Here is a 72,089-nt window from a genome sequence, read left to right as displayed (position 1 = left end):
ACACGGTTCCAAAGAGCCACCAACAAGGACATTAGGGGATAAGCCTGCAAGACCCGTCACTGCGATCCGGCGGTACTCTTTGGCTTCCAGGACTAATGTCGGGGGGATAAATCCGGGGTAGCCTCATCTCACTTCATGACCATTTTCAAAAACAACGGGGCCGGCTCGGCCCCTCAACGATCGGCACTAGCGAGCCGGATCCGGTGGGCCCTCTCCTCCCAGCCGTTGGCCCATACGACAAGGATCATCCCCTTCGACGAGATGCAATGCAAGATCAGACACTCGATGGTATCATACGCACATGGCTACAATGGAGCCAGCCATACCACCAACCTCTGCAGAGTGCGACCAGGCAAGACGACCTAGGTCTACTCGGTGCTTGCTACCTCTTGAGCTTGCATTCATTTTCCCTTGAAGAGGAAAGGGTGATGCAAGGAAGTAGATAAGTATTTCCCTCGGTTTGTTGAGAACCAAGGTATCAATCCAGTATGAGGAACAAGCAAGGCCCCAATCATAGTACCTACACAAACAATCAAACACTTGCATCCAAGGCTAAAAAGGGGTTGTCAATCCTTTCAGAGTTATTTTCAAGGATGAGATCTGATAGAGATAGATAAAAGATTGCTAGAACTAAAAGAAAAATAAAATTAAATACATAGAAGCTATATATTTTTGGTATTTTTGGTTTATAGATCTGAAAATATAATATGGAAATCAAACCCGGGGGCGATAGGTTTCACTAGAGGCTTCTCTCGTGAAGGAAAACAATACGGTGGATGAACAAATTACTTTCGAGCAATTGACATAAATGCGAATAATTGTGAATATATCCAAGGCAATGATTGTTCATATAGGCATCACGTTCGTGTCATGTAGACCGAAACGATTTTGCATCTACTACTATTACTCCACACATCGACCGACTCGTGCGTGTATCTAGAGTATTAAGTTCATGAAGAAGAGAGTAACACATTTAGTAACATGACATGATGTAGAGGGATAACCTCAAAGAATATGATGAAAACCCAGTATTTTTATCGTCGATGGCAACAATGCAATACGTGCCCCGCTACCCCTACTTTTTCACTGGGTGAGGACACCGCAAGATTGAACCCAAAACTAAGCACTTCTCCCATTGCAAGAATTACCAATCTAGTTGTCCCAACCAAACCAATAACTCGAAGAGACTTGCTAAGAGATGAAATCATGCATATAAGAATTCAGAGAAGATTCAAATAGTATTTATAGATAATCTGAACATGAACCCACAATTCATCGGATCTCGACAAATACAGCGCAAAAGAGTATTGCATCGGATATATCTCCATGAAGATCATGACGAACATGGTATTGAAGAAAAAAAAGAGAGAAGAAGCCATCTAGCTACTAGCCATGGACCCATAGGTGTGTGGCGAACTACTTAGGCATCATCGTAGGGGCAATGGAGTTGATGTAGATGCCCTACGTGATCAATTCCCTCTCCGGCAGATTACCAGAAAATGCTCCTAGATTGGATCTCACGGGAACAGAGGCTCCCGACGGCGAAAAAGTATTTTTGTGGCTCCCTTCGGTAATGGGGGAATATTTCAGAATTTATAGGCCAAGCATTAGGGTTAGGGGAGCTGCAGGGGGGCCCACAAGCCAGGGGCGCACCCTGCAGGCTTGCCGCCTCCCGGCAGGTCTCCTGCCCCCTTCTCCAAGTCTGGCACATGTCTTGTGGTCCAAGAAAAATCATTCCAAAGATTTTACTCGCTTGGACTCCGTTTAATATCCATATCTGCAATACTCAAAAACATGGAAAAAACAGAAACTGACACTAGGCTCTGGATTAATTGGTTAGTCCCAAAAATAATATAAAATAACATATTAATGCATATAAAACATCCAAAACAGATAATATAATAGCATGGAGCAATCAAAAATTATAGATACGTTGGAGACATCAATTCTCATCATCGCCTACTCCTTGTAATCCCTCACACGTGGCGACCGGAGAGTCGGTCGTACCATCAGCCATAGGCGGGCGGGCAATGGATGCTTCACGGGGAGCCCCTCCGACATGACCCCACATCCCGCAGGACCCACCAGCGCCACGACCGCTCTAGGGGTGGGACCCTCCATCCACCCAGAGAGGCCGCCAGTCGAGCCGCACCCGCACCATTATACTTTAAGCCCGGGCGGCTGGCCTATAAAGCCCCACGGCCATCCCCATGCAACAAGGCGGCCGATCACACATAGAGAGGCAAGTAGAGCAAGCAACTCCTTCTTCCTCCTCCAGCCAGCTGCTCAAGGAATACCATTGTTGCCCTTGTCTACCATATAAGCATTCTGATAGGACTAGGGGTGTTACCTCCCACGGAGGCCCCGAACCTGGGTACATCGCATTTCACAACTGCTTGTTCCCAATCCCACTCCCAAAGTCTGGCGATGCACATTGGCCCGAACCAAACGAGATAAGCCACCCCATGGCATATGTTGTGACAAAACGATGACATTGGTACAATTCACAAGGAGAAAAGAAGAGGTGGGATCATCACCGACGATACAAATATTAGTGTGAGGGAGAGAAGAAGAGGGGGAAGTGATCAACACTGATGGTCGAAATATGGAAGGAAGAATCCCGACTGTTGTCATGGTGGCCTCTTCCTCCTTTGTTCCCGTGTGCTAGAGATTTTGGTAATGCATGCGGGAATAAAGGGTGGAGATGTCATCAACATACACTACAATATGAGTGTGAGAGAGTGTGCACCATATACACCATGAGATATGAGAGTTTTTCAAGGAAGCCTCGAAAGACCGAAACTCAACCCATGCTGATTTTTCATATACATCAATAGTTGTCGTCGATTTTGAATCTTTGAATCGTGAAGACAGGAAATGTCGTTTGGCGATGAGCGGATCCCTGAGTGTGATTATTGCGGTGAAAATCTGGGTTTGTGCGACCGCGAGCCTCACCTACGAAACGACAGGTGCTTCACCATCAAGCTTCACGAGAGTTGTGATTTTTTTACGGTATGCAACGATGACCACTATTTTTGCTTCTTTGATTTGTGTTTCTTTGCTTCAACGTGTAATTTATGTTTCTTACAATTCGACTAGTGCATCCCCAGCCATGCAAGACCGTATGTCTTGAAGAAGCTCGGTTTCCAAGAAATGGAGAATGTGGAGACGAAGAGAGACCGTCTAAGTACTAAACATGGTTTCACATTTTTGGTTACACTATACAATGCAATTAATCACTGGCATTTTGGTTCCTCAACTTGGGAAGTTCTAGGCAAGGCATATGGATTTCAGGAGGATATGGAAATAACCTTCGATGTTCGTCCTGAAGACGATATTGAAGGTAATATCAACATCTAGGTGGATGTGGATATGCTTCCAGTTTTACCTATATGTGAGTTTGAGAACCATATTTGTTAATCAATTTACATTATTTATTTAAAAATAGTTAGTGTTCATCCCTTCTTAACTTATTTCTCTTCTTCAAAACAAACTCAAAAGACATTAGACAGGACCTACTACAGTCATGTCTCCCATCTAACTTGGTTTGAGAAAACCCATGTGATCTCATTTATTGATGATGTTGATGATTATAACAACAATTATGAAGATATTGGCCAAAGTTATTGTGAATATGTGCCACTAGTGCATGAGTTGAACCCTAATAATTTCCATGTAGATAACATGGTAAGATTATTTTTTCCTATTGTGTTATTAATTAGTACATCTTTTGCATATATAATTTTTTAAGCAAAATTAGATTGCTAACTATGTTATTGTTATGTTCTTCAAAAGAAATTCCTGCGAGAGGTTGTGCCTGATCTGATGACTATAGAATGTGATCATTTGAATGTTATCATCTTATGACCATGGTGGCCTATATGTTTTCACAATGCATACTCGCTTTCTAGAAGGGATGGAAGCCTGTAACTTAAAGGATTTGACCATTTAATGAAAAGTCGTCGACTACTACTTGGCGAAGACGCGAAGGATTTGTTCATGCCACATGTGAGAGCTTGGTGGATCTTTATTCTTCACAATGGAGAGAGTGGAGCTTAGCTTTTTACGTTATTTTACCCAGTAGACAGTAGTAGGTTATACGTATGAGAGAATAATATGTGCTAGCCAAGAGAGATGACCTTTTTTATTTTATGAGTATTAGTGTGTTTTTCTGTTTTATGACAATTTACCTTGGTATGATTAAGATAATAATGATTTGTTAAATGATTAAGAGGATGATGAATTCCTATATTATTAAGAGGATGATGAGTTGTTAGATGGTTAAGAGGATGATAAGTTATTTGGCAGAAATTAGATTAAAGTGGAGGTATGCAAGTGACCAAGTTAAATTGGAGGAAAATATGATGTTGCAATTTGTAAAATCATATTTTCTCTCTAACCAAACTTGATCACTTGCACCCATCCACTTTATCTAAATGTTATTATTGTTGTTGTATAGTAATACGTATAACCATGTGAAAATAGAGAATAAAAAAAAATTGGGATTAGTAGTGGCCAGGGTTAAAAAACAGAGCTACTGATAAAGTCAAATATCAGTAGCGCCTGGTGGTTCGCATCGTTACTGATATGTGACTTCACGAGTAGGGCTCGTCATAAAGCGTGCTATAGCTAAATAGCGTTGTAGGAGTAGCGCGCGTACCGGTGCTACTAGTAGCTAAATACTCCACACTACTGGTAGGGTTTTCCCTAGTAGTGCATTTCTTAGCATCTCCTTTTAGCGAAAAACGAAAAAAGCCTAAGGATATAGTAATAACACATATTTTCCTCACGAGCAAACAATGTGGCAGTATCATTCAATTTAGTAAGGTGTGCCAAAACTATTTCAGTTGCATAACCATGGAAAGGATCAGATTCAACTATAGTGATTAACTTAGAATCAACAGAGAATTCATAATCCTTATCACTAACACATATAGTAGAAGTAGAAAATTTAGGATTATGTTTCATTTTCTCCGTCATATATTTTTTTTGATTTTACACAAAATTTTGTCAAAATGTCTATCTCATTACAAGAAAGAAAATCTCTAGCTATCTCCCCATACATAACGTAACCCTTAGGTACATCGCACAATTCAAATCTATTAGGAGAGCTAGGCATAATAGGTGATTCATAATCTTCATCAATTTTAGCATTTTCAAGTTCTCTAGATTTAGCAATATGAGCATCAAGTAAATCATTTAGTGGCACAGATTTACTTTTATAAATCATAGCAGTAGAATCATCATAAGTTTCATGAAATTCAGAAGTAACATCATCAAGTACTTGCGACATATTAGAACAAGTAGCAAGTGGTGGTGTCATAAGCTGATTCAAAAGAGTGGGTGAATCAAAAGCAGAGATAGACGACTGTTCCTTACGTCCCCTCATCTTAGAGGGTATGATATTTGGTCTATTATCTTTCAGATCCTTCATAGTGGCTGAGGAAATCCGGGACTAAGGGGTCCTTAGGTCGCTTATCTGTTCTCATGGGTTGGACTCCTAGACCATTCGATCATCATTGGTGATGTTGGAATCAAGAAGGACTCTCCCGAGGACTTGGCATACAATCCAAGGCGACATAGTGATCGGCATACTCCTTTTTTTATTGTAACTCACTTTGTGTAACCCTAGCATCCTTGGTATCTATATAAACCAGGGGACCATAGTTTGTAGGACACATTAAGCTCATTACGATTAGGGTTTTAGACCACATCAGTCGATCTCGAGGTAGATCAACATTGTACTTCATACTACTTCATCAATAAAGCAGGAGCATGACATAGGGTTTTACCTCTATTTAGAGGGCCCGAACCCGGGTAAACACCGTCTCCTTCATCCCTTGTTACCCATCGACCCAAGATCATCAGTTCGGACTTCATACTCGAGATCAGCCGGTTTTGACACCGACATTGGTGCTTTCGTCGAGAGCTCTGCTATAGGAACATCAGAAGGATTGATGGCTTGCTTGGTCACCAGCGAAAACATTAAGGTGGTGGATATTTTCATCTCCGACCAATCCCCTGCTTTCGGCAATGCCACCCCGCATGATAAGGCGGTTCATCACCCGATCAACGGGTTGACATCAGGACAGGGATTCCAGTTTGGCGATTTGGAGTACGTCGCTAACTCCCAAGCAGATTTGATACACTCTGAGGTCTGATCCTTGTCCGAAGAGCTCGTAAAATCTGAAGCCTTAACTTCGGGTCTTCTCCTTTACTTTGACTCTGGGATAGAGTCTACTCCTGATCCGGCCTCGAGCCAGGATCTGACCATGGTGTTCGAAGGGCCGAGGGTAACCTTGCCCAAACACACTCGCTATGCTGAAGCACCGGAGCTCAACTCTGTCAGATCTCTGATGACTAGTCCAATAAATCTCCCGTTGTCAAACAATGCAAATACATGAACCCAAGCCATGGATAGTTCAGATGGTTGGGTCCTGAACCAGGATTCTTCCTGCTTTGAGACTAGGTGCGGGGAACTTTATTCCCCACCCACCACCCACTTCATTGCCACTATTGAAGTTCTAACTCATATATTAGACTTCTCCTCAAAGGAAGGCAAAGATATCGATACAGCTATGAGATCACCTAGTCCTCCCCTAACAGGACGATCGGCTGCCACCTCCATTTACGACGTCTACATGGTGGACACCCCAAGGGACGAAGGCACCATGGGGAAAAGCGATAATGACACCCTGGTCAAAAACGGTGGCGATGAACCCGCCAAGTGTCATCGCCAGCGCAAAAAGCCTAAAGCTCGTAAGGGCAAGGAAAGAAATGCGGGAACCAGAGATAGCGTCAACCCTGGGGATACGGAAAGTCCCACCGAATCTTGAGAACCTGCAGACCCCGAATATGACCCTGACCTACGAGGTTACATGGATCTGGACAAGCTTAAGGATCTTGGTTATTCCAAAGACAGCAACTACATCCCTACGATCGAGGAGGAGGACAGCTTGGGAGACGAGGATTCCATCGTACCTGAAGACCCATCAGATCAAGTTGTATTCAAGTAGCAACTCATAGACACTTCTTAAGATAAAGCAGAGGTAGCTCAAAGCCGTACAAGACTCCATCATCGTGAGATGGACAAAATTTCTGGCCGCCAAAGAGGGGTACAGATAGGAACGACAAGAACAAACTACAAGCTATATGCGTTGCCATTTGTTGCCCGAATTCAAAGACAAGGCCTTGGAGCCCGCACCACCCAGATTCTCACAAGACGGTCAACTAGACTGCCCTCCTCGAGGACGGGATAGGATAAAGGAACCGGCTCAACTCGGAGACCCGTTTGAACTGTGACAGAACATTAAGTCTAGAACAGGACAAACAAGATCTATTTACGGATCTAGGATTCATACTCCCGTGACACAGGACACGTACCAAACTCGACCCAATCAGAACAATGGAGTTCGGGATCAGCAACACGGTAGGATCTTGTTCGATCTCCACCCCGACACAGCTCGGGTACGGGCCGCCGCCCACTCAATGTGCTTCACAATGAGGTGATGTGTCATCTGTTCCCTGAAGGGTTTAAACCCGTAAATATTGAGCACTACGACAGAACAACATACACGACCGTACGGATTGAATATTTCCTTTTCCACAGTCACATGGCTCACAAAGATGACATCCATCAAATACTTGCCACTAAAGCTCAAAGGCCTAGCTAGGCACTGGTTGGACAACCTCGTGGAAAACTCCGTCGGGAGTTGGGAGGATCTCAAAGATGCCTTTCGAGACAACTTTCAGGGCAGCTATGTCTGGCCACCTGTTTCTGATGACTTGAGACACATCATCCAGCAACCCGATGAGTCATCTCGGTAATTCTAGAATAGATTCCTCACTAAGAAAAATCAGATTGTTGATTGTTCGGACGCTGAGGCATTAGCTTCCTTCTGCAACAATATACGAGACGAATGGCTAGCCCAGACACTTGGATAGGAGAGGCCAAGGACAATGGCCGCCCTTACCTCTCTCAGGACCCACCATTGTGCGAGTGAGGATACATGGCTAGCCCGTCAGAACAACCCTCACTCAATCCCTGGCATTTTCATAGTCCGGGACAGAAACAAAAAGTCACAATGCAACAAGAACAAGCATCAACACGGCTGTGGTGAGGCTGATGACACCGCAGTCAATGTCGGGTTCAGTAACTCCAGGCCCGAAACCCAAAAAGAAGCCTTCTAAAGGAAATCGTGATGACTCGACCATGCTAGAGAAAATACTCGAGAGGCCTTGTCAGATACACGACACTCAAAACAAACCCGCTACTCACACCAACTGTAACTGTTGGTGATCAAGGCAGCGAGCAAGAGCATGTTCGAAGACCAGGCTAGGAGCCCCCAAATCAAGGACGACGAGGAAGCCCGTCGCTCGAACAACGGGGGCCAAAATAAGTTTCCTCCTGAAGCGAAAAACCACGAACATGATCTATGTCGCTCACTTGCCTAAAAAGGAGAGGAAGCTCGCACTTTGGGACGTATACACCATAGGGCTAGTAGCCCCGAAGTATAACCCATGGCCGGCTTACCCAATCACTTATGAGCGCATGAACCACCCGACCATTATTCGGCACGGGGGTTCAGCGACCTTGGTACTCGACCCCATCATTGATGAGTATCACCTCACGTGAGTCCTCATGGATGAAGGTAGCAGCCTCAATCTAATTTATGAGGACACAATGAGAAAAATGGGCATTGATCCATCAAAAATCAAACCCAACAAAACCACCTTCAAAGGAGTAATTCCTGGCATCGAGGCTTGGTGCTCTCGCATCATAACTATAGAAGTAGTATTCGATTCACACGACAACTTTCGCAGCGAAGATTTGATATTCGACATTGTCCCCTTCCGTAGCAAGTACCATGCACTCCCCGGCCATACAGCGTACGCCCGCTTTAATGTTGTTCCCCATTATGCATATCTCAAGTTTAAGATGCCAGGAACTAAGGGTGTCATTATAGTGAATGGAAACATCAAGCGATCCCTTCGAACTGAGGAACACACTGCGGCTTTAGCAGCTGAAGTACAAGCCAGAGATGCGACTCTAAAGTCACAGCTAACTGTCAAGGAGCACAAATGAGCTTGCGCCCTCTGAAGTTACCTATCACTCCAGCTAAATACGAATATGCTCCCCATGAGACCACCTTGCCGCGAGCAAAATATGTGCCTGGAAAGCACAATTTTGCGCTTAAGATACCATGGACAACTGTGGGGATCAATCATATACGGCATAGTGTTCGGGTAAACCGAACCATGGCCACTATAGTCCTCATACATATATAGGTACCGCTAAGGACCAATTCGGCATCACGCAAACCCGTACATCGGTGGCTTCTCAAGTCCACCCTCGTTTAATAATTGTTCATTGAAGTTGAGGAGACCCCAACTTGTAAGTCGGGATCATCAACTTCGCGTGTATAGTGATCCTAGAGATCAATGCTCACTGAACAAACACAAGCTAAATAATAAGAGTCTTACATCCATACATACCGTCTGATACAAATAAGGACCATTAAGGCCAAGTCTTACATAGATAGGGCCTCAAAGGCTGACACACCAAACATAAATAACGGTGGAAATCTTGAATGAAAGCGTGAACCCATGCCATTTGCCTCAACCTACACGCATTCTGACTAGGAAGCATCCTAGTTCGCATGTTCGTCACCGGCGAGCTCTTCTCCAAGTTCCTGCTCTTCCATGTCTGGCCAATTAAATAACCACTAGCAAGCCAATGAGTACTTTGAATGTACTCGCAAGCAACCCATGATGTGGAGCAAGGCAATAATGAAGCATGATATAACACTAGTAGGAATTTTTGCGGAAAGCAGATTGTTCCCTAATGCGGGCAGGCATCATAAGGTAAGTGCTAACCATGTGAATAGGTTCAATTATCAATATCAAGTGAGGGCTGAACAACCCATGTTCACACATCATATCAAGTCATCTCACTTAGCTCAGCATTCATACTACCACCATTCTCACTTAACCACCTTTCACACACACACACTATGCGAAAACTTCTAGACGTAGTTTAAGAAGCACCACCCAAGTGTCTTTTACCGTGGACATGGCTATTCGAATAGTTTTACACTCTTCAGAGGTTGTACACTTTACCCACAAGTCTCGGGAAACATCCGTGTTAGGACACGACTCACGACGTTTCTCATACCCGAGGTAAGTACCCGAACATCACCTTTCTCATGACGGTACCAGCAAAGAGATCACTCGTTGGTGGAAATCCCTCGTGGTGTACATCACACGTATCATCGAGGGGGCACACAATGATATGCCCGATGTCTGTGAAAACAACCCATGGTTTACCTTTCTTTGCATGACCCCGTATCGAGAGTAACCACGTCACTCCCACCACTAGTAATGCGGGCTCTCTACTAGCACTGACCATAGTAATCAGCAAAGCATCGTCCCATAATGGGTAACGTGGTTGTAAATGTATGGTTGGGATGGTCGTCAAATCATAAATCTAATCCTGTTTTAAAAACCACTCACACAACTGGACTCAGTACACCACTCCTTTATCAAGTGGTTACCCAGCTCAACACATCTCCCTCGGGCATTAGTGGCACCCGATGGGGTTTTCGTAAAACCTTTGCAATCATCTTTCATTACCGTCGCCTGATACGTCTCCAACGTATCTATAATTTTGATGGTTTCATGCTATTATCTTGTCAAACATTGGATGTTTTGCATGCCTTTTATATATTTATTGGGACTAACTTATTAACTCAGTGCCAAGTGCCAGTTCATGTTTTCTCAGGAGATCATCGAAAGTAGTTTTCCGCCGCTGCAAGCTTCTGTCTCCACAAGATCCCATCTGGGGCACGTTCTGGTGCCCGGCCGGAGGGGGGATTCAGATACGGAGGGCTTCTTCATTAACACAATGACCTTTTCGAGGATGTGTGAGTAGTTCACCATAGACCTACGGGTCCATAGCTAGTAACTAGATGGCTTCTTCTCTCTCTTGGATCTTCAATACAAAGTTCTCCATGATCTTCATGGAGATCTATCCGATGTAATCTTCTTTTGCGGTGTGTTTGTCGACATCCGATGAATTGTGGATTTATGATCAGATTATCTATGAATCTTATTTGAGTTTCTTCTGATCTCTCTTATGCACAATTTCATATCCTTGTAATTCTCTTTGAGTTGTCGGTTTTGTTTGGCCAACTAGATCTATGATTCTTACAATGGGAGAAGTGCTTGGTTTTGGGTTCATACCGTGCGGTGACCTCACCCAATGACAGAAGGGGTAGCGAGGCACGCATCGTGTTGTTTCCATCAAGGGTAAAAAGATGGGATTTCATCATTGGCTTGAGATTATCCCTCTACATCATGTCATCTTGCTAAAGGCGTTACTCTTTTCGTCATGAACTCAATACACTAGATTCATGCTGGATATCGGTCGATGTGTGGAGTAATAGTAGTAGATGCAGAAAGTATCGGTCTACTTGTCTCGAACGTGATGCCTATATGTATAATCATTGCCTTAGATATCGTCATGACTTTGCGCGGTTATGTCAATTGCTCGATAGTAATTTGTTCACCCACCGTGATATTTGCTATTTTGAGAGAAGCTTCTAGTGAACACTATGGCCCCGGGGTCTACTCCACACCATATTTTCAGCCTTACACTTTTTACTTCGTTGCACTTTCCGCCTTCAGATCTCACTTTGCAATCAATCTTGAAGGGATTTACAACCCCTTTATAGCGTTGGGTGCAAGCTCTTTTGTGTTTGCGCAGGTACTCTGGACTTGACGAGATTCTCCTACTGGATTGATACCTTGGTTCTCAAACTGAGGGAATTACCAACGCAAGCTCAAGAGACGACACAGGGATCTCTGGCACCACTGCTGGGGAAGGACTTTTGTTGCCGTAGCATTGCCATGCATGTACTCAATCCCATGTGTAGCACTACTAGCAACCCCACTACACCACACCCACACAACCCTCATAGGTAGTTAGGGTTATGCACAAGTGCAAGTATCAACGAGGAACTATCTGAAACATCCCACACAGGTAGTTGCTGATTGAACATGATCTTATGTATCGGAATAAAATGCTAAATATAACACGCATGAAGGTATTCTCTTACACATGGTCAAGCGGCTACTTGCCTTTCTCAACCAAGTCTCCGGGATCTTCAAAGTCTTCTGGTCCAAGTCCCTCGTCAGCAACGCAATCTATCATTGCAATATCAACACGCAAAAATAAGCACTCAACAACAAACAGAGAAAATAATCTACTTAGAAAAATGTCACACCATTTTTGTAAAATACTAGGGTGAGTATAGGTACTATAAAAATCATTGGATTTTATTTTTGGACTGTAAAAGTTGCATAAACTATTTTAACACAGTGTTAAAATTCCTAAAACAAGGCTTTAAAATAAAACAATGCATGCAACCTATTGTAAAAATTACACAAGTGGCACCCTAAAATACTACACAATACTACAAAAATGTTGTGGAGGAATATTTGAATTTGGTCAAATATTTAAAATTAGGAATTTTTGAAAGATTTTAGAAAAGAAATAAAAAAGAAGGCCACTATTTCTCATGGGCCAAACCGGCTCGGTAGAGCCGGCCCAGAGGGAAGCTAGCCCACGCCAAGAGGCCATGTCGAAGGCGTAGAGGCGCTTTATGCCTTCAGCCGACACGGCACACGCGCAGTTAGCGCGTTCAAACCTGACCGCTGGTCCGGAGTGGTCAACAAAAGAGGGAGGGGAGAGGAGGATGACAGGAGGGCCCCTACCGGGGTCGTATTCAACCTACCGACAGGAGAGAGGGCTAGCTCACCGACAGTGAGATGGGGCACGGTTGGGCTCGGCGATGACGGGAATGCGACCAATGTTGTCCCACCGTTCGGTGGATGCTGAAGGGAGGAGATGATATGCATCAAGATACCGGCGGCGAGGTCCCGAGACGGGGGTGCTTCTGAAGGGTGGTCGCCGGGGCCGAATCTTGCATAAAAAGAACGGGGAAGAGGGGGAGAAACATCAGGAAGCTCCCCTGGTTCCAATGGGGAGGAAAGGAGGTCCGGAGCGGCCTTATATGCGGGGATTGCTGAAATTCGGATGCATCAGATCCGGAGCTTGATCTCGAGATTGTGAGCCTCTGGCTAGGAGTGGGTGGTTTAGGAGCTCCATTAGGAGCAGCAAGAGGTTGGAGGGAGGGAGAGGGATGCCCGGGTGGTGTTTTATAGTCGGGTCATGGTTCACCGAGAGCTCATGCACTGGAGAGACCGTGGTGATTCCCACGGGAGGAGAGGGAACATGGTTCTGTCCTTCTTTCACACAAATATAACATGCGAACCCGAAGGGGAGGCACTATGATGAATGAATCATTTTCTGAGCTGCTCAGCCGGTTGCTTCTTCAGTTCAGCCAACTCTTTAGATCCCATTCTCTTGGCATTCCGGGCACCTCGTCTGGAAAGACAACTGGGTATTCACATACCACTCGCACTTGATCCATCTCAATTCCCGAAAGGCAATTGACCTCGGGGGCTTGATTGGAGGTAGGGTTGGGAACGTACTTAACTTTGACCCCTTGGCTATTGGTCATTGTAACAGTCCTCTTGGCACACTCCAGCGAGCCTTGGTGCTTGGTTAACCAATCCATGCCAAGGATCATGTCCAAGCCTTGCGACTTTAGGACGATGAGATATGCTAAGAAGTCTACCCTGTCGATGTTGATCCCAACTCCTATACACCCTATCCTGGTCCTCATTACTGAACCCGGGGTTTGTACCATCATGTGGCTACTCAAAGGCGTAGGCTCCATGCCACTCTCTAGCATAGACTTTTGGGTAACAAAAGAATGCGAAGCACCACAATCAAACAGAACTGCTGGTGGGGTTAAGTTGACAAGGAACGTACCCAGTATGACATCCGGGTCCTCGTGGGCTTCCTCAGCAGAGACGTGATTCACACAGACTTTTCCATTGTTGGGCAGGTTGCGGGGAGCTTGATTCCCGGTGGCGCTCCACGGCCTTGTCCCTTGTTTGGTGCATTGGAGCGCGGTGCATCTGGCTTCTTGTAGGGGCACTGCCTCGAGATGTGTCTAGGCTAACCACACCAAAAGCATGTGACCTGCCCTAAGTTGCTTGTCTTGCCGCCATTGTTGTTGTTGCGAGGGTTGTATGCCATCCTAGGATTGGCATACTGCTGAGGCTAGTAACTCGAATGAGGTGCACGAGTCTTGGATTGCTGAGGCCGATATTATGGCTTTGCTGTGATTGATAAAGATGGGCGAGTCTTTTCATTGCTAGAACCACCGATATTGATCATCTTGCATTTGCATGTGTCTTCTCTGGCATGACGCTTATCTTCAAGCATGAGGGCCTTGTTTACTAGCTCGAAGAAGGTTCGGAGTCGCAGACAACAAGTTGATAGTGAAGTGATTGTTGAAGCCCTTTCATGAAGCATTGTATCTTGGCTTCCTCAGTGCTCACATCATCAGGTGCATACCTCGATAAGAAGTTGAACTTCTGCAGGTACTCCTTGACAGAGCCACTTCCTTGCTTCAGCACTCAAAACTCATGCTTCCTGATGGCCATAATCCGAGAGGGGATATGGGCATTATGAAATCCTTGCTTGAAAGCATCCCAGATGATTACACGCTCGCCTTGCATGACCTTGAATCCATCCCACCAAGCTCTGGCAATACCTCCCGGCAGTGAGAGGCATTGAGAACCTTCTAACGGTTCTCATTGTAATTGACCAATGCGAGGACCTCCTCGATGGTGCGGATCCAATCATCAACATCTAGAGGTTCATTTGTCTCGGTGAAGGTCGGGGGAGAAGACCTCATGAAATCTGATAGAGTTGAACGACCATTGCCATTCTAGCCCTGTTGCTGGTTGTTCACAAAAACCTGAGCCATTTGCTGGATAGCGGCAGTGTTGGCTTGGCGTTCCTCCTAAAGAACTTGGAGAAACTGAGCCATAGTCATGTTCTCCGGTGGAGGTGGTGACGGGGGAATATCGCCTTGTCGCTGCTCCTGGTGACCTCCAGCTTGATCAGACCCACCGGCTTCTGGCTGCTGGCTAGAGTCGCCGGTGATGGGGTTGCCAAATGTGTTGGTGCGAGTGGTAGTCACCATCCTATTAGGAGCAGCCAAGTCAAACAAGTGGAATAGATGAAAGGAATAACAACAAGAGGGAAGCGCGTCCAAAGGGTGTTGGTACAGTGCAAGTTTGTCAAACCAAGACTCGAAAGACTCAACATAGAACCTTAAGATAAGATAGACGATGTAGTTGCTTACATGTTTCTATGGCAATAGTGTGACTTGCCTCGTAACACAAATAGAAAACAAACAAGAAGCACACATGGTTTCATATGAACCATTACACGGACTCAACTTCGCATGAGGGATACATAGCTTGTCCTAACCTAGTGGTTCTCGGACTCCAGTAGTGGAGTGCTCGGTCTCGTACTCATACTCCTCTGGGTCTTCCTCCTAGTCATCATCTATATGGGCATCATATCCTCTCGAGGGAGTTGGGGAACAGGGAGGTCCATCCCGATGATGCTTTGCTAGTGGAGCGGTGAAGAGCTCACAATACTCCTTCCCACTCATGCGATGACGTCGTGTGGGTGCATCTCTAGCTGGGAGTACTTCTCCTATGTAAGCGATAGTGGCTTTCCCCTCGGTGGCTCCGTCCTTCTTGATCTTTCCTCGCTTCGTCTTAGCTTGACAGCGTAGCTCACATGTGTGGTGAAGTTCCTGGCGGGGCTTCACAGACTCCTTGATCAGGTTGTGTGCCAGACTGTCGGTAAAGAGGCTAAAGTAGGTCTGGAATCTGAGTGGTGTTCCGTTCTCAGGGGATGGGGTCAACGTCCAACTCCCACCAACATCATCCTTTCCGAAAGGAAATTGGCGAGTAGACGGTTCATAGGCCATCTGAGGAAGGATGTTGCGAATGTGGATGAGCGCTTTTCGCGCCGCTGTCTCGACTGCTAACGCCAGAGTCTGCATTCGTGGTCCTTCAAAGAACCAGCTTGTCAGGGAGTCGTTTCCTTCACGACCACATCAACATGGTACTCCTTCGTGGTAGCATTGACCCAGTGCTCGTGTTAGAGGAAAATGGGTGATCGGCGGATCTCGCACTTCTCCAGTTTGTCCTCAAGGAGTAGGGGAAAGCCGAATGCTAGGAGGTTTTCGGGTACAACGGCCATCTACAAGGTTTATGGAGAGGGTGTCACTAAAGAGTTTTGAAAATGGAGTGCAAGAGGCAAGAAATGCAGAACTCCTAAGTATAGATGCTAGGTATAGTTTTGGGAAAGGGGGTTCGTCCTATCTGACGTCCATCCTAACTAAGACTTCCTACACTCAGGATGGCTCTGAGACCTGCTCAATGGGGATCCCGACTTGCAAGTCGTGATCACCGAATGGACGTGTATGGTGATCCCAGAGAGCAATGCTCACTAAACACACAGAAGCAGAATAATAAGAGTCTTACATCCATAAATACCATGTGATAAGAATAAGGACTAGTAAGGCCAAGTATTACATAGATAGGGCCTTGAAGGCCGACACACCAAGCATAACTAACATCGGACATCTTGAATGAAAGCGTGAACGCATGCCATCTCCCTTAAACTACATGCATTCTGACTAGGAAGGCCCTAGTTTGCATGTTCATCACCAACAAACTGTTCTCCAAATTCTTGCTCTTCGATGCCTGGCCAATTAAATCACCAGTGGAAAGACAATGACTACTTTGAATGTACTCGCAAACAACCCATGATGTGGAACAAGGCAATAATGAAGCATGATATAGCACAAGTAGGAAGTTTTGCGGAAAGTAGATTATTCCCTAATGCAATAACATGATCAACTTCTCATGCAGGCATGCATCATAAGGTAAGTGATAACCATGTGAACTGGTTCAAATATCAATATCAACTGAGGGCTGAACAACCTATGTTCACCCATCATACCAGGTCATCTGACTTAGCTCAGCATTCATACTACCACCATTCTCACTTAACCACATTTCTCTCTCACACACACGCACACTTGGTTTATGCGAAAACTTCTGGACGTAGCTTAAGCAGCACCACCCAACTGTCCTTGATCGTGGACACTTCTATTTGTATAGTTCTACACTCCACATAGGTTTCACACTTTACCCACAAGACTCGGGAAACTTCCGTGTGAGGACACGACTCGTGGCATTTCTCATACCTGAGGTAAGTACCAAAACATCACATTTCCCATGACGGTACTAGCAAAGAGACCAGTCGTTGGTGGCAATCCCTCGTGATGTACATCACAGGTATCATCCACGAGGGCATGCAACGGTGTGCCCGGTGTCTGTGAAAACAGCCCATGGTCGCCCTTTCTTGGCACGACCCATATCGAGAGTGGCCACGTCACTCCCGCCACTAGTAATGTGGGCTCTCCAATAGCACCGACCATAGTAATCAGCAAAGCCACGTCCCATAACGGGTATCGTGGTTATACATGTAAGGTTGGGATGGTAGTCAAATCTTAAATCTAATCATGTTTTATGAAACCACTCACACAACTGGACTCCGTACATCACTCTTTTATCAAGTGGTTACCCAGCTCAACACATCTCCCTCGGGCATTAGTGGCACCCGACAGGGTTTTTGTAAAACCTTTGTAATCATCTTTTTAATCTTCACCATGCATGTACTCAATCCCACGCATAGCACTACTAGCAACCTAACTACACCCCACCCGCACAACCCTCGTAGGTAGATAGGGTTATGCCCAAGTGCAAGTATCAACGAGGAACTATCAGAAACATCCCACCGAGGTAGTTACCGATTCAATTCATCAGAATAAAATGTTAAATATGACATGCATGAAAGTATTCTCTTAGACATGGTCAAGGGGTTGCTTGCCTTTCTCAAGAAAGTCTCCGGGGTCTTCAAAGTCTTCTCGTCCAAGTCCCTCGTCAACAACGCTATCTATTGTCGCAATATCAACGAGCAAAAATAAGCAATCAACCACAGACGGAGAAAATAATCTACTCAGAAAAATGTCACACCATTTTTGTAAAATACTAGGATGGGTATAAGTACTTCAAAAATCGTTGGGTTTTATTTTGCGACTGTAAAAAAATGTAGAAAGTATTTTAACATAGTGTTAAAATGCCTAAAACTAGGTTTTAAAATAAAAAAATCCGTGCAACCTACTGTAAAAATTACACAAATGGCAGCCTAAAACACTACACAATATTACCAAATTTCTGGTGGAGGAATATTTGAATTTGGAATAATATTTAAACTTAGGGAATTTCTGAAAAATTCTGCAAAAGAAATCAAAAGAAGGCGAGAATACCTCATTGGCCAAACCGGCTAGGTACAGCCGACCCATAGGGAAGCCAGCCTGCGCCAAGCGGCCGTGTCAAAGGCATAGAGGCACTTTATGCCTTCACCCGACACGCCGCACGCGCGGCTGGCGCATTCAAACCTGACTGTTGGGCCCCAACAGTCAACGAAAGAGGGAGGGGGAGAGGAGGATGACAGGTGGGCCCCTGTCGGGGTCGTCTTCAACCTCCGGATAGCAGAGTGGGCAAGCTCACCGGTGGCGAGGCGAGGCACGGTTGGCCTTGGCCATGATGGGAATCGGACCAGCATCGTCCTGCCATTTGGTGGATGGTGGAGGGACGAGCTGAGGTGTAGCGAGTCGCTGACGACGAGGTCCTGAGGCGGGGGTGCTTCAGAAGGGTCATCGCCGAGGCCGAATCCTGCAGAAAAAGAACGTGGAAGAGGGCAGAAACATCAGGAAGTTGTCGTGGTTCCAATGGGGAAGAAAGGTGGCCGGAGCAGCCTTGTACGCGGCGATTGCTGGAAACCGAATGCGACGGACTTAGAGCTCGAGCTCGGGAGCATCTGGCGAGGAGTCTGTGATTTAGGAGCTCTATTAGGAGCAGCAGGAGGTCAAAGGGAGGGAGAGGGAGGCCCGGGGTGGCGTTTTATAGTCGGGGCACGATTCACCGAGAGCTCGTGCGCCTGTGAGACCATGAGGACTACCAGGTGAGGAGAGGGGACGTGGGGATGGATCTGTGGTCTTCATGGACGCCGTTTGGGGTTGGAAAGAGGACGAGGAGGAGAGGGAGCTAGGCATGTCACAGTGGCGAGCGCCTTCTGACTGAGTGGGACGGGCGAGGGTATGTGTCGTAGTGGGGAGGAGAAGGGGAGAGAGGAGGGGCCCGACGTGGCGTAGGGTCTCGATCGTCGAGGGCGTCTCGGGAGACAGTCGGAGGGGGGACGAGCTGCCTGGCCGCTCTCAGTGCGGGTGCGCAATTTAGCATGTCCATAGCATAGTTTTTGCATGCCACGGCATGCTTGTGCGCTCGGGCGCGTTCCGCCTTGATGACTAGCTTTTCGGGGAAGTGGAGATGCTCCTTGGATGCCTTTGAGCCGAGGAGAGAAGCAATGGTCAAAGGAAGAGGGTGTGAAAGCCTTTTTCAGGGTGAGTCATAGGGTTAATTGGGGTCTATACCCACCCCTAATGTTGAACCAGAGCTAGATCTCTTTGCTTTAGATAAAGGGCAACACTATGGGCTTGTGGTAAAAATTTGGAATGAAGCAAAATGGTGGAAGGGGTGAAAGCAGCAGTTTTACCAAATCAGAAGAAGGTCTTTGATGTTGGTTTGAGAAAAATAAACTTCACCACTTGCAGCGAGACTTAACATGATTATTTTATGGGCAAAATAAGTAGGATTCACCAAGTTTGAGCTCATTTGAGCAAAGTTGACAATGTAAACAGGAAAAAGCCTAGAAATGGACAGAATTAGATTACTATGGACCTACGTGATCAAATCAACTCCCACAAATTCACAACTTGGTTTGGCATCCTGAGTTGGGGGATGGATAAGTCCTGTGAAGTTTGGGATCAATTGGATAAACTTGGCAATGTAAAGTTGCTCAAATTTGGTTCTGGACAGAAAGAGTTTTGGGATTATTGGGTGGATCAATCAACTTGGATTGAGATAACACTTTCAGGATCACCATATTTATCATTTGTAACTTGCTAGAATTTTCGTGGAATTTATTGAGAATATTTTCTATGGAAATAGTTCAAAAACTTGAAATAAGCCGAAAGGATTTTGAGGGGGTTTGTCCAATACTTTGAACATGACCATGTGTTGAAACTCTTATGTATGGAATATATATGTCCACTGAGTTTCCCTAAATTTTCTCAAATATTTTTGAAGCAAGAAAATAATTTTTCCCTATGAAATACCATTTCTGGTCTCAAAAAGGTATTTAATCATTTTATGGATTTGGGAAGTTTTTTGAATAACAAGATCCAAATAAAATCTTTTGGGTAAAACATATCTCCTACATTGGGGACGTGCAATGCAAATCCCAAATTAGGGGTTTTGACAAACTTCAAATAAATAATTTCCTATTATTAAAATCATAATTTACAAAAATAGTTTTTTGGTTCTATTCACACGACATGATCATTGGGCAAGGGCTTGGTATCAAGGAGGTGAGTTTTAGAGAGGAGCACAAAAATAGTGATTCAAAACTCAATTAGCCACACAAACAAGTTGCAACAAAATCAACCATCACAAACATGCAAAAAGTTTTAATTGGCTCCAAGTTTTGTTAAAACAACATGTGGTAAAGTTGTGCAAACACAGGGTGTGACAGAAGTTCTCCCCTTTCAAGGAATATTTCCTGAAGAGTGAAGGTGCACACGTGGAGCACATCATTTAAGGAACATCAAGCCAGCTATACCAAACGGTGTTGGGGAACGTTGCATGGGAAACACAAAAATTCCTACGCACACAAAGACCTATCATGGTGATGTCCATCTACGAGAGGAGATTTGGATCTACGTACCCTTGTAGATCGCACAGAAGGAAGCGTTAAGAAATGCGGTTGATGTAGTGGAACGTCTTCACGTCCCTCGAACCGTCCCATGAACCATCCCTCGATCCATCCCACGATCGATTCTGATCTAGCGCCGAACGGACGGCACCTCCGCGTTCAGCACACGTACAGCTCGACAATGATCTCGGCCTTCTTGATCCAGCAAGCAAAGCGGAGAAATAGATGAGTTCTCCGGCAGCGTGATGGCACTCTGGTGCTGGTGATGATCTACTCTTGTAGGGCTCCGCCCGAGCTCCGCAGAAATCCGATCTAGAGGTAAAACTACGTGGTATAGGTTTGAGTTGCACGTGGCAAAGTTGTGTCTCAAATCAGCCCTAAACCACCAATATATATAGGAGGGAGGGGGAGGGCTAGCCTTGAGGTACAAGGCCTCAAGGGTGCGCCGGCCAAGGGAGGAGGAGGACTTCTCCTCCAATTCGGTTTGGGAAGGAGGAGTCCTCCTCTTCCTTCCCACCTCCCTCTTTCCCTTTTTTGTTTTATTTTCTTTTGGTATTTTCTTATGTGGTGCCATGGGCCCCTTGGGCTGACCCCACCAGCCCACTAAGGGCTTGTGGCGCCACCCTAGTGCCTTGGGCTCACTCCCGGGTGGGTGGGCCCCTCCTCGTGAGCTCCCGGAACCCATTCGTCACTCCGGGTACACTGCCGAAATTGCCCGAAACTTTCCGGTGACCAAATGAAACCATCCTATATATCAATCTTCGTTTCCGGACCATTCCTAAAACCCTCGTGACGTCCGTGATCTTATCCGGGACTCCGAACAACATTCGGTAACCACATATATAACTCATATGTACTAAAACATCATCGAACCTTAAGTGTGCAGACCCTGCGGGTTCGAGAACTATGTAGACATGACCCGAGGCACTCCTCGGTCAATATCAAATAGCGGGACATGGATGCCCATATTGGATCCTACATATTCTCCGAAGATCTTATCGGTTGAACCTCAGTGTCAAGGATTCATATAATCCCGTATGTCATTCCCTTTGTCCTTGGTATGTTACTTGCCCGAGATTTGATCGTCGGTATCCGCATACCTATTTCAATCTCGTTACCGGCAAGTCTCTTTACTCATTCCGTAATAAATGATCTCATGACTTACACTTAGTCACATTTCTTGCAAGTCTTGTGTGTGATGTTGTATTACCGAGTGGGCCCCGAGATACCTCTCCGTCACACGGAGTGACAAATCCCAGTCTTGATCCATACTAACTCAACAGACACCTTTGGAGATGCCTATAGAACACCTTTATAGTCACCTAGTTACGTTGCGATGTTTGATGTATACAAGGCATTCCTCCGGTGCCAGTGAGTTGTATGATCTCATGGTCATAGGAATAAATACTTGACACGCAGAAATCAATAGCAATAAAACGACACGATCAATATGCTACGTTCATAGTTTGGGTCTTGTCCATCACATGATTCTCCTAATGATGTGATCCGTTATCAAGTGACAACACTTGCATATGGCCAGGAATCCTTGACCATCTTTGATCAACAAACTAGTCAACTAGAGGCTCACTCGGGACAGTGTGTTGTCTATGTATCCACACATGTATTTGAGTTTCCAACCAATACAATTCTAGCATGGATAAGAAACGATTATTATGAATAAGGAAATATAATAATAACTAATTTATTATTGCCTCTAGGGCATATTTCCAACAAATCGTGTGTAAACCTTTACTTTGTAAACTTTTCTTCTTTTTATCTATATATATAAATAATTGCTTGAAGAGTTCGAATTGTACAATTACAAGTTTATCGGAAATAAGGAACGCTCTTTTGTGGTTCATGAGCTTTGGAATGTCTTTTCCCTCCTCCTTTTTCCGAGCAGTTTTTCAAACACGAACACAATCATGTGTTTTATGCACATCTTTGATATTGGCTAAATTGATGGGGGCTTGGCTCTCATGACCGTGCTTTGAACCATTACAATACTATTTATCATTCACGCGAAGACGTCATGGATTCATGTTATATGCATCGGTTCCGAATTATGTCTTGGGTCAAAAGTTGGGTTGCCCCACTCATGTGCTTACCCCTTTATGTTCTGCCAGTTCGGCTAAAAGGGTAAAGCGAGAACTGCTGCAATTGTACTTCCAGCTAGTCTGGTTATGTACCTCACTGGAGAAAGCTGAAAACTGACTGGTATAATAACTGACAACTGTTCTGCGATCCGAAACAAGTGTTAAATTAAAGAACCGCTTGGGGCTCCTCACGTTGTGCGAAAGGTTTGGAATCATTCAGGCTGTACGAATATAGGATCTTACACCACGGCATAAGCCAAATATCATGCTTGACAGAGTGCTCTAATTGGCACCCCAGTCAAGCTCCTATGGTTAAGTAAATATGTAAAGCCACATAGTCCAATTGCCTGGTTTTCTCCCACATTACCTCCTTAGGGTGCCAAGACATTGACTAAGGGTAACAATGTGGAGGCTGAAAACACCCCCGCTAGTATCTAGCAGGGGATGAAGCCTAGGACTGGAAACTTTCTGTATTAAAGCAACCACATAGGTGTTGCAATTAACGAGACATGGTATGACATTAAAAATTAAAGGACATTCTATCATACCACCACTTTTACAAGATAAGATTTTCAATGAAAATTAAGTCTTTGGAGCATTGCGCTTCTACAGCCCGAGCACCTTCCATGGCAGTGGAGAAATACAACTCCAAATGTATATGCTCCTTTTAGGGTGGAGGTCGTGCGGTGGCCATCTTAAAGGGCTCCACCTTTGGCCAGTGCATCATCGTCCTTGCAAAAGCCATCCGGAAACCCTCGATGCAGATAGAGCACATCATGACAACAATCTAGGGCACAGGGGAAATCAGCTTTTGCACCAGGCAAAAATAGCTACTGGCCAGCGGCTCTGTCAGCCAAAGCGTGATGCAAAGATCTTTCATGGCCAGCTCTGTCATCTGTGAAGCTCAATCAGTTTTTTCAACTTATCAAAGAAAAGCAGGGGTTTCTCGATGGCTTGAAATTGCGCCCACAAAGCCTTTGCTAGACCTCTCCTTCCTGGGATGCATAGTGCTTCACAGCTTCCGCCGTACTCTTCGAGAGATCTGCAATTACACCTGGAGAACTCCACACTCGAGTAAGCAATACAATTCTTTGTCCGCCAAACGTACAATATAGTAAATACCTCTTACCATCTCCAATTTGCTTGATCTGATGGATCTCCTTCCAATGTCCGCATGCCTCCTTTCGCACGTTTTGGAGTGGAGCAGTTACTGAGGTCAGCTCGGCAGATTTATCTTTATTCTTCTAATCAAGAACCTCATTCTTCGTAACGATTTCCTTGAGCTCTTGCTGGACCTCACTAACAATGGCCTTGGACTTTTCACTAGCAGACTCAGCCTGTTCGGCCACTGTTCTTCGTTTGGTAGCATCATGCTTGGCCTTGTCCAGTTCAGCTTTGAGCCGCTCGACATGAGTAGCAACAACTATGATGGTCATGCAAATAAATTGCACTTAAAGGCAAAAATATTAAAAGACCTCACTTTTATGAGAAAACTAAGGCTTGAACACTTAGCTTGTGTGCTCTCAAACCGCTTGTTGATGCAGTCCAGCTCCTCTTGAGAAACATTTAGTTTCTGGTTCATTTCCGCCAACTCCAAGGAATTGGGGGCTGTGGCGGAAGTAGAGGCTGGAGATAAGCATTTTTAGACTTTCATGGTTCTCAATTTTTCTTCAAAATCCTCTCCTAGGGTATTTTTTTATCATCCCAACAGAGTTTTGGGGGCTACATGAAACTTCTCTTTGAACTATTTTGACCCCCGCTTGAGTTTTTCTAACTAACACAGGGCTCGTGGGATAGTCAACATAAGATTGCTTATAGATAATACAAAAAACAAAATCACTTTGTACAAGAGAAAATTGTGTGGATTACCTTGATGCGTGCCAGCAGTACATCGATGGCTTCTTTCAGACCGCTGTCAACAGACTCGATGCTTTTCAGTACCACACTCAAATGGGTGCGAAACTCTTCGGGAATGGAAGAGTCATTGAGACCCTCCTCCCTCGGGGTCGGCCACCCAGTTCAAAATTGCTCTGCTCCGGACGACTCCGGGTGTAGCGTAGCAGTCTCCCTTCGCGGAGAAACTCCTACTAATGGCATCGGAGATGGAGGGGCCTCCAGACTTGTCTTTCGAGGAGACCTAGAAGGTCGGAGCCCTTCTTCCTTTATTTCCAAGAGTGATTCATCCTCCTCGTCCTTTGTGGCCGAGGTGTGAGGCTCGGCCATAATATCGTCGCACCCGGCCTTGGATTCCGTCACACGGGGGACTTCTCGAGATACTACCTCCCCGATCTCCTAGGTGGCAGGGGGAGGTGTGTTGGGTGATCCAGTCTCGCTTTCACCCAGATTGGCTGGCAAAGAACCCCCCTCCGAAATTTGATCGGTGGGGAAGTCACACTATGGGTTGAAATAAGGAAAACGGGCCTAGTTGTTAGAGCCACGACATTTAAAAGAATGGAGTGTTCACATTTATGATAAGTACCTTCATGCTTGGGGTTTCACCCTGAGGGTCCTCCGGGGGACCGATGCTTCATCCTCGAAGTCCTCGTGTGAATCCGAAACATCTTCAAATCGGGCCATGGGGGCCCTATGTTGCTTCTTCGGAGCAATGTGAGTTGGATCTCCCTCGGTGTCTTCGAACACTGTTCACTTCCTCATATGGGAGGAGTAGCTCACCTCCTCCAAATCATCTTCTTCCTCTCCCTCTAGATTCGAGGGAGTGAGCCTCTCCTAAGACCTAGTATCCGATGGACCCTTGGACCGAAGACCCTCTCCGATCTTTTTCTTCCCTTTCTTCTGCTCCTTCTTCTCCCTTGGAGACTTTTATGGTTTCTCTACCAACATTCCCGCCAACAATGGTGTCATGTTGTCCTAGAGCAAAGGCGTTGGACAGTTGATCTGCTCGGACTTTTTTAGCCAGACCTGCAAGCACGAGAGAAGGAGTAAGTGAATATATTGTTAAAAGGAAGGGATGAAAACTAAGGATGTTAAAAAACCTTAGCGGACCGAAAGTGTTAAGAACGGAAAGGCCCTACATCTTCCTCCTTGTCGGGCCAAGCCTTTTGCGTCTTGGAAAGGGCCTTCCACAACTTCTCGGGGTTAATGCAAAAAAAGTTCCGCATAGTGCCTTCCACATTGTACGGATCCTTTGTATTGTGATCCCACATTGGGATGGACCGTACCTCTATTACGTTGGTAAGCTAGGTCTTCTTCTCTATTCGATTGGAGACTTTTTTCTGAGATCCTTCACCTCCGTGGCCTCCCCCGAATCCAGGGCCTTCTCCGTCGAGGACGCAAGACAGGTGGGAGCACCATATCTGACAGCTGGAGGAGCTGCCTCTCCTGCGCTATGCGGCTCGGTGATATAGTACCACTCTTTCTGGCATGCCTTGACGGTGTCTATAAAGGTGCCTCTCGGTGTCAAGAGTGGCGGATCTCGAGTAGGGGGTGTGAACTATGGATCTTGGATTGATGGGTAATAGGGGACCAAGGAGACGATGTTTACCCAGGTTCGGCCCCTCTTGATGGAGGTAAAACCCTACGTCATGCTCTTGTCTATTTTGACGATGGAGTATGAATGCAAAGTTGATCTACCTCGAGATCGTATGTTGTGATCTAAACCCTAATGATAATGATCATATGAATATGATATTGTCTATCGACTAGCCTAGCCTCAGTTTATATAATGCACCATAGGCTTAGGATAACAGGAGTCCTAGTCGACTACGTTGGTGGAGAGGAGTCCTTGTCTTGATCACCAAGTCTTGTGGAATCTTCCTCGTATATGCCATCGGCTACCCGAGTAGCCTAGGAGTCCGGCCCGTAGAGATAGGTAAGCGGCCCGAGGACCCCTTAGTCCCGGACTCCCTCGGTAGCCACCGAACTAGTCGCCAATGTCGTATTCTTTATCGTTAGGGTCACACATCCAAAGTCTTCGGCTTGTGAGGCGAGTTATTCTCCCCATTTATGTTCGGCCAACACCAGTTCGGCCGCTGATGACTTCCCGATTTTCGAGCATAGGTCTTCAAGGTGGGTACGCACCTCGTTTCTTCCGAATTGTTCTCTATCTTCGGTTGTCGGTCTTGAAAACTGGTAAAAAATCTTCCCATCTCTGATATTGAGGATTAGCAGGGTGAATTCGAAGAGTTTCACACATCAGGTATCCGAGGAGCCCCTTTAAGTTATCTACCTTTATTAATGCATTGTAATTTTCATGCCACACCTCAGGTTTGAAATGTTTCCGGTGTGGCAGTGTCCTCTTGTGTCCGAGCTCCAACGTCGAACTGTATCTGAGGTGTCTTTTTGTAGCCGAGCTCCAACGCTAGTCAGAATTCAAGGTGTCATTGATTACCTCGACCTATAAAAAATTGAAGGAATTTATCCGTTCTTAAATGCCCAAATAGTGTTTGATGGAGCCAGTCATTCACATCCGAACTATATGTCAGACTGCTTCCGAGGTGGTGCACCACCTAAGACGTGGGCTGATTTTTTGTGTGGATATATAGCTAGTAGTCCTCAAGGTGCGTGTCGGTCTAAAACCTGAAATGCACCTAAAGGAAAACATAAAACCGCTCATCCTAGTAGCTCCTCAAAGTCAGGTCGATTTGCGAAATCGGCGTGAGGATCAATTCCTTGCTCGACAGAAAACCTTAGGAATTAAAACACGGTGTGCAGTAGCCCCCAAGACTCATGTTGGGTCCGGCCGACCGACCTGAGGATCATATCTTCTCGGACACCATATTGTACTTGTTGTGTGCGTTTTGACAACGCCAAGGTGCACGTCGGTAGGGAAGATGCCGAACTATGGGTCGGAATTTTTTTCCGGTAGGTGTAATTTATTGTCTAACGAGTTGTATAACCAGTAGCCCGTGAGACTTGGGTTTGGCAACATGGCCGACCCTAGGACCATATCTCCTCGAGAACTATTTCATCCATTAAGTGTGTTTTGACAACGCTGCGGTGGAACTCGGCAGGGAAGATGCTGAACTGTAGGTCTAGAAAAGTTCTTCAAACAGAATCACCACCGAGAACACCTCCAACAAGATGATGTCCCGTCTCCTAAAAGAAAAACATATAAATAGGTTAAAGGTGCCATAAGCTTGGCAACACCAAAAACTCGGGTTGGGTGCTCCGACCAACCTGAGGATCGAATCTCCTCAGTAACCGTATTGCACTTTGAATTTGCTGAATTTAATAAGAAATGCAATAGTCCCTGAGCCTTAATTTTGTGTGGGGACCCCGACTTGCGAGTCGAGATCGCCGAATGAACGTGCTCAGTGATCCCAGAGATCAATGCTCACCGAACACAGAGATACTGAATAATAAGAGTCTTACATCCAAGTACTGAATTATTACATCATGTGACCGAATGGTCAAGTTCACAAGATAGGGCCTATAAGGCCAAATCACACTGATATAACTAGTAGCAGAAATCATAGGGCTAAGCGGGTGCCTATGCCATCAGCCTACACCAACAGGCATTCTGATTGGGAAGCGTCCTAGTTCGCAGGGGCGTCTCCGAAGACGTACTCATCTCCAAACTCCGGTCCTTCCATGTCTGGTCAATAATATAACCAGTGGCAAGCCAATCAGTACTTTTGAATGTACTCGCAAACAGCCCTTGATATGAAAAATTCAAGTGAAGGATAACAATAACATGCTTCTTTGGTGGATATCCACTTGGTGGTAAATAAACATGATCATAGGTATGCATCATAAGTAAACTACTTTTGAAGAACAGGTTACAGATATCAATATATCTGTCAAGGGCTGAACCATCCGGGTTCACCCTATAAGCCAAGTCACAAAAAACTTGGTCACATCATTACTTTCATATTAACACCATGTAACACTTACGCACACACACTTGGTTTATGCGGAAACAACTGGACGTAGTTTAAGCAGGATTGCCCAACTGTCCATGACCATGGACACGGCTATTCGAATAGTATTACACTCTGTAGAGGTAGTACGCTAGACCCACGAGATCCGGGAAACTTCCGTGTCATCCACGACTCGCGGTATATAACATACCCGAGGTAAGTACCCGATCAATGCCTTTCCCCTGACGATACTAGAAAACAGGTCCACTCAATTGGTACCCCGCCCACATGTTGTACGTCATACGAGCACTGACTCTGGATATTATCAACCATGCGGGGACCAACGGTGTGCCTGGAACACGTAAAAACGGCATAGTCGCCCTACCTAGCACGACCCCATCACGAGAGTGACCACACATCACTCCCGCCACTAATAATGTGGCTCTTTGCTAGAACCGACCAGAGTAATCAACACAACCCTGTCCCATAAAGGGTAATGTGGTCATACATGTAAGGTTTTGACGGTCGACACATCATAAATATAATCCCATTTCCGAAACCATACTCACTCAAATTACCCGGTGCACCACTTCACCAAAAGTGGCCACCTAACATCATCATCACCCTCGGGCATTAGTGGCACCCAACGGGGTTTTCATAAACCTTTGATTTATGTCATCATCATGCTCATGCTAATACTACTCTAACTTTACTTGTCAACATGGTATGAGCATGACCCTCATAGATGGTAGGATCAAGCTCAATGCATGTGCTCCGGACGAGCCATCGGTAACATCACTTCAATGATTTACCGGTAGTTATGATCATATGCAAAAGAAATATTTTCTACACTAGCATGCATCGTAACATGTGCTCATACATGGTCAAAGGGCTGCTTGCCTTGGTCAGCTACGTATTCGCGGTCTTCGAGGTCTTCCGCTCCGATTCCATCGTCACACGGGTTTTCTATCATCGTCAAAAAGATAAAATAAAAAGTAGCTCACTCCAAAACAGATCACAAAGTCATTTTAAAAATGTTGGTTATTTCACATAAATGCAGGTGGTTATTTAAAAAATATTTGTCTCTCATTCCAATGAAGGAATATTTTTAAAATCAACTAAACAAAAGCAAAACTATTCCAAATTAATCCTTTTTATTTTTATAAAACAGAATAGTTGCTGCAAAAATTCAACGAGTGATTTTATTAAATACTACACATTTTTAGAGGATTAACAGTGGAAAAATCATAATTTTACACTTCTAAATCTTTTTATAAAAATCATTGAAATCAGGTTTTTTAAATAAAATAAAAAGGGCTACAGCCTCTCGCCTGGCTTGGCCTGGAATTGGGCCGATCCAAATGCCATCCAGCTAGCCTGCCCAGGCGCGCGCACTGTCAGGTTTGAACCTGACTCACGGGCCCTTGCAGTCAACGGCTGCGGGCAACGAGGGAGAGAAAGATGAGCCACCGACAGGTGGGGCACACGTGTCGGGGTTGTCTCCTACCTCTAGCCAGAGAGGAGGAGGAGCACGCCGCCGTGGCTACCGACGTCCTTGGGCCCCAACGAAGACAGAAATAGGTCCGACTCGTTGTCACCTACCTGATGGTGGTCGAGACAATGAGGGAGAGTCTTAAGTTCACTGGCGACGAGGAGGCCGCGGCGGAGGAGTTTCGGGCGAAGGTGGAGGGGGTAGCTAGGGGCACGGATTAGCTTAGGAAAGTTGGGGGAAAGATCCCTGGGGTCAAGGGGAGTAGTTTGTTGGGCAGAGGGATGTAGGAGCCGTCGTGTAGCCGGAGATCACCGGAGCTCCGAGGCGGAGGGCCCTCGGTCGATCTCGAGCACCGGGGCTCTGCTGCCTTACTGTGGTTGCTAGGGAGGTGCTAGGGGTTGTTGCGATGCTCTCTGAGGGGTGCTGGAGCGAGGGGGAGGGCTATATATAGGCCCGCGATGGTGAGCGGACTCGGGAGCGCCGGTGACTCACCGTGGTGCGCATGGGGGTGCAGAGAGGAGCTGAGGTCGAAACCACGGTCGCAGGACGTGGTTTCGGACTGCGAGAACCTACTGCAAGGAAGGGAGATAGAGGGGAGACGAGCATGAGTGGTCGCGCAACTGTGGCCGGTACTGGTGCGCGCTGGCACGTGTCGCACTAGCTCTAGCGCGGGAGAGGAGGGGCCCTGATGGTCGCCTGGTGCACAGGGGATCTCGGGGAAGAAGTTGGACGCCTCGGGGGAGGCTGGAACTGGCCGAGGGCGTCGCCCCCACCTTGGAGTTCTCTGTAGCACGCCCAGAGCATAGTTTTGGCATGCCACAGCATGCTGGCGCGCTCTGGGGTGCTTTGGACGTGTCTAGCATGTCCCGGACACTGCCTGGGATGAGGCTAGCCGTTGAAGACCCGTGGGAGCTTCGGCTGGTCAAGGGAGACAAGAGAAACACGTGCTGTCAGCCTTGAGCTGAAGCTTAGAATGGGGAATTTGTCATTTCTACTTTGAACAAGAGAGGGGCCAGTTGACTCGGGCTGGGCATTGATACTGGCCACCTAATATGAGAGTTTGGGGAAAAGGGGTTGGGTTTAGCTATGGGTAGAGGGGTTTTTACCCATCTGTCAGAAGGTGCTCGATGGTGGTTTGGGGTAGTTGCACCCCACCACTGGTTCTGCAACTTAACAGGATTGGGTTAGGTGCTAAAACATGGGGTTTCACCAAGTTTGAGCTCCATTGGTCAAGTTTAGCTTTGTAAACTTGAAAACTTCACCATTTGACCATATATGTTCCTTCCAAAGAGAGTGTGCGCAATTTAAGTCCCATAAATCCCGTTTTTGGTGTGGAACCCTCATTTGAGCTATCAGGCACTCATGCAAAGTTTCAACTCCATTGGACAAACTTTGCTATGTAGAGTTTCTCTAACTTCAATATGGACAGATGGGGTTTTGCACTTATTTGGGGTCCTTAATCACCTCGGCTCAAGGTGAAACTTTATGTGGACACCAAATATGTCTTATGGATACCACTGGAATTTTCTAGGATTTTATTGAGAATATTTCCTTTGGAAATATTTCAAAAGGTCAAAACAGACAGAAATGGTTTTCAGGGGTTTACTCAATTAATAATAATATAAATAGGGGTTAAAAATCGTATGTATGGAAAATATATGTCCTTCTCATCATCTTTAAATTTATTCAGATTTTTCTAAGGCAGAAATGTATTTTCCATATAGGAATACCATTTCTGGCCTCAAAAATGGACATGCAAATAAATTCGAAAAATAATTCACAAAATAATTATTTTGGGGTTTCGGTGCACTAAAATAGTGCTAGAATCAAATCACCAACTTTGGGTGAGAACACTCCTTTCCATCAAGGGCATGTAGTGCAACTCAAAGCAGGGTTTTATTTTATCCAGCAATGAGGAAAGTGTTTTGAAAATAATTTGATATTGAGAAATGTGGTTTTTATCATCACATGATCAAGCACACAAGCATACAATGACAAACATGGCACTCACCACATTAGTTTTGAAAAAAAATTAACAAGCTCAGATTTTTGAATTACAGAAAAAGTGGTTTGTGAAAACAGGGTGTGACATTTAGGCACGGGTGGTCTAATTAAGGACATATATTTGTTTGACACAAACTTTGTTACGTTTGACACAATTTATGTGTAATGATTCGATGTATCCAAGTACTTTACATCACTAATACTCGAATTCGTATTGTACAACACTTTGTTGACCGACCATCGGCTTCAACCTCCACGGCTAGTAGCCGAGGAGTGTGTGTCCTACTTTATAAAGCCTTTATAAGGGCAAAGGTTTATGGAAAACAAGGCAATCCGGCCATACAGGTTTATAAACAGAGGTACGCGGAGAGATATCTTATATATTACTATTTAATATAATAAACATATTCTAGAAATATAGTTCATTTATAAGCTCCTTTTCCCAGGATATCATGTTGACCATGATCGTGAAACCTCACATCCGATCAATGTGGAAGGAAAATACTAAGGAATTTAGTTTGGGGGAAATTCCTGAACTCTATGGTCTTTAATGAACTAAAATTTTCACTTTCGTCGCTGCCAACCAATCATATTCTTAAGATGCCTAGCTTTTGGCTTCCTCCAGTCTGAGGTACTAACCCAGACGACCCAAAAGTAACAATCACAGAGGTGCTCCCTTTACCCCCTAGGCGAACAATCGGGAACGTAGGGGGTAAGCACGATAGCCAGGTAACCTAGCTTGGCTAAAATCTTAAGTCAAATTGATGCATATTTATGGCTTTATAACGATGATCACGAAAGGCAACACTCATATATTGTATACAAATGCTTTTATGTTGTATCTTATTTTGGCTCCATTGCGATTGTTTATAATCTGAAAGTGGCTTATCGCCGGCTTCCACCCCTTTATAGATACTATGAGGGTGTTTCCTCCCTAACAAGACAACCCTTAGCCGATGTCCCGGTGCGAGGAGCCGGTTGTGTTAGCGAAAAAGAGGCATTTAGATATCTAGGCTTTATAACTTCCAATTAGTCATATGAGCTTAAAGTTTGGGAGGCCAGTGACTAGCCCCCAGTTAGTGTTGGCGTCAGCCGAGGTAGGTCGTTAACACTTCAGCCAATATTTATGAAAGGCCCATGGAGTAGCCTCCCTCGGTCTATAGTTTGGCATTCATCAAATCGCTCACCAGTTTGCACTCATTGTGACAGTCAGTTTTTGGCTTTCTCCGTTAAGGTACTTTACGAGTTAAATTGGAATTACAATCACAGTTGTTCTCCCTTGGCACACCTAGCCGAACAAAGCGGAATGTAGGAGGCAATCATAGGAGCCGGGCAACCCAACTATTGACCGAAGACACAATTCGAAACTGATGCACAAAGAGGAAATATGTGAAACCGCGGTGCGGGTTGGCAAGGAAGATGCCAAACTACGAGACATTAAATATTTCCCTATCTGAATTATAACGTAGGGCACCTCGGTGAAGACTGAATATGATGTTGCTCCTCTTCAAAACATTCAAGAGGTTAAAACTTTCATAAGCTCGAAAAATCAAAAAATTATGTACGGACTTCACGTCCTAATTAAATCAATAAAATTGCTACCAATCCAAAACTGGTCTTTTTAAAATTCATATGTGCTTCGGTCGTGTTTTAACATGATACATCCTATCTCGAGACTTCAAGCGGGTCAGCCTTTGGCTTAAGCATCCATATCCCGAAGGCGGACTGTTTCTCCGAGGCGTGTTTAGCAAACTAAACTCGAGCGGCTTTACAAAGAAACTAGGTTATCCTGCTATTGACAACACACTAGTGTTGGAAAAGGAGTACTAAAATATACTTTGCAACAACCAAGAAGAAAAAACATTTATTTAGGAAACGACTCATATAAATTTAAGAGCCCCCAGTAAACGTGGGTAAAGGAAGTGTTTGTAACAAACAACACTTTTAACAAGCTAAGGTTTTATGAAATAGCTTTTGTTTTTAACACAAATATAATGCTTGGTTAAATCACACAAAAATAAAAAATAAAAAACTTGAGCATGACATCGACTTATATAGTTAACGTGCTCGGTGTGACGTGGTCCGAGCTTGCAACACTCTGAGGTTGCATCCCCAAGCTTGTCACGAGGTAGCCGTTGAAGAGTTCGGCTTGAGAAAGTGACAACACAACACTTCGAAATGGCCAAGGCGAAACCCCCAGTCCAGCCGAGGAGACGGAGTAGTTCGACAGTGTGATGGCAAAGCCCCCACGCCAGTCGACCATGTCGATGACGCAATTCGGTTAATAGAGGCGTGACGACGACGTCGGCGGCGAGGTGACTATCTAACACGATCAGAGACGATCACGTGTGCACATAAAATAGGGCAAGCCAAAAGTAATATCAAATGACAATAAAAGTCCTCTACTTAATTAACTTAAGTCAAGTAAATAATTAGAAAAAATATATCCTGAGCACGGAGGTGCCCGAGCGAAGAGCTCATCTTGATGAAGTCGCGATGCGACATGGTCGATGTGAGGAGGCGAAGTCCTCAGTCCAACCGAGGTGACGAAGCTATTCGGCTGGTGACGCCGAAGTCCGGGAAGTAGGTTGATGAAGAGACGGCGAAGCCCCCGGTCTAGCCAAGGTGACCAAGCATTTCGTTAAGGTGAAGCCAGAGCCCCCACGCCAGCCGACATGTTGAAGCAGGTCGGCGTGCCGAACGACGGCTTGAAGCGACGGTGCGACGATGCCGGTGCAGGTCAAAATTTGTGACGCGGTCAATGTTGGCTTAATGAAAGCAATGGAGCGCCGTCCCATTCAACCCGCGGGTAACGAGGTTCTCTTAATGAGTATTCGCCTCTCGCCATGCGGAACTCTTGGTCGGATGACCGAGATGATGATCCGGGATAGTTGTCATTGGCTCGATAGAGTGGCGTCGGAGTCGATGTCGGCATAGCTCGGAAGCCGTGGAGCAACATTATCACGCTGGTTTGACACCGGTATGATGGTGAAAATTTCCTTGGAAAATGCTCAAAATTTATGGTCATGTGTTTTAGAACAACACATAATACCTTAAAACAAAAATTCCCAAAAAAGGATGTCCAAAACCTCGTTCATGAAGAAAGATGAACTCGGGTCGGATTCATTTGCGCGAAGAAAACATATCCAAAATTTTCTTGTACTCGTCGTATGTTTCCTCGAATTTGGACGGTTAGATCGCGCTGAAATTTTGAGGGGTGATCGACTTAGGAATTCTGTAGCTGATGAACGGTGGGATTTTCCAACGGATATCCGAGCTGGATACTCGCCCTAAACTCATCTAGATTCCCATCCAGATTTGACACATCTCTGATATATCGGAGATCGCCGGAGATTCCTCCATCAGAACGCGATGAAACTTTGGAGAGTTGTTGTAGATACAATTTCACAAAAGCAATCGTCGAAGCGGCACTCGAGGAAACAGGGATGATGAACACAAATTCGCTATCCAGAAAAAACTACAATCAATCCGCAGACGAGCCATCAATCCTTCTACCGATCACACAATGAAACTCTCAATGAAAGCACCAATGTAGGCGTCAAAACCAGCGGATCTCAAGTAGGGGGTCCGAACTATGGATCTTGGATTGAAGGGTAATAAGGGACGAAGGAGACGATGTTTACCTAGGTTCGGGCCCTCTTGATAGCGGTAAAGCCCTACGTCCTCCTCTTGTTTATATTGATGATCGAGTATCGAATACAGAGTTGATATACCCCGAGATCAAATGTTGTGGTCTAGACCCTAATGATAACGATCATATGAATATGAGATTGTCTATCGACTAGCCTCGCCTCGGTTTATATAATGCACCATAGACGTAGGATAATAGGAGTCCTAGACGGCCACATTGGTGGAGAGGAGTCCTTGTCTTGATCGCCAAGTCTTGTGGAATCTTCCTCGTATATGCCATTGGCTTCCCGAAGTAGCCCAGGAGTCCGGCTCATAGAGATAGGCCGGCTTCCCGAGGACCCCTTAGTCCTAGTCTCCCTCAGTGCCCTTTGGCCATTTGAGCCCAGCAAGGTTGCTTATCATCGCTCCCCCACAGCCAGCGCCATTGATGACTTTGGGCTTGACATTGTGGACTTTCAGCCATAGGCTGAAGTGGGGTTGGACCCGTAGAAATGCTTCGCAGGCTGCGATGAATGATGAGAGGTGTGTGATGGAGTTTGGAGGAAGATCATGGAAGTCAAGGCCATAGTAAAACATGATGCCCCAAAGAAAGGGGTGAAGGGAAAATCCCAAACTCCGAAGAAAATGAGGAACGAAAACTACTCTCTCCCCATATTTTGGTGTGGGTATAACCTGGCCCTTCTCTGGAGCGCGGTGGGATATATTCTCCGGCAGGTAGCCAAAGCTCTTCGGCTCTATGATGTCCTTCTCGGTGATGCAGGAGGCCTCCCACTTGCCCTTGGAACCTGAGCTGGCCATCGTCGAACTAAGGGAGGAATTCAAGGGAACAAGAGGAGAAGGAGGGCTTGAGCGCTGGAGCTTTGGGAGCAGGGAATTGCAATGGCATTGCGAGATGTGGACAACATGAGGGGGCTATGTTGGTTGTTTTACCTTCTATGGCTTGCTGAAATATGAAAATCCGACCACTGCACCGTGAACTCTGCCATTGCCCGATAAAATCTTTTGGTTATGGGCGTGTGGGATAACCCAAATCAAAAACAATATCCCTGGAAAAGAGGGACACGATCTCCATGATGGAAGGTGTCAGTACAAACTGTCTCGAAATGCTCTTTCATTAAGGGTTGTAGGCCTTGACCAGCCGCGACCTTTCAGATAGAGCAGGAAAAACCCTATTCACGGTCGAACAGTTGCCCTGGAAATTGAAAAAAAAAATATGTCTGTATGTGTGTGTGTGTGTGTGCGTGTGTGTGTGTGTTTGTGTGTGAAGAAAGGAAGGTCATCGGCAGCCGAACTATTGTAGGTTAAAGGAAGAGAAGAACTCGCCTCGCAAGCCAAAGACTCTATGAAGCAGCAAGAGGTTGAAGGTTTCGTCATTGGAGGCCAGTTCCACATGCTCCCCAAAAAGGAACATCGACATAGGTATCTAAAACCTTTTGAGTAACGCTATAGGTATCTCAAAGAAGGACAAGAAGAACATCGACATGCTCGTGAGAACTAAGTTAATTAGTATTAGTCGTCCTCCCTAAGACATAAGCTTGCCCTTTGCGAAGCTCTATTTTTTCTCAAAACAATCCTCAATACACTTCCACCTTTTGTTAGAAAGTTTGCGACGGTGAATTGGTATGCCTAGATAGCTAAACGGTAGGCTGCCCAGTTCATATCCGAACAGTTGTTTATAAGCATCTTGCTCGTCTTTGGCTCTCCCAAAATAGAAAAATTTACATTTATGAAAATTAATTTTTAAGCCCGACAACTGTTCAAATAAGCAAAGCACCAGTTTCATATTTATGGCCTTTGCTAAATCATGTTCCACAAACAAAATAGCATGGTGCGTGTATTTTAGAATAGACACACCACCATCGAGTAGATGTGTGATACATCCATTTTGCATCATGAATTCTTATTGATATTGATGATATTCTTGTCCATCATTCCCTATTATGATACAGTTCTTATAACTTTTGTCTCTGAATATGCAAGGTACATCACAAAGAGGGAATTTACTCGAAACTGGAATTTTGGACCAAAAAATCAAGAAAAAGACTGAAAAATCACTAGGTCCAAATGGCCTGAAACTTCATGGAGAAATTTGATGGAATATTTAAGAACTATTGGGCCACAAATATACCATTGGGAGGCTACCTGCTGGCCACAAGCCAACATGGCGTGCCCACCCTCTAGGCATGCCCTGTTTCCTTGTGGGGACTTAGAAGGTTTCCCGACCCCCTCTTCTCCTATATGGTTTGTTTTGACCTAGAAAAATCATAAGTACAGTTTTGGCACAAAGCGCCACCGTCTTGAGGTGCAAACCTAGGTAGAGGCCCTTTCTCTCTTTGGTACGGAGACTGTGTCGAAAAAACTTCCTTCTTGGAGGGGGAAATCGAAGCCATCGGCATCACGAATGCTTCCTCCTTTGTGGGAGGATCAATCTTCATCAACATATTCACCAACACCATCTCATCGCCAACCCTAGATCATCTCTTGTATTCAATCTTTGCCTCAAAACCTCAGATTGGTACATGTGGGTTACTAGTATTGTTGATTACATCTCGTAGTTGATGCTTGTTGGTTTACGTGGTGGAACATATTTTGTTCAGATCCTTAATTATTATTATTATACCTCTGATCTTGAACATGTTGATGAGGTGTGAGTAGTTACTATTGTTTCTTAGTACATGGGAGAAGTCTTGTTACAAGTAATCATGTGAAGTTGGTATTCATTTGATATTTTGATGATGTGTATGTTGTTGCTTCTCTTAGTGATTTCGTGCAAACGTCAACTACACGACACTTCACTATGTTATGGGACTAACGGAAGGCAATGTGGATTAACAAGTATATGATGGGTTGCGAGAGTGACAGAAGCTTAAACCCCAGGTTATATGTTGCTTCATGATTGGCTAATTTGGATCGACACGTTTCATGCTATGGTTATAGTTATCTTAATTCTTCTTTTGTAGTTGCAGATGCTTCCGAGAGGGGGCTAATCATTAGTGGGTTGCTTGTACATGTAAGAACAATGCCTTACACCGGTCCACCCACATGTCAAATTATCAAAGTAGCGAATGTGAATCAACTCAACATGATGAATATGATTGGAGAAAAATTCCCATGTGTCCTCGGGAGCGTTTGCCTCATAAAAGAGTATTTTGTGGCTTGTAATTTTCTATAAAAAGGATTGGGATATCTTTATGCCTACTTTTTACTATTTTTAATTGTCACTTGTTATGAATTATCTTGCTACAAAAATGTCTATCGTTGTTACTCATAGCACTTGTAGAGAATACCTTGCTAAAAACTCCTTATCATTTCCTTCTGATCCTCATTGGGTTTGATACTCATACTTATCCAAAGGACTACAATTGATCCCCTATACTTGTGGGTCATCAAGACTCTTTCCAAGCGCCGTTGCCCGGGAGTGCAGCACCTTTGGTAAGTGGAAATTGGTAAGGAAACATTTTCGTTACGTGCTGAATTTTACTGTTGCTTATCACTATGGACGGTCACCCTTTGAGTGACTTATTCAGGGCATCTTCGTCTTGAACGGATGTGGGAAAGGTTGTATCTCAACCTACGGAAACCACTACAATCATACAACTCATACTTATTACCACTTGATATATGTCGATGAGATTTGTGGATTGTTTAAGCTTGTAGGTTTATCTAGAGATAAAGTTAAGAAGAAGGTTTTCCCTTTATATTTATAGGGAAAGGCATTGATGTTGTATAGTATATCTGATGATATTGAATCGTGGGGCTGGAATCGTTTGAAGCTAGAATTTCATCAAAAGTTCTATCCCATGCATCTAGTTCATCGGCATGAAAACTTTATATATAATTTATGGCCTTATGAAGGATAAAGAATCGCTCAAGCTTTGGGGAGGCTTAAATTTATTATTAACACTTGTCCCAACCATGAGCTCTCAAAATAAATGATTATACAAAAAAACTTATGCCCGACTTTCTCATAATGATCAATCACTACTCGATTCTTCTTCTACTCGCTCCTAAATGAAGAGGACTATTGAATTGAGATGGGATCTTCTCGAAAGAATTAAACACAACTCTAAAGATTGGGAATGTGAAAAAGGTAAAGAGACAGGTATAAATATTAAGTTTGATTGTGTTAAATCTTTTATCAAAAGTGATACTTTTCATAAGTTTAGCAATTAATATGGTCTTGACCCTGAGATAGTAGCTTCTTTTCGTGAATCATTTGCTACTCAATGTTGATCTCCGTAAGGAGAAGTGGTTTAAATTTCATCCACCCATTGAAGAACCATTAGATGAACCTGTTAAACTTAGAAGGAAGAGGTAATTGTTAACCGTATTGATCCAGTTGTTCCTACTGCTTACATTGAGAAACCACCTTTTCCCGTTAGAATTAAGGAACGTGCTAAGGCTACAACTATGGTTAATAAAACTTATGTTAGAATACCTAAACCAACTGAACAAGTAAATGTTGAGCCTAATACTACTATGGTCAAAGATCTCCTAGTTGATAACATTGATGGACATGTTACTTATTTCTATGATGAAGCTCCCAGAATTGCAAAATCAGTTAGAAATCCTCAAGATAAGTTGGACAAAAATACACCTGTTATTGGCATGCGTGTTGTTTTTAGATATCATTGTTATCATGGCTTGTGTGAGATGGGTGCTAGTGTTAGTGCTATACCTTTTACTCTATATCAAGAAATTATGAATGTCATAGCACCCTCTAAGATTGAAGATATTGATTTCACTATTAAACTTGAACATGTAGACACTATTTCAGCACTTGGGATTGTTAGAGATGTTGAAGTCTTGTGTGGAAAAAATAAGCACCCTACTAATTCCTAACTTACTTGGTTCGGAACAAGATACCTTTTGTCCCATTATATTTGGTAGACCTTTCTTAAATACAGTTATCACTAAAATTAATTGTGCTACTGAGAAGGCCAAAGTAAGCTTTGGTGATGTGTCTCATGAATTTAATTTCTCCATGTTTGGTAGACAACCACATGAGAAAGAAGTACCTAGTAAGGATGAAATAATTGGTCTTGCTTCGAAGCTCGTGCCTCCTACTGGTCCATTAGAACAATATTTGTTGGACCATGAAAATGATATGCATATGAATGAGAGAAATGATATAGATGATATATTTCTTAGACAAACACATATCCTTAAACACAACTTACCAGTTGATATATTAGGGGATCCTCCTCCGTCCAAGGGAGACCCTGTGTCTGATCTAAGAAATTACCTGATACTTTGAAATATGCTTATCTTGATGAAAAGAAGATATATCATGTTATTGTCAGTGCTAACCTTTTAGAGCATGAAAAAAGAGATTATTTAAGACTCTAAGGAAGCATAGGGCTGCTATTGGATATACTCTTGACGATCTTAAGGGCATAAATCCCAATCTACGTCAGCATAAGATTAATATGGAACCAGATGCTAAACCTGTTGTTGATCATCAACGCCGCTTAAATCCTAAGATTAAAGAAGTGGTAAGAACTGAAATACTAAAGCTTCTAGAGGTCGGTATAATTTATCCTATTGCTGATAGTATATGGGTAAGTCATGGTCATTGTGTTCCTAAGAAAGTAGGTATAACTGTTGTTCCTAATGATAAAAATGAACATACTCCACAAAGAATGATAACTAGTTATAGGATGGTAATTGATTTCAGGAAATTAAATGAAGGTACTAGAAAAGATCATTACCGCTTGCCTTTTATTTATCAAATGTAAGAAAAGACACCTAAGCACACACACTTTTGTTTTCTTGATGGATATTCTGGTTTCTCTCAAATACCTGCCTCAAAAGAGGATTAAGAGAAAACTAATTTCACATGCCCTTTGGAACTTACGCTTATAGATGTATGTCGTTTGGTTTATGTACTGCACCTACTACCTTGGGCATGATTCAGACTTGCTTGGGGAAAATTAGGAAAAACAGTAGAGGCATATGTCGACGATGTCGTCCTCAAGACTAGACACGTGAACCAGCTGGTGGATGACCTTAGGGAGACCTTCGCCAATTTACGGGAATATGATATTCGGTTTAATCCAGATAAATGCGTCTTCAGTGTCCCCACTGACAAACTCCTCGGATTTATTGTATCGCAAAGAGGAATCGAAGCTAATCCGACCAAAATACAAGCATTGTCACAGCTTGCGATAGCAACAGAGCTAGAGCACGTCCAAAAACTGGTATGTTGCATGGCAGCTCTAAGCCGATTCATATCTCGTCTAGGCGAGAAGGCCCTGCCATTGTAACGGTTGCTTAAGAAACCAAAGATTTCAAGTGGATCGATGAGGCCACAACGGCTTTGGAGGACATCAAGGCAATATTAGCCAGCAAGAATATATATACTAGCAGCACCCTTCATAGGGGAGCTAATTTTGCTATACATCTCGGCCACCAATCAAGTAGTTAGCGCGATAATCGTCAGAGAATGAGAAGCCGAGGGACAAAAATTACGGATTCAAAGGCTAGTCTACTACATATCTGAAGTCGTCACCCCATGCAAAACCAGGTACCCACACTACCAGAAGATCGCATATACAGTGTTCATGGCATCGCAGAAGCTTCAACACTATTTCCAGGAGTGTCGGTCACTTTGACTTCGGAAGTTCCGTTGAATGATATCATAAACAATAAAGATACCACTGGCCGAATAAAAAATGGTCCATGAAGCTCCTTCCTTTCGAGATCACCTAAAAACCTCGACGGGCCATTAAATGTCAGGTCCTGGCCGACTTCGTGGCGGAATGGATCGAAGCTGAACTCCCTAGAGAGTATAGCTCTTATGCTCATTAGACCATGTACTTAGATGGGTCCAAAACCCGTGCCAGACTAGGGGCTGGAGTGATTCTCACATCGCCCATTGGGGACAATGTTCGGTACATGCTACAACTCATGTACGCCGATTCAAACAATCCACCTGAATAATAATCCCTGCTCCATGGTCTTCGGATGGCAGCCTCAATGGGCATTCGCGGCTCGAAGTACGAGGCAACTCTAATCTTGCCATGTCACAAATAAATTGCGAATTCGACGCAAAGCATACAAAAATGGCATCTCATAGGAATGCCATCCTCAAAATACCATCATGATTTGAAGGATTAGAGTTTTACCATGTCTCAAGAGACAACAACCAGGCAGCGGACGTTCTCGCCCGCTTAGGCGCGAAGAGGGGCCCCGTTCCTAGCAACATCTTCCCGGAGTGGCTATTCAAGCCATCCGTAGTATGGCAGGACGAGACGGCCCACACAGGGGCTGATAGCGAAGAGTTGGTGGTACCCCCAGGGACCGAACATGATGATCAAGTCATCAGCGGGTCTTCAATCAAATAAACGCCCTTGGCCCATGATGTCATGGCCATAATTGCGTCGTGGACCAACCCTTCCTTGCTTATCTATTACACAAGGAGCTGCCTGGCAACCAAGCGGAGGCACGATGTAGCATCCGCCGATCAAAGACTTATAAGTTCCACGAGGGCGAGCTATACAAAATGAGCACCACGGGACTAATCCAGCGGTGCATATCCGAGGAAGAAGGAAGGCAGCTCTTGGCCGAGGTACACGCATGTATCGGTGGTCACCACACAGCAGCATGGGCCATGGTCAGCAAGGCTTTCCGAGCCGGATTCTACTAGCCAACGGCCCAAGAATACGCCCACGCACTCGTTCAGCGTTATACGGGGTGTCAACTCTTCGCAAACCAAAGCCACATGCCCCCAATAGATCTTTGAACTATTCCGATCACTTGACCTTTCGCGGTCTGGAGTCTGGACAAGGTCGGCCCACTTAAAGGCGGACCAAGAAAAAGAAATACCTCCTGGATATGGTGGACAAATTTAGCAAATGGATCGAGGCAAAGCTGGTGACCTCGGCCAAGGCTAAGTCAGTAATCGAATTTATCTCAAGTGTCGTCCACTGTTATGGTGTTCCACACAGCATAATAACAGATAACGGATCCAATTTCACCGAGCAGGAGGTAAAAGATTGGTGCGTAAACCTTGGCATAAAGCTCGATTATGCATCTGTATACCACTCATGGACCAACAGACAAGTTGAAAGAGCCAATGGGTTCATTATGAGCGGTATTAAACCCAGGTTGGTCAGCTCCCTTCAAGAATATGTGCTATGGGGCATGCGCACCAACATGAATTGATCCACAAAGTACACCCCCTTCTTCATGGTGTACAGGGCTGAGGTAGTCCTCCCCTGTGACATTATACACGATGCACCCTGGGTACGCATGTACGAGGAAAAACATGTCGAACTAGATCGACAAGATGACTTAGATGCATTGGAAGGCGAGTGCGACATAGCTCTGGCGCGATCAGCTTTCTATCAACAGCAACCTCGGTGCTATGAGAGCAGGGAAGTCCGTGCAAAGGCGTATAAGATGGGATAACTTGTCCTACGTCTCCCCGAGAAGCGGAAGCATAAACTTCACCCCAAGTGGGAGGGCCCTTTCATAATCGATGAAATCTTAACACGAGGAGCTTATTTCCTGCGTAGATCCAAAGACAACCACCTCGAGCCGAATCCTTGGAATGCAGCTCGCCTTCAACATTTTTGTGGCTAGAACATTTTCATTCTCCCTTTTTCGTCACTTTTTTTTCCCGTATCACCAACTGTTTATATTTTTCCTATAGGGATAATTAGTTGTTCCTGCAGCATGTTTGGCTTAACCAAACACCCCCGGACATGTAGTGAATCATCCGTGTGCCAAGTAGCACGTGGGGGCTTCATATAGAAGTTGTTCAATATATATCTCATACCTACTTGTTCACATATACATCTTAAAATAAAAACATCGATTCTTGCCATTTTATGCATCAACCGGACTTAAGATTTTAGCAATGCTGGGTTGCGTCACTCATGTGTTTGCTCTCTATATTCCTGGTGTATTCGGCTAGAGGGTAAAGGGAGCACCGCTGCGATTGTTACAACCGGTTCACTCGGTCACGTACCTGAGACGGGTAAAGCTCAAAGCTAGCGCTTCTTGACATACAACTTGATCGGCTAGGACGATGCCCATGTATTCAGAAAATTTTGCATCATACAACCATTGGCTGTGTAAAGCGGATAAACAGCCCTACCGACTACACGATTGTAGCAGCCCCAGAAAAAGGAACCCATTAAGGATCTATTTTTTCGGAAGACGTTTCTTACGCCTAGTTGTAATATGACATAGTCCATGCGTATAACTTTTGTTTGATAGTACCACATGGTATGATTGCCTAGTTATCAGAAATTTGATTCCTACTCTTGTAGGATACAAAGTATCAAACACTGCCGAGTTTATAAATAGGGGAGGTAGAAGCCGATGGCCGGTTAAAGACAGAATTTACAAAGTATGGATGGAAGTGCATTAACACACAAATATCATTACACACGGTTACACGCTTGGTGATTTGTCTAGATGATCTATTATAGAATCTAACGTGCAGTGTTCTTACGACAAGCGTGGTGGGCACCACTTGATCGTACACGAGACATGAAGGAATGTCCTTGCCATCTGGTCCCACAGGTCCAACTCTAGCCATATGTTCGGGATCTAGGCGGGTAAAGTGGGTCTTCACCATAGCCCATGCCTCCCGAGGTCCTTCTCGGCAGGCCAAGGTCTTCTACAGTTTGAACCAATCACGGGCTCTTGCAAACTGCTCGGCAATATCGAACATCCCTTGTGGAGGATTCTTGTTCGGCCATAAAGCTTGGACCATATTTCGCATAGCCTTCCGCGCACGCTCATGCACAATAAACAATTCCTTCAATGGGTCCCCCCTAAAGGAAGTGGCCTCCTCCTCAGGATGCCAACTCAACTGACCTAATCCAAAAATAGAACAAGTTTTCATGATCAACACAATATAGGTAGAATCAGTTCTAGGTCAAAGCTTCACTTATAGTACATGCCACCTTTCAATCCCTGGTTCTCTTCTTGAGTTTGCGCCACTTGATTTTTCAAAATCTCAACTTCCTTAGCTTGTTTTTTGTTCTTTTCCTTGAGATTATTGTTTTCTTCCCAGCCTCTCCTGAGTTCACGCTGACCCGCATCAAATTGTGATTCGGCATATCACTGAGCTTCTCGAGAGGCATCCAGATCTTTCTGCATTTGGCCTATTTATTCACCTTCTATGGAAAAAAAATTGCCTATTAATATATACATATATATACTAAGCAATTTCAACATAATACAAATAAACTCCCTTACTATGGGCTTCTCTGGTAAATCTTTTCACATCTACCAGCTATGCTCTATTGGCCTTTAAATCAGCTTGGCTTTGATGGAGACCTTTGGATAAACTCTCTTTTTCCTGCTTCAAAGCCTGCAGATTGAAAAAGAACTTATTGACGACCCTTAATTCAGCCGTCCTAACCAAATTAAGGCTCGGGGGCTACTAGGTCCCAACTTTTGTTCAGATATTCTAAAGTCGGTAACTTACCTGTAGATAGGCCGACACTTCTCTGATCACTTCTTTAAGGCCGTCTCGTGTGACTTTGATGTACAGATCGGCTGAATTAAGAGCATTAAAATCTCGTTCGGAAAATAAAGGATGACGTAGAGTCTGCTTTTGTTACCGATGATTCATGGCACTCGCGTATTCGTTGTTCGTTACACATAGTTCATCCGAACACTCGTGGGTCAGACCTGTGTTCAGAACTCCGACACCCATTGACGCACTGGGGTTTGGTTGACTACCTAATACCCCAACACCGTCCTTGGGCAGGGAAGGTTGCGCACGTTTCCTACATTGGTCGGTCAAGGGTCATGAAAGTATGAAAGGACAGATATCTTCATAAGTAGTACAAGTCAGTCTGTTTACCTTTTTGCCGGTGGAGCAGCAGATGGGTTTTCTACCGCCACCGTTTCTTCGGTAATTCTGTCCTTGTTCGACAGAACCCCGACCGATCATGTCCGGGGACGAGTTCGGCGAGCGCTCGACAACCTCTGGGCGCAGCCCCTCGTTGGGCCATCGTTTTTCTCTTACTCCCTTAACAGGGAAGGATGTTGGAAATATGCCCTAGAGGCAATAATAAATTGGTTATTATTATATTTCCTTGTTCATAATAATCGTTTATTATCCACGCCAGAATTGTTTTGATTAGAAACTCAAATACATGTGTGGATACATAGACAACACACTGTCCCTAGTGAGCCTCTAGTTGACTAGCTCGTTGATCAAAGATGGTCAAGGTTTCCTAGCCATGGACAAGTGGTGTCACTTGATAACGGGATCACATCATTAGGAGAATGATATGAGGGACAAGTCACAAACTATAAATGTAGCATATGATCGTGTCAGTTTGTTGCTACTGTTTTCTGCATGTCAATGTATCTGTTCCTATGACGATGAGATCATGCAACCCTCGGACACCGGAGGAATACCTTATGTGTATCAAGCGTCACAACATTACAGTGTGATTATAAAGGTGTTCTACATGTATCTCCGAAGGTGTCTGTTCGGTTGGCATGGATCAAGACTGGGATTTGTCACTCCATGTGACTGAGAGGTATCTCGGAGCACACTCGGTAATACAATATCACAATAAGCCTTGCAAGCAATGTGACTAAGATTTTTTCACGGGATCTTGTATTACGAAACGAGTAAAGAGACTTGTCGATAACGAGATTGAAATAGGTATGGAGCTACCGGCGAACGAATCTTGGGCAAGTAACATACCGAAGGACAAAGGGAACAACATACGTGATTAATTGAATCTTTGACATAGAGGTGCAACTGATAGAGATCTTTGTAGAATATGTAGGAGCCAATATGGACATCCAGGTCCCACTATTGGTTATTGACCGGATAGTGTCTGAGGTCATGTCAGCATAGTTCTCGAACCCGCAGGGTCTGCACACTTAAGGTTCGGTGACGTTTCGGTATAGTTGAGTTATAGGTTTTGGTGACCGAAGGTTGTACAGAGTCCCTGATGAGATCCTGGACATCACGAGGAGCTCTGGAATGGTCTGGAGGTAAAGATTGATATATAGGAAAGTTGCATTTGGCTTCGAGAAACTTTTCGGGCATTACCAGTAATGTACTGGGAGTGATGAATGGGTTCCGGGGTTTTACCGGGAGGGGCCACTCAACCGGGAGAGAACCTAATAGGCCTAAAGGTGGTGCACCAGCCCTTAGTGGGCTGGTGCGTCCAGCCCAATAGAGCCCATTTCGTCCAAGAAACAAATAAGGGAAAAAGGGGGGAAAGGGGAAGGAAAAGAAAAGGTGGAATCCTACTAGGAGTAGGATTGGAAGTGGACTCCTCCACCTCCTCTCCACTTCGGCCGAACCCTATTAGGGTTTTTGGGATGCCTCCTCCCCTCCCTCCCTCCTATATATACTAGAGGGTAGAGAGGCTTTTTGTACCTCAAGCAAAGGCGCAACCCTCTCTTCCTCTAAATCATTTACTCCTCTAGATTAGTTTCGCAGAAACTTGGCAAAGCCCTGCTGGATTGTTCACCACCACCACCACCACGCTTCCGTGCTGGAGAACTCGTCTACCTCTCCGCCCCTCTTCCTGGATCAAGAAGACGGAGATTGTCATTGGTCTGTACGTGTGCTGAACACGGAGATGCCGTTCGTTCGGCACTAGATCGAGATGGATCGTGATGGGATCGCGGGAAAGATCGTGATGAGATCGCGGGACAGGCTGCGATTTGGATCGTCAAGATGTTCCACTACATCAACCGCATTATATACGCTTCCGCTTAGCGATCTACAAGGGTATGTGGATCCGATTTCCCCTCTCGTAGATGGTCATCACCATGATAGGTCTTTCGTAGGCGTAGGAAATTTTTTGTTTCCCATGCAACATTCCCGACAGTGGCATCATGAGCTTGGTTCATGCGTAGATGACATCTCGAGTAGAACAAAAAAGAGTTTGTAGGCATTGATGTTCAATTTTTTGCCCTCCTTGGTCATTTCTTGATTCGGCGGTGGATTGAAACGGCCTGGACCAACTTTACTCGGACGCTTACGAGAGACCGGTTTCATCGACTGACATGCAACTTGTTGCATAAACATGATTGGCGGGTGTGTGTTTCTTAAACTTTAATTGAAGAGGATTTGACCGAGGCGGTCCTTGGAAAATGTTAAATAGCAATTTGCATATCACGGTTGTGGCTTTGCATAAGTAAGATGCGATCATACTAGATACACATAGCAGCCACGTAAAATTTGCAACAACAAACTAGAGGACGTCTAGCTTGTTTTTGCAGGGTATGCTTGTGATGTGATATGGCCAATGACATGATATGATATATTGGATGTATGAGATGATAATGTTGTAATAGTTAAATATCGACTTGCACGTCGATGCTACAGCAATCGGCAGGAGCCATAGGGTTGTCTTTAAATTTATTTTGGCGTGCAGATGCTCTTGCTATATCGCTAGGTAGTAGCTTTAATAGTAATAGCATAGATAGCGCGAAAACCTCGATGGCAGCATGATGATGGAGATCATGATGATGGAGATCATGGTGCGGCACTGGTGACGATGGAGATCATGTCGGTGTTTTGTTGATGGAGATCAAGAAGCGCAAGTTCATGGCCATATCATGTTACTTTTGATTTGCATGTGATGTTAATCCTTTTATGCACCTTATTTTGCTTAGGACGACTGTAGCATTATAAGGTGATCCCTCATTAAAATTTAAAGACAAAATTGTGTTGTCCCCGACTATGCACCATTGCGACAGTTCGTCGTTTCGAGACACCATGTGATGATCGGTGTGATGGAATCGATGTTCACATACAACGGGTGCAAAAGAGTGGCAACGCGGAACGCTCGGGTTAAACTTAAAGAGCCTAGCATGTACAGACATGGCCTCGGAACACAAGAGACCGAAAGGTCGAGCATGAATCATATAGTTGATATGATCAACATGGAGATGTTCACCGTTGAAATTATGCTCAACTCACGTGATTATCGGAACTGAGTTAGTGAATTTGGATCATGCGACCCTCGAATGAGTAGAGGGCTGTCAATTTTAGTGGGATTTTAGTAGTAATATGATTATCTAAACTCAATTATGATGAACATAGTCAAAAGGTCTTTGCAAATTATGTTGTAGCTTGCGCTGTAGCTCTACTATTTTTGATATATTCCTAGAGAAAATTTAGTTGAAAGATGATGGTAGTAATGATGCGGACTGGGTTCATAAACTGAAGATTGTCCTCATTGTTGGGCAGAAGGCTTATGTCCTTAATGCACCGCTCAGTGTGCTAAACCCCGAGCGTCGTTTGTGGATGTTGCGAACATCTGACATACATGTTTTTATGACTACATGATAGTTCGGTGCATAATGCTTAAACGGCTTAGAATTGAGGCGTTGAAGATGTTTCGAACGTCGCGCGACATATGAGATGTTCCAAGAGATGAAATTGGGATTTCAGCCTCGTGCCCTTGTTGAGAGGTATGAGACCTCCGAGAAGATTCTTTGTCTACGAAGTAAGTGAGAAAAGCTCAATCATTGAGCATGTGCTCAGATTGTTTGAGTGCTACAATCGCTTGAATCAAGTGGGAGTTGATCTTCCAGATGAGATAGTGATGTTTCTCCAAAGTCACTTCCACCAAGCTACAAAGCTTTGTGATGAACTATAATATATCAGGGATAAATATGATGATCCTTGAGCTATTCGCAATGTTTGACACCGCGAAAGTTGAAATCAAGTAGGAGCATCAATTGTTGATGGTTAGTAAAACCACTAGTTTCAAGAAGGGCAAGGGAAAGAAGGGATACTTCATGAAATGACAAACCAGTTCCACCTATGGTGAAGAAACCCAAGGTTGAACCCAAACCCGAGACTAAGTGCTTCTGGACTAAGGGGAACGTTCACTGAAGCGGAACTACCCTAGATACTTGGTAGATGAGAAGGCTGGCAAAGTCGACAAAAGTATATTGGATATACGTGATATTGATGTGTACTTTACTAGTACTCCTAGTAGCACTAGGGTATTATATACCGGTTCGGTTGCTAAGTGTTAGTAACTTGAAGTAAAAGCTACGGAATAAACAAATACTAGCAAGGGTGAGGTGATGATGTGTGTTGGAAGAAATTTCAAAGTTGATGTGATCAAAACATCACACGCTCCCTCTACCATCGGGATTAGTGTTGAACCTAAATAAATGTTATTTGGTTTTTGCGTTGAGCATGAACATGATTAGATCGTGTTTATCGCAATACGATTATTCATTTAAAGAGAATAATGGTTATTCTGTTTGCTTGAATAAATACCTTCAATGGTTTATTGAATCTCGATCGTAGTGATACACATGTTCATAATATTGTTGCCAAAAGATACAAAGTAGTAATGAGAGTAACACTTACTTGTGGCACTGCCGCTTGAGTCATATTGGTGTAAATGCATGAAGAAGCTCCATACTGATGGATCTTTGGACTCACTCGTTTTTTAATCATTTGAGACATGTGAATCATGCCTGTTGGTGCGAACGCATGAAGAAACTCCATGATGATGGATCATTTGGACTCACTTGATTTTGAATCACTTGAGACATGCAAATCATGGGCAAGATGACTGAAGGCCTCGTTTTCCAGTGAGATGGAACAAGAGAGTAACTTGTTGGAAGTAATACATTTTGATGTATGCAGTCCAATGGTGTTGAGGCACGAAGTGGATATCATTATGTTCTTACTTCACACATGATTTGAGTAGACACTGGTATATTTACTTGATAAAACACAAGTCTGAATTACTGAAAGGTTCAAGTAATTTCAGAGTGAAGTTGAAGATTGTCGTGACAAGAGGATAAAATATATAAGATATGATCATGGAGATGAATATCTGAGTTGCGAGTTTGGTACACATTTAAGACAATGTTGAAATTGTTTCAAAACTAATGCCACCTGGAACACCATGGTGTGATGGTGTGTCCGAACGTTGTAGCCGCGCCCTATTGGATATACTGCATACTATGATGTCTCTTATCGAATTACCACTATCATTTTTGGGCAAGGCATTAGAGACAACCGCATTCACTTCAAATAGGGCACCACATAATTCCATTGAGATGACACCGTTTGAACTATGGTTTGGAGAAACCTAAGTTGTTGTTTCTTAAAAGTTTGGGGCTGCGATGCTTATGTGAAAAAGTTTTAGCCTGATAAGTTCGAACCCAAAGTGGATAAAAGCATCTTCATAGAATACCCAAAATAGTTGAGTACATCTCCTATCCTAGATCCGGAAGCAAAGTGTTTGTTTCTAGAAACGGGTCCTTTCTCTAGGAAAAGTTTCTCTCGAAAGAATTGAGTGAGAGGATGGTGGAAACTTGATGAGGTTATTTAACACTCACTTCAACCAGTGTGTAGCAGGGTGCAGGAAGTTGTTCCTGTGGCGCCTACGCCAATTGAAGTGGAAGCTGATGATAGTGATCATAAAGCTTCGGATTAAGTTACTACAAACCTTGTAGGTCGACAAGGTCACGTAGTGCTCTAGAGTGGTACGGTAACCCTGTCTTGGAGATCATGTTGTTGGACAAAAATGAACCTAGAGCTATGGAGAAGAGGTGGTGGGCCCAGATTTTGACAAATGGCGGGAGGCAATGAAATCGGAGAGAGGATCCATGTATGAAAACAAAGTGTGGACTTTGGAATAAGTACTTGATGGTTGTAAGACTATTAAGTCCAGCTGGATCTTTAAAAGGAAGACACACGATGATGGTGAAAAGTCACCATTAAGAAAGCTCGACTTGTCGCCAAGATGTTTCCGACAAGTTCAAAGAGTTGACCATGATGAGACTTTCTCACTCATAGCGATGCTAAAAGTCTGTTGGAATTATGTTAGCAGTTGCTGCATTATTTATGAATTTTTGCGGATAGTATGTCAAAACATTGTTTCCTCAATGGTTTCCATGAGGAAAGGTTGTATGTGATACAACCAGAAGGTTGTGTTGATCCTAAGTATGCTAACAAGTATGCAAGCTCCAACGATCCTTCTATGGACTGGAGCAAGCATCTCGGAGTTGGAATATACGCTTTGATGAAACGATCAATGATTTTGGGTTTATAAAAGGTTTGTGAGAAACTTGTATTTCCAAAGAAGTGAGTGGGAGCACTATAGAATTTCTGGTTAGAATATCGGAAATAATGTAGAATTTATGGAAAGCATAAAGGGTTGTTTGAAAGGAGTTTTTCAAAGGAAAACCTGGATAGAGCTACTTGAACATTAAGCATCAAGATCTATAGAGATAGATCAAAACACTTAATAGAAATTTCAATGAAATGCATGCCTTGACAAGTTTTGGAAGTAGTTTAAAATAGATCAGCAAAGAAGGAGTTCTTAGCTGTGTTGTAAGGTGTGAATTTGAGTAAGACTCAAAGCCAGACCACGGCAGAAGAAAGAGAAAGGACGAAGGTCATCCCTTATGCATTAGTCGTAGGCTCTATACTATGCTATGTCGTGTACCGCACCTGATGTCTGCCCTGCCATGAATCTGTCAAGGGGTACGAAAGTGATCCAGGAGTGGATTACTGGACATCGGTCAAAGGTAATCCTTAGTAACTAGTGGACTAAGGATTTTTTTTTCTTGATTATGCAGGTGATAAAAGAGTTGGTCGTAAAGGGTTACGTTGATGCAAGCTTTGACACATATCCGGATGATTCTGAGTAGTAAACCGGATTCATATAGTGGAGCAGTCATTTCGAATAGTTCCAAATGGCGCATGGTAGCAGCATCTATTTGATGACCTATAGATTTGTAAAGCACACACGCATCTGAAAGGTTTAGACCCGTTGACTAAAAACGTCTCTCACAAGCAAGACATGATCGAACCCCAGAACTATATGGGTGTTAGATTCATTACAATCACATAGTGATGTGCACTAGATTATTGACTCTAGTGCAAGTGGGAGATGATATGTCTCAAACGTATCTATAATTTTGGATGGTTTCATGTTGTTATGTTGTCATCTTTGGATGTTTTATGTACCTTTTATATCTTTTTGTGGATTAACTTATTAATTCAGTGTCAAGTGCCAGTTCCTGTTTTTTCTGTGTTTTTGGCTCTTTTCAGATCTGATTTTGGAAGGGGTCCAAACAGAATAAAATCCCCGAAATAAATTTTTCCCGAACGGAAAAAGGTTAGGGGGCTTGAGGGCCAAGCCAGGAGAGCTACAGGGGGACCACAAGCCCTGTAGCCACAACCAGGGGGCGACGGCTAGCAGGCTTGTGGCCTCCCTGGCGCCCCCGTGACCTAGCTCCTTTGCCTATATATTCCCTAAAATACAGAAAAAAAATCAGGGAATACTCGAAAACACTTTTCCGCCGCCGCAAGCTTCCGTTTCCGCGAGAACTCATCTGGAGACCCTCCCCGGTGCCCTGCCGGAGGGGACTTTGGAGTTGGAGGGCTTCTACATCAACATTATCGCCCCTCCAATGACTCGTGAGTAGTTCACTTCAGACCTATGGGTCCGTAGTTAGTATCTAGATGGCTTCTTCTCTCTCTTGGATCTTCAATACAAAGTTCTCCATGATCTTCATGGAGATCTATCCGATATAATCCTCTTTGGCGGTGTGTTTGTCGAGATCCGATGAATTGTGGATTTGTGATCAGATTATCTATGATATAAATTTGAGTCTTTGCTGATTTCTTATATGCATGATTTGATATCCTTGTAAGTCTCTCCGAGTCTTGGGTTTTGTTTGGCCAACTAGATTTATTATTCTTGCAATGGGAGAAGTGGTTGGTTTTGGCTTCTTACTGTGTGGTGACCTTTCCCAGTGACAGTAGGGGCAGCAACACACACATCATGTAGTTGCCATCAAGGGTAATAAGGTGGGCTTTATCGTAGTTATGAGATTGTCCATCTGCATCATCTCATCTTGCTTAAGGCGTTACTCTGTTCTTTTGGACTTAATACACTAGATGCATGCAGGATAGCGGTCGACGTGTGGAGTAATAGTAGTAGATCTAGAAACTATCGGTGTACTTGTTTTGGACATGATGCCTATAGATATAATCATTGCCGTAGATGACGTCACGACTTTCCGCGGTTCTATCAATTGCTCGACAGTAATTTGTTCACCCACCGTCTACTTGCTTTCATGAGAGAAGCCACTAGTAAACACTACGGCCCCCGGGTCATTCACACCTATCGATTCCACTTTCGCTTTTACTTTGCTTTGTTACTTTGTTGCTTTTAGTTCTCACTTGGCAAACAATCTATAAGGGATTGACAACCCCTTCATAGCGTTGGGAGCAAGCTTTTTGTGTTTGTGCAGGTACTTGTGATACTCCTTCACTGGATCGATACCTTGGTTCTCAAACAGAGGGAAATACTTACCACCGCTGCACTACATCACCCTTTCCGCTTCGAGGGAACACCAACGCAGGGCTCCAAGGCCACGGGGGAAATCCTTTGCATATTTGCCTAGGAAGTCCCTTGAGGCGTAGCCGTAGCAGAAGGATTCCTGGTGCCGTTGCTGAGGAGTATCAAAACAAGAGCGGTCTCCCGTCAGCACGTGTTTCTGGCGCCATTGGAAGGTCTTTTGTTGCAGTAGCAAAAGTATTGCTGGCGCCGTTGCCGGGGAAGGACAGATCTATCCAAGTAAGTGTCACAAACTCATCTCTTGCATTTACCTTTTTTGCTAGTTGCCTCCCGTTTTCCTCTCCCCCACTTCACATTTGCTGTTTTCATTTGCCTTTTTCTTTTGCCTTTTTCGTTCGCCCTTTTCCCTCGTTTGCCTTTCCGTTGCTTGTGTGCTATGTGCCTTCAATATGCTTGCATCTTCGCTTGATGAAAATCTAGTGATATGGATCCTCATCCACTTGCTAATCTCTTTAAGAGATCCACTTATGTGGAACCAATTGCTAGTGGATTGAATGCACTTAACTATCTTTATGGAGTTTTGCTTGAGATGCGTGAATCTGAAAATCGTGATGAAGAAACTTATGAAGTGATTCACGAGGGCTCCTTGAATGAAAAGCATGATTGCAATGGTTTCACTATAAATCCTATTAGTGATAATCATGTTAAAAATATGCAAAACCCTAAGCTTGGGGATGCTAGTTTTGCTATATCTCCTACTTGTTGCAATAATCATAATTCGGGTGATGATCTTTCTTATGATCTTGAAAATTTGTTCAAGCCTCATGATGATTATGATATTTGCAACAATATTGAAAGTGGGTTTGGAGAAGTCAAGACTTTAGATGATAATCCCACTATTTTTGAAGAGCATCAACTTTGCATGCATGTGGGTCATGAAAAGAATATCCTTTGTGACACCTATATCGTTGAATTAGAATATGATCCCACATGTAATGAGAGAGGAAAATATTGTGGTAGAAACTTTCATGTTACTAAATCACCTCTCGTGATGTTGAGATTTCTCTTGTCTCTTTCTTCTTCCTTGCATATGGCAGCTATTGGTTGTCTTGATAATTTGTTTTCCTATAAAATGCCTATGCATAGGAAGTATGTTAGACTTAGATGTGATTTTCACATGCTTTAGGATGCTCTCAGTGTGCTTCAATTCTTGTCTTCTGTGAGAGCATCATTGAATGCCTAGCTAAGGGCGTTAAACAATAGCGCTTGTTGGGAGGCAACCCAATGAATCTATCTTTTTTCTTTCTGTTTTGTGTTTTCCACACTTTCATAGTTCTGTTATGATTGTGTTTTTTGTGTTTCTTTTTGCGTTTGTGCCAAGCAAAACCGTTATGATTAGTCTTGGGGATGATCGTTTGGTCATGCTGGAAAAGACAGAAACTTTCTGCTCACGAATTTTTTTTCATTTTTTTCTGTAAGAGCTTTTGAGTTGATTCTTTTTGCTGCTGATTTCTACGCAAATTCTTCAGACTGTCGTAATATTTCAGAATTTTTGAAGCACCAGAAGTATACGAAGTATACAGATTGCTACAGACTGGTCTGCTGTTAACAGATTCTGTTTTTGTTGTGTTGGTTGCTTATTTTGATGAAACTATGGATAGTATGGGGGGTATTAGCCATGGAAGATTGAAAATACAGTAACACAACATCAACATAAGTAGAATTTAAGTTTTCGACAGTACCTAAGGAAGTGGTGGTTTGCTTTCTTATACTAATGTTATCACGAGTTTCTGTTTAAGTTTCGTGTTGTGAAGTTTTCAAGTCTTGGGTGAAGTTCTTATGGACAAAGAGATAAAGAGTGGCAAGAGCTCAAGCTTGGGGATGCCCAAGGCACCCCAAGAGATTCAAGGATGTCGTCAAAGCCTAAGCTTGGGCATGCCCCGGGAAGGCATCCCCTCTCTCGTCTACAATCCATCGGTAACGTTACTTGGGGCAATATTTTTATTCACCACATGTTATGTGTTTTGCTCGGAGCGACTTGTATCGTAGGAGTCTTTTATTTTTGTTGTCTCACAATCATCCTTGCTGCACACCTAGAGAGAGAGACATGCACTCACCGTGATTTTGTCGAGCTTCACTTATATCCTTTGGTAGACAATTCAGCTCACATGTGCTTCACTTATATCTTTTGAGCTAGTTGATTTTGCTCTATATGCTTCACTTATATCTTTAGAGCACGGCGGTGTGTGGCTTGGTAGTTGATCTATGCTTTGAAAGTAGTCTCAAAAGGGGTAGTTATCCAAAGGGATACGAAAACTTCCACCTTCATGTGCATTGAATAGTTAGAGAAGTTTGATTCATCTCAATTAGTTTTGAGTTGTGGTTGTGGTAATATTTAAGTTATGCTAGTAAGGTGTTGTGGATATTGAAATACTTGAGTTGAAGTTAGTGATTCCCGTAGCATGAACGTATGGTGAACCTCTATGTGATGAAGTCTGAGCATGATTAGTCTATTGATTGTCATCCTTTGTGTGGTGGTCGGGATCGCGCAATGGTTTATACCTACCAACCCTTCCCCTAGGAGTATGCGTTGAATGCTTTGTTTCGATTACTAATAAAACTTTTGCAACAAGTATATGAGTTCTTCATGACTAATGTTGTGTCTATGTTTTAGATGCACTTTCACCTTCCACCATCACTATCTTCTTAGTGTCGTGCAATTTTCACCGGTGCACAAAACCCAGCATTAGCCTCCCTCAAAACAGCCACCATACCTACCTACTATGGCTTTTTCAAAGTCATTTCGAGATATATTGCCATGCAACTACCACCATGACACATGCCACCACTTCTACATTGCCATTGCATAGATAGCTAGCATGATGTTTCCATTAATGTCTATGCCATGCTAGATCATTGTCACGGTACACTACCGAAGGCATTCCATATAGAGCCATCGTTGCTCTAAGTTTTGAGTTGTAAGTGTGATGATCTTCATTGAAGGAGCATTGTCACATGTGAGGAAATAAAAGAGGCCAAAGATGCCCACCAAAATAAAAAATAATATAAAATATATTAAAAAAAGAGGCCAAAGAGCCCATTCAAAAAAATGAGAGAAAAAGAGAGAAGGGACAATGCTACTATCCTTCCACACTTGTGCTTATTAAGCACCATGATCTTCATGATTGAGAGTCTCTCATTTTGTCACCACCATATAGCTAGTGGGAAATTTTCATTATATAACTTGGCTTGTATATTCCAATGATAGGCTTCCTCAAAATTGCCTTAGGTCTTCGTGAGAAAGCAAGTTCGATGCACACCCACTAGTTTTCTTTAAGAGCTTTCACATACTCTTAGCTCTAGTGCATCATTTGTATGGCAATCCCTACTCATTCACATTGATATCTATTGATGAGCATCTGCACAGCTCATTGATATGCAGAGTTAATGTGACCATCTTCTCCTTGTTTTTCTTGCAACCTCCACCACACTCCACACCACTTATAGTGCAAAAACCATGGCTCACGCTCATGTATTGTGTGAGAGTTGAAAAGGTTTGAGAAAGTAAAGGTGTGAAAACAATTACTTGGCCAATACCGGGGTTGTGCATGATTTAAATTCATTGTGCAATGATGATAGAGCATAGCCATACTATATGCTTTTGTAGGGATAACTTTCTTTTGGCCTTGTTATTTTGAAAGTTCATGATTACCTTGCTAGTTTGCTTGAATTATTATTGTTTCCACGTCAATAGCAAACTATTGTTTTGAATCTAATGGACCTGAACATTCACGTCACATAAGAGGAGTTACAAAGGACATGTATGCTAGGTAGCATGAAAGCATCAAAAATTCATTCTTTATCACTTCCCTACTCGTGGGCGAGCAAGAGTTAAGCTTGGGGATGCTTGATATGTCTCAAATGTATCTATAATTTTTTATGGTTTCATGTTGTTATCTTGTCATCTTTGCATGTTTTATGTACCTTTTATATCTTTTTTGGGACTAACTTATTAATTCAGTGACAAGTGCCAGTTCGTGTTTTTCTGTGTTTTTGTCTCTTTTCAGATCTGATTTTGGAACGGAGTCCAAACGGAATAAAATCCCCGAAATAAATTTTTCCCGAACGGAAGAAGATCACGGGGCTTGAGGGCCAAGCTAGGAGAGATACAGGGGGCCCACAAGCCATGTAGCCGCCACCAGGGGGCGGGGGCTAGCAGGCTTGTGGCCTCCCTGGCGCCCCCTGACCTAGCTCCTTCGCCTATATATTCCCTAAAATACAGAAAAAATCACGGAATCCTCGAAAACACTTTTCTGCTGCCGCAAGCTTCCGTTTCTGCGAGATCTCATCTGGAGACCCTTCCCGGTGCCCTGCCGGAGGGGACTTTGGAGCTGGAGGGCTTCTACATCAACATCATTGCCCCTCCAATGACTCGTGAGTAGTTCACTTCAGACCTACGGGTCTGTAGTTAGTAGCTAGATGGCTTCTTCTCTCTCTTGGATCTAAAATACAAAGTTTTCCATGATCTTCATGGAGATCTATCCAATGTAATCCTCTTTGGCGGTGTGTTTGTCGAGATCCGATGAATTGTGGATTTGTGATCAGACTATCTATGATATATATTTGAGTCTTTGTTGATTTCTTATATGCATGATTTGATATCCTTGTAAGTCTCTCCGAGTCTTGGGTTTTGTTTGGCCAACTAGATCTATGATTCTTGCAATGGGAGAAGTGCTTGGTTTTTGGTTCTTACCGTGTGGTGACCTTTCCTAGTGACAGTAGGGGCAGCAAGGCACACATCGTGTAGTTGCCATCAAGGGTAACAAGGTGGGCTTTGTCGTAGATATGAGATTGTCCATCTACATCATGTCATCTTGCTTAAGGCGTTACTCTGTTCTTTTGGACTTAATACACTAGATGGATGCTGGATAGCGGTCGACGTGTGGAGTAATAGTAGTAGATGCAGAAATTATCGGTCTACTTGTTTTGGACGTGATGCCTATAGATATAATCATTGCGTTAGATGACATCACGACTTTGCGCAGTTCTATCACTTGCTCGACAGTAATTTGTTCACCCACCGTCTACTTGCTTTCATGAGAGAAGCCACTAGTAAACAGTATGGCCCCCGGGTCTATTCACACCTATCGTTTCCACTTTTGCTTTTACTTTACTTTGTTACTTTGTTGCTTTCAGTTCTCACTTGGCAAACAATCTATAAGGGACTGGAAACCCCTTCATAGCGTTGGGAGCAAGATTTTTGTGTTTGTTCAGGTACTTGTGATACTCCTTCACTTTATCGATACCTTGGTTCTCAAACTGAGGGAAATACTTACCACCTCTGCGCTACATCACCCTTTCCGCTTCGAGGGAACACCAACGCAAGGCTCCAAGGCCATGGGGGGAAATCCTTTGCATATTTTCCTAGGAAGTCCCTTAAGGCGTAGCCGTAGCAGAAGGATTCCTGGTGCCATTGCTGAGGAGTATCAAGACAAGAACAGTCTCCCATCAGCATGTGTTTTTGGCGCCATTGGAAGGTCTTTTGTTGCAGTAGCAGGAGACTGTTGGAAATATTCCCTAGAGGCAATAATAAATTGGTTATTATTATATTTCCTTGTTCATAATAATCGTTTATTATCCATCCTAGAATTGTATTGATTGGAAACTCAAATACATGTGTGGATACATAGACAACACACTGTCCCTAGTGAGCCTCTAGTTGACTAGCTCATTGATCAAAGATGGTCAAGGTTTCCTGGCCATGGACAAGTGTTGTCACTTGATAACGGGATCACATCAGTATGAGAATGATGTGATGGACAAGACCCAAACTATAAACGTAGCATATGATCGTGTCAGTTTGTTGCTACTATTTTCTGCATGTCAATGCATCTGTTCCTATGACCATGAGATCATGCAAATCCCGGACACCAGAGGTACACCTTGTGTGTATCAAACGTTGCAACTTTACTGGGTGACTATAAAGGTGCTCTACAGGTATCTCCGAAGGTGTCTGTTGGGTTGGCATGGATCAAGACTGGGATTTTTTACTCCGTGTGACGGAGAGGTATCTCGGGGCCCACTTGGTAATACAACATCGCAATAAGCCTTGCAAGAACTGTGACTAAGGAATTAGTCACGGGATCTTGTATTACGGAACGAGTAAAGAGACTTGGTGGTAACGAGATTGAACTAGGCATGGAGATACGAACGATCGAATCTCGGGCAAGTAACATACCGAAGGACAAAGGGAACAACATACGAGATTAACTGAATCCTTGGCATAGAGGATCAACCGATAGAGATCTTCGTAGAATATGTAGGAGCCCATATGGACATCCAGGTCCAGTTATTGGTTATTGACCGGAGAGTGTCTCAGGTCATGTCTACATAGTTCTCGAGCCCGCAGGGAGTGCACACTTAAGGTTCGGTGATGTTTCGGTATAGTTGAGTTATAGGAATTGGTGACCAAAGGTTGTTCGGAGTCCCGGATGAGATCCTGGACATCACGAGGAGCTCCTAAATGGTTTGGAGGTAAAGATTGGTATATAGGAAAGTTGCATTTGGCTTCTGGAAAGTTTTCGGGCATTACCGGTAATGTACCGGGAGTGACGAATGGGTTCTGGGGTTTTACTGGGAGGGGCCACTCAACCGGGAGAGAACCTAAAAGGCCTAAAGGTCGTGAACCAGCCCTTAGTGGGCTGGTGCGGCCAGCCTAATAGGCCCTATTTCGGCCAAGGAACAAATAAGGGGGAAAGGGGGAAAAGGGGAAGGAAAAGAAAAGGTGGAATCCTACTAGGAGTAGGATTGGAGGTGGACTCCTGCACCTCCTCTCTACTTCGGCCGAACCCTATTAGGGTTTTTGGGCTGCCTCTTCCTCTCCCTCCCTCCTATATATACTAGAGGGCAGAGAGTCTTTTTCACCTCAAGCAAAGGCGTAGCCCTCTCTTCCTCCAGATCGTTTACTCCTCTAGATTAGTTCCGCAGCTGCTTGGCGAAGCCCTGCTGGATTGTTCACCACGACCACCACCATGGCGCCATGCTGGAGAACTCATCTACCTCGCTGCCCCTCTTGCTGGATCAAGAAGACGAAGATCTTCATCGGGTTGTACCTGTGCTGAACGTGTAGGTGTCGTCCGTTCGGCACTAGATCGGGATGGATCGTGATGGGATCACGGGACGGATCATGATGAGATCGCGGGATGGGCTGCGATTTGGATCGGGAAGATGTTCCACCACATCAACCACGTTATATACGCTTCCACTTAGTGATATACAAGGGTATGTGGATCCGATCTCCCCTCTCGTAGATGATCATCACCATGATAGGTCTTTCGTGTGTGTAGGAAATTTTTTGTTTCCCATGCAACGTTCCCCAACAAAGGAGACTAGGGTTGTCGGCCACAAGAGCTACCCTCTGCCCGACAACTCCGTCTTGGTAAAACACCCCGTCCTTGAAAGCGATCGAAAGCTCTGGGTCTTCATGAAATCGGAGATCGTCGTCGCGGGCATAGTCTTCGGGCCGAGGCGCGGGACATTTCACCTTCTTGATCCAGTGCTTCCAAGGCTGCAAGGAAAGAGTATAAGTTATAAATTGAAAACTAAATAGCATGAATGCCCGAAAACATTGAACATTAGCACACTTATGTATTCGACGGGGTTGTATGCCCAATATCCTTCCTTAGTGAAGGGGTGGTCAAAACCTTATATTTCCCCTTTGAAGAGATCAGCTAGGATGGCCGCTAAGGCTTTCCGGTATTTTGGTCCTAGCCTTCTGGATTGAGTGGTATCGCTCATCCCGCTGTAGCACCAGAGGGGATGTGTGTGTTGTTGGAGCAGCTGGACACACCGGGTAATCACGGCGGCCATCACATCACTGATGGTTAGTCCGCAATGAGCAAGCACATTGATCTTGCCAGATACTTATTTTACTTCAGAACTCTCCTCTTCAGAGAGACTCTTTGGCCTCCAGCTTTAACACCTCTTCAATGGCTCTGTAGAGTATTTGGGAAGGCCCCTCCAAATTGGATCGAGTTGAGGAACGTCCTCGATATAGAACCACACGGAAGACCACTCCTCGAGTTCCTTCTTCGGTGTCCCAATTGGGTATCCCATGGCGGCTGAACGCCACACATCGGCTCCGCCCACTTCCTGGATTGTTGTTCCTCTGGTTCGAGGAACAATGCAAAAATATCTTCTACAGAGATTGAAGTGTGGTTCGCAACCCAAAAACATCTCGCACAAGTCCACGAAGCCTGAGATATGGAGGATGGAACCAGGATCCGCAGCCCATAAAATTCCAGTAAACCCCTTAAGAAGGGGTGAATAGGGAACCCCACCCCTCGCAGTACAAGAGGAACGAGCCAAACCCGCTCTCCCCATGTGGGGAAGGGAAGCTCTCCGCATAGGCCTTCCCATGGAGGTCACACTAGCGCGGATGGGTGCGAGATCTGACGGGGGGAGATATCCCTGTGTTTCAAGCTCACGCAAGCAGAGAAGGGAGACACAGCAACTAGCCCAGTCCCCTGGAAGGGGATCGATGGGACGCGAAGAGGAACCAGCCATGATTCCAGGAGTGTTGGAGAGCTCTAGGTTTTCTTGGCGAGGCTAAGATGTGATGGGGCCTCGAGACTGATTTTGATACATTTATAAAGGGAGCTACCCCCTCTTGCTATAAGAATCAATTCCATCAAGAATTGCCAAAGGTGTTCTCCCCTACAAAAGCATGCGAGAATCGAGAAATATTGTTAATCTTTGCGCAGATCTTAAGGCCATGGGCCCCGCGACGCATTGGCAACTGTGAGCCTTCCGAAGACCAAGACCATCATTTCTTGTTCAGAAGAGACGAAGGAACTTGCCTTGCAAGCCAAACACTTTGGGCGTAATCATCCGAAGACACCTACATGTCGGCATTGAAGGCTAGTTCAGGTGTACTCGGGGAGTCCGGAATTAAGGGGTCCTCGGGTAGTCCTCTTACCACGAAGAGGTCGGTGTGATGGGCTGACTCCATGATGGGTCGGGCGATACGATTGTCTCGTATTCACAAAGGAGAACCCCGAAGACTAGCGTGGAGACAAAGTAAAGGTAGATTAGGTCGGTTGTATGTAACCTTAGGCCCTCCCGGTAACTATATAAACCGGGGGTCCTCGTCCACGTAGGGGGATATACCAACTAGGGTTTAGCATATACGATCTCTAGGTAGACTCTATAATCATCATCCACATCAATATAATCAAGCAGGACATAGGGTTTTACCTCCTCAAGAGGGCCCGAACCTGGGTAAACATTGTCTCGCGCTCTCTCCTGTAACCCATAGATCGAAGGTCCATAGTTCGGGACCCCCTACCCGAGATCTGTCGGTTTTGACGCCGACAGATGGTGTTATTAGATGGTCTGTACCTAAGCATGAATAGGGAAAGATCCTTCGGAAGTTGCACTCTGAGGCATATGTGGGACATCATGTTGGTGACAGAACTACACACAAAGTACTACAATCTGGTTTTTATTGTCCTACTTTATTCAAAGATGCCCATAAGTATGTCCTTTCTTGTGATGATTGTCAAATAATTGGTAACATTGGTAGACGCAAGGAAATTCTTATGAATCATTCACTTGCTATTGAACCATTTGATGTTTGGGGTTTTGATTATAGGGGACCTTTTCCTTCATCCAATGGTTATAATCATATTATAGTCGTTGTTGATTACGTTACTAAATGGGTGTAAGCTATTCCAACTAGTAGTGGTGATCGTAACATTTCTATTAAAATGCTGAAACATATTATTTTCCCAAGGTTTGGAGTCCCTATATATTTAATGACTGGCGGTGATTCACATTTTATTCATGGTGCTTTCCGTAAACTTTTAGCTAAATATGATGTTAACAATAAAATTGCATCACCTTATCATCCTCAGTATAGTGGTCAAGTTCAATTGAGGAATCGAGAAATAAAATTAATTTCGCAAAAGACTCTCAATAGGTCTAGAAATAATTGGTCTAAGAAACTTGATGATGCTTTATGGGCTTATGGAACTGCTTATTAAAACCCCATGGGAATGTCCCCTTATAAAATGGTCTATGGGAAAGCATGTCATTTGCCTCTTGAGTTAGGACATAAAGCTTATTGGGAAATTAAAGAACTTAACTTTGCCTTTAAGCTTGTCGGTGAAAGAGGTTATGTGATATTAGTTCACTAGACGAATGGAGGACACAAGCTTATGAAAATGCCAAGTTGCTTAAGGAAAAATTTAAAAGATGTCATGGCAAAAGAATCCAAAAACAAGAATTCAATGTGGGAGACCTAGTTCTTTTCTACAATTCTTGTTTGAGATTTTTTGAAGGTAAGCTTCTCTCCAAATGGGAAGGCTCCTTTGTTGTCAAGGAGGTCTATCGCTCTGGTACTATAAAGAATAACAACTTCGAAGGCAAAAATCCTAGAGTGGTAAATGGGCAAAGAATTAAACACTATATATCAGGTATACCGATAAAAGTTGGAACTAATATTATTCAAGTTGTGAGTCCGGAAGATTACATAAAAGAGACCTTCGAGAAATCTGGAAAGGGGTAGGTATGTGATACGGTAAGTAAACCGACTCCAAAAGTTAAAAAAAATATTTTCTGTCGGTTTTGGTATTTTAGAAATATTCCAAAAATAAAAGGAGTCAGGGGGACCCACGAGGGAGGCACACACCATGATAGCTAGTGAGGCCCTCATGTGCCTCCCGGACTCCGTTTTCTTCCTGGACACGTATTTTCACCGAGAAAAATCATTATATATACTCCCGTTTGTTTCGACCACTGCATGGCGAGTTTCTCGTGTGTTCTTGTTTCGAGCTATTTTTCTGAGACATCTAGATCACCATGACAACAACAACCTCCTCCATGGACAAGTTCTTCAAGAAGTTCATCAACCCTTAACTCCCAGAGGTGATGAAACACCCACAAACCATTGAGATGCATGAGGGGTGCTTCACATCCATGATGTACAAGGGACATAGAAGGAGGGAAGCGAGAAGGCCAGTCTTGCAGCAGTGGATCAAGAGATCTTCAAGTGCCAAGGGATGGTGGAGCATGGACTTAGCACGAATTACTCCATGATTACGGATTTTGTTTGTAAGAATAAGAAGGAATCGATGAAATTGTGAAAATGATCTTCAAGCTCCATGACAGGCTCCTAGATCTTCAGGCTCAAATTTATGATGTGCAAAACCAAAACTGTGAGTATAAATCTCTTTTCAAGAGGATGAGTATAGTTGCAAATTTTACTATTCCAGAGACGAGCACTTCCTTCTTCAATGGGGAATCTATGTTGTGGCAGATGGAGAAGAAACCCACTATGTCACCACCACCATCGATCACCCAAGAAGGATGCTTGAGTATATCGATATGGGCACCACCCTTAGCTTGTTCCAAGCTTGGGGGAGGTGCCTCGATATCGTATCACCATCACTTTTGTCATTACCATATATCTTACTTCGATCCTTAGTTCTGTTATGATTTAGAGAAATAAAATTTCAGATTTTCTTTGCTTAAATTTTTGATTTGAGATCTATCTATCCTTGTAACCGAGTGTGGGAGTTATATAATAAAGAGTTCAGTTTGTGTGCTTTACTCACATGAATCTATCATCATAGCAATGAAATAAAAGAAATAAAAAGATCATATGCTAATTCTATGAGGAGTAATGACTTCACACAGAAAAAGTATTAGTGATAAAAGTTGTTGGGAATAAACAAACATAGCATTAGTCATTGTTACAATCTATGCAAGATTATAATAGAGGGGAGGAGACTCGCATATAAATACACTATCATGGACATCTTATATGACTCTAATCCCTCACCAAATATTATATAATAATCAAGTGTTGATATTAGACATGGAGGACAACATAATGATCATGACAGTTTACATTAACAAAGAATTTATTTTGTCATGAATCCTCTCACATGTGGTGCTTCCTTTAGATCTTTTGCTAGCCATAATTTTCCGCACTACTAGTGCATCCATAACCCTGAAACCCAGTTTGTTTCCATGCAAGTCCACCATATCTACCTATGGATTGAGTAAGACCTTTCAAGTAAGTTGTCATTAGTGCACCAAGCAATAAAAAATGCTCCTAAACATGTATGGAATTTTATTGCAAGGGAAAAATAAGCTTTGTACGATCTTGTGATTGCAAAGAAATAAAAGCGACAGAGTGCATAATAAAGTTTGCTATCATAAGAGGCTATATAAAGTGACCTTCCTTTGCATTAAGAGTTTGCACATCCAACCTAAAAGCACATGACAACCTCGCTTTATTTCGTGAAGGGCCTATCTTTTATCTTCATGAGTTTACTTTTGTGCAGGAGTCAATGAAGTTATCCCTACTCCAACCAATTAACAGTCTAGTTGGCAAGTGATCACCCACAAGTATAGGGGATCAATGGTAGTCCTTTGGATAAGTAAGAGTGTCGAGCCCAACGAGGAGTAGAAGGAAATGACAAGCGGTTTTCAGCAAGGTAATTTCTCCAAGCACTGAAATTGAGGTAACAAGTTGTTTGATAGCAAGATAATTCTAACAAGTAATGAGTAGCAATAGTAACAATAAGTGCAGCAAGGTAGCCCAATCCTTTTGTGGAAAAAGACAGGCTGAAACGGTTTCGTATAATAGGCAAAGCATTCTTGAGGGCACACAAGAATTTCATCTACTCGCTTTCATCATGTCGGGTTAATTCGCGTTCGGTACTTTGATAATTTGATATGTGGTTGGCCCGGTGCTTGGGTGTTGTTCTAACTTGAACAAGCCTCCCACTTATGATTAACCCTCCCTCAAGCATCTGGAACTATGAGAAAAGTATTAATAATAAATTCTAACCATAGCATTAAACTTAGGGATCCAAATCAGCCCCTTACGGAATTGCGCATAAACTGGGGTTTAGGTTTCTATCACTCTCGCAACCCATCATCTAATAACTACTCCACAATGCATTCCCTTAGGACCAAAGATGGTGAAGTGTTATGTAGTCGACGTTCACATAAGAGCACTAAGGGAATCACAACATTCATGCCATCAAAATACCAAACGAATATCAACTTCACATGACTACTTGCAACATGGCTTCTCATGTGGCCTCAAGAACAAAAGTAACTACTCACAAGTGATGAACATACTCATGATTAGAGGGATATTAAATAGCATATTGTATCTGAACATATGATCTTCCACCAAATAAACCACAAAGCATTAAGTACAAGATATAATCAACACTATTAGTCACCCCCCAGGTACCAATCTGAGGTTCCGAAACAAGATTGAGCACAAGATATGAACTAGGGTTCTAAGAGGAGATAGTGTTGTCGAAGATGTTGATGAAGATTTACCTCCCCAAGATGAGAGAGTTGTTGGAGATGATGATGGCCTCGATTTCCCCATCCGGGAGGGAAGTTCCCCGGCGGAAGCGCTCCGCCGGAGGGCAAAAGTGCTCTTGCCCAAGTTCCGCGTCGAAACGGCAGCGCTTGATACGTCTCCAACGTATCTATAATTTTTTATGGTTTCATGCTATTATCTTGTCAAACTTTGGATGTTTTGTATGCCTTTTATATCTTTTTTGGTACTAACTTAATAACTCAGTGCCAAGTGTCAGTTCCTGTTTTTTTCGTGTTTTTGACCCTTTTTAGAGGAAGATTTGAAACGGAGTCCAAACGGAATGAAATCCCCGAAAAGATTTTTTCCGAAACAGAAAAAGATCAGGAGACTTGACAACCAAGGCAGGGGGTCCCCAGGGACCCCACAAGCCCCCTAGCCCCGGCCAGGGGGAGGCCGGGTCTCACTGGCTTGTGGGCCCCCTGGACCTCCTCTGCCCTAGGTTTTGTGCCTATATGTTCCCTAAAATCCCAGAAAAAATCAAGAGATCATCGAAAGTACTTTTTTGCCGCCGCAACCTTCTGTCTCCGCAAGATCCCATCTGGGGCACGTTCTGGTGCCCTGCCGGAGGGGGATTCGGATTCGGAGGGCTTCTTCATCAACACCATGACCTCACCGATGATGCGTGAGTAGTTCACCATAGACCTATGGGTCCATAGCTAGTAGCTAGAAGGCTTCTTCCCTCTCTTGGATCTTCAATACAAAGTTCTCCATGATCTTCATGGAGATCTATCCGATATAATCTTCTTTTGCGGTGTGTTTGTCGAGATCCGACGAATTGTGGATTTATGATCAGATTATCTACGAATCTTATTTGAGTTTCTTATGATCTCTCTTATGCATGATTTCATATCCTTGTCATTTTCTTCGAGTTGTGGGTTTTGTTTGGCCAACTAGATCTATGATTCTTGCAATGGGAGAACTGCTTGGTTTTGGGTTCATACCGTGCAGTGACCTCACCCAATGACAAAAGGGGTAGCGAGGCACGCATCGTGTTGTTGCCATCAAGGGTAAAAAGATGGGGTTTTCATCATTGGTTTCATATTATCCATCTACATCATGTCATCTTGCTTAAGGCGTTACTCTGTTCGTCATGAACTCAATACACTAGATGCATGCTGGATAGCGGTCGATGTGTGGAGTAGTAGTAGTAGATGCCGAAAGTATCGGTCTACTTGTCTCGGACGTGATGCCTATATGTATGATCATTGCCTTAGATATTGTCATGACTTTGCGCAGTTCTATCAATTGCTCGACTGTAATTTGTTCACCCACCGTAATACTTTCTATTTTGAGAGAAGCGTGTAGTGAACACTATGGCCCCCGGGTCTACTCCACACCATATTTTCAGCCTTACACTTTTACTTCGTTGCACTTTCCGCCTTCAGATCTCACTTTGCAATCAATCTTGAAGGGATTGACAAACCCTTTATAGCGTTGGGTGCAAGCTCTTTTGTGTTTGTGCAGGTACTCTGGACTTGACACGATTCTCCTACTGGATTGATACCTTGGTTCTCAACTGAGGGAAATACTTGCTTCTCCTGTGCTGCATCGCCCTTTCCTCTTGAAGGGAAAACCCAACGCAAGCTCAAGGGGTGACAGAAAGGTTTCTGTCGCCATAGCAGCGCTCCATCCCAAAAGTCATCTCCTTATTTTTTTTTCCAGGTCAAACGTGAATATATACCAGAAGATGGTCGCTAGAGGGTGGCCCACTACCCACCAGGGCGCACCAAGGGAGCTGGCGCGCCCTCGTGCCTAATGGACACCTGGCACACCCCTGTGGTACTTCTTTCTTAGAGTATTTTTTATTTATTCCATAAAAATTCTACGTGGAGTTTCAGCCCATTTGGAGATGTGCAGAATAGGTATCTCTGACATAGCTTTTTCAGGTCCAGAATTCCATTTGCCGGCATTCTCCCTCTTGGTGTAAACCTTGCATATTATCAGAGGAAAGACCTTAGAATTACTCCATAAAATGGTGTAATGCATAAAAACACTATAAATAATAGTATAAAAACATGATGCAAAATGGACGTATCAACCCAACCCCCCCCCTCAAGCTTAGACCTCGCTTGTCCTCAAGCAAAAGCCAATAAACAAAATCATGACCACATGCTTTGAGAGAGAGGTGTCAATAAAAACAAAATAGTGACATAGTACCATCATGCTCAGTATTATAACACCAAATAAACTTTATAAAACACTTCATCAAAGCATTTTAATCATATAACTTTCATCATGAAAACTTCTCATAAACAAGTAACAACTCATCACAACACCTAAGTATGAAGCATAAACTCTATTGAAAAGTAACAAACTATGTTTTCAGTTAACTTTGCAACACAATTCATCACATTTTCAGGAAGGGTCACATATCGAAGCTTTTAAGAAAGTCTACATACTGAATTATCATTTAGTCTTCTATGATTGCTAAGACTCACCACGTACATATGAGCAAAAGGTTTCAAACTGTCACATAGAAAGAGAGGGGCTTAAAGTCTCGACTCCCAACGTATTCACTTCAAGGGTGATGTCAAGAATAATAACTCATGACCACCCACATTCAACTAGATATATGTTCCTAGATATTTCCCCACCATATGATGCTCACAAAAGAGAAAATAAAAAGGAGTAGAGAAGAATACTTTGACTCTTGCATAAAGGTAAATACATAAAAGTAAAAGATAGACTCTTCGCAGAGGGAAACAGAGGTTGTCGTGCACTTTTTGGTTGTATGCCAAATCCCTTAGTGCAAAGGAACATTACGTTATATTGCCCCTTATGATAGCCACCTTTATTATGCGGTTTATCGCTTTTATTATCGCCATCAAAAACTCGTACAACGCTTAATTTCCCTTACACTAAACGATCGAACACGTTGAGAAGCAATGTTTATTGCCTTGTGCACCGATGACAGCTTACTTGAAGGATCTTACTCAATCCATAGGTAGGTATGGCGGACTCTTAAATGATGGATTTTAGTTTAAGGTTTTTGACGCACAGGTAGTATCTCTACTTAGTGCGGAGTTTTGGCTAGCAAAGTTATTGGGGAAGCACCACATGTCAGAGGATCTATAACAATATAACTTCTATGTGAATGTGAACGAACTTAAATCGTTACGTTGTCTTCCTTGTCCAACGTCAATAGTTTTGGCATACTATAATTAATGGGGGCTCTCAATCACAAACAATGTCAAGGATAGTGTATTTACATGTAAATCTTTTGTTCCCTTCTTAATTCTTTCATGTGTTGCATCACCGACCAATGTTGTGTTTGTCAACCTTCAACAAATTTTACCACTTATACTTTTCCTTATGTGGTGTCACTACTTACTATAAGATTAGCATACGATATTTTCCATTATTTTCCTTTATTTTGATTGCAACAACAACGTAAAGAAGCAAAAACTCAAACTAAACTTTATTATATAATTCTCACTCGATTACATAGATAGATAGATCACGAAACTAGCACTCAAAAA

The 72,089-nt window shown here is 43.8% G+C and overlaps 1 pseudogene; it reads right to left on the bottom strand.

Moving 5' to 3' along the window:
* Positions 1-46,156: 46,156 nt before the first annotated feature.
* Positions 46,157-62,711, bottom strand: LOC123441797 (annotated as a pseudogene).
* Between the last annotated feature and the right edge of the window lie 9,378 nt (positions 62,712-72,089).

This window comes from Hordeum vulgare, chromosome 3H (genome assembly GCF_904849725.1).
Source record: "Hordeum vulgare subsp. vulgare chromosome 3H, MorexV3_pseudomolecules_assembly, whole genome shotgun sequence".
NCBI classification, from domain to species: domain Eukaryota; kingdom Viridiplantae; phylum Streptophyta; class Magnoliopsida; order Poales; family Poaceae; genus Hordeum; species Hordeum vulgare.
The sequence above is the reverse complement of the archived record's forward strand: the minus strand, read 5'-3'. Positions and strand labels throughout refer to the sequence as shown.